The following is a 72,089-nucleotide window of genomic DNA, read 5'->3' as shown; positions in this document are numbered from 1 at the left end:
TATTTAATTTTTTACCTTTTTTATAACGATGCTTTCTTTTGCCAGTTTTATGAGTATGATTGTTTTCAAACCTTTGTTGATCTTATGTTTTTGTGTTAATTCTAAAATACGAATTCAGCCCGGCTGGGCTTGTTATAGTTATTTTTTGTAGTAAATCTTATCTAAATGAGTTGAGAAGATTCAATTTTGTAAATGAAAATGTGATTATAGTTTAGTCTAATTTACCCGTAAAAGAAAATAATTATTTTGGTTTTGACAAAATGGAGATACTCACAAAAATTTTTTTAGATTGATTCTTCGCTTCGCAAGACGTTCAACAATGAGTTGAGAAGATTTAAGTTTGTAAATAAAAATGTGATTATAGTTTAGTCTAATTTATCCGTAAAAGAAAATACTTATTTTGGTTTTGACTAAATGGAAATACTCACAAGAACTTAGTTCAGATTGCTTCTTCGCTTCGCAAGACGAGAGACGGAGTTTTAATTTACCATGCTGCTCCTCTATCCTTTTTTCATCTGGACGCCGGAGACTATAAAATGCTTTTTGTCAAATAGGAAGCACATAAAGATGCAGTTTGCATACGAAATCAGTCTGGAAAATAGAACGATGTTTTTGAGATGACGAATAGCCTAGGAAACGGGGATGAGCTATTTAAGTCCCAAGGACAAAAGCAAACAGTTAACTTGATGTCTGAATGCTCTTTACAGAGGAAAAAGGAAGGGTAATATATGATTTGTCAAGTGACTAGTATATGATCGCTAGAATTTGAAGCAACGCTTAGGCCGAAGACAGTTATTTTCATATTAAACAGTCGAAGCTAAACAATCCAAAATGTTTTTAAAGATGAGTTTGGGAAGAAAAATCGAAGTTATACTCATTATAAATAAAAAGTGAGTAAAATATCTACGTATAAGTTGAAAGTGACATTTTACTGACCCAAAAATATTAGAAAGGCAAATAATTAACTGAAAAAAGTGGAGATTAAGTAGCTAGGAAAACCTAAATAAGTAAAAGAAAGAATGTGACGAAAAATAAGACATCGATTGAAGCATAATAGTATTAGTAGTTATTTCCATTTTGATTATGCAGTTGTTTTGTTCTGTGTTTTTATGAACATTATATTGGTATTAAGAAGTCTTTAATTGCCTTATTATTTACTTCTCTGCCTACGCCTTTTTCCATTTTGATGCTGGTTACGAAAACCGAATTACTGCTGATAATTTTACAGTGAACTATTTTGATGGGTAAAGCATACTTCACGCTTGGTAAAAACAGGTGACTATGAAAGAACTTCACTCCTTGAATATAAAAGGAAGGAGGATCGAAACTCGAGCACAAAACAAACGAGAACTATATTGGAACATATCAGACATCGCGCTTCAAATTAATAAATAAAAAAAAATTCAACGGAAAGTAAGAAGCAACATTAAAACTTATAGCGAACAGAAATTATTACGTATATTAAGAGGGTTGCCCCTCCTCATCCCCTTGCTCTTTACGTTAAAGTTTTTAATGCTGTTACAAAAGCTTCTTATTGTTCTAATTGAACGACCTTTGCGTTTCAGGAGTCGTTCTTAAAGAATTGGGACACAATTATAAGTTTAGTATAAAGAGCGATGTGTTGAGGTGAAAGCAACCCCCTTGATATACGTAATAATTTCTGTTCGTCTCAAGTTTTAATGTTTCTCCTTACTTTTAGTTGAAAAAAAGCTTTTTTTTAATTCAATTTCTGAACATTTCTAGAATAATGCCAGGAAATCCGGCTACGCCTCCACGGAGAAATTCATCTCCCTGCAGAAATATTCTCCTGACAAATCAGTCCCGGTGAAAATTTACCTTCCCTCGACAATTACCCTTACATGTCCACGCGTAAAAATGGGAAGGAAAAGAGAAAGCAAGACATGAAAAAATATTTTTTATAGGAACCGTGTAAATTACCCCGCTGTAGAGCCTTCCCTGAAAGGTTCACCCGAGGAAAACCACCCTCCCCACGGAAAAATCCACCATAGAACCCCTTCCCCCACAAGGAAATTCATCCCCCCATCCAAAAATGTATGCATACTTTACAATAACAATGCTAAGCGTAAACTATGGACAAATCTAATAACTTAAGGACGTTTCCCCTGGGGATACGAGGGGGGGGGTCATGTTATGTTCAAACGCATAGTTAGTGGGCCGCTCAACTATGATGAACAAAATTAATATCTCAAAAATTTTATTTTACGATTTAAGGAAAAATGGCCTAGTTGCCCTTTAATGTTTTTGGTCACTTAAAAACGACCTACAATGTTTAATTTCCGGTCAAATGAGCTCTCTCTCTCGATATTCTAAGACCACTGGGTTGATACGATCACCCCTGGAAAAAAAACCCAAGTAAACAAAGAAAAAATAAACAGTCAACTTTCTGCTGGCAAAAAAACAAAAAACTAAATTTTGCAGATAAGAGTTTGAAAAATTTACCATAAGTCTATCTGGTTCGCCGAATCTGATAGTGTGATTTTAATTAAGATTCTTTGACTTTTAGGCTAATGGGTGTTTCCTCCTCTTTCCAAAATGAGACACATTTTCTCAGGCTCGTAGTCTTTGATGAGTAAAACTAAATTTAATAAAACTTATATGTTTAGAATCAGCATAATAAGCTGATTTTCTTATGTATACCTAATGGCATTAAAATTCTGATTTGTACAGTTTGGGTTTCTACTGAACCGCATCGCTCCTTACTTACAGTTCATTACCACAATCTTTTAGACATTGGCAAAAATAAATAGCGGGAAAATTAAGTGTTAGAATCAGTGGCGTCAATTCAAGGAAGTATAGGGAGAGAAGGGGAGGGGCAAAATGTATTTCCTGGATCAAGGACAGAGGCAATTTTGTGATTTCTTCATTTTTTTTTTTTTTTTTTTGTTAAGATAAGAATACTAGAAAAGAATTTTCCAAATAAAATGTCCCAAAACATATTTTACATGTCTTGTAGGGGGGGGGGGAATCCGGGATTGGAAAAAATATCCTTCCCCTTTTAATGGCAGATAATCCAAGATCTATCATAAACAGACAATCCGTAAATTTCAAAAAATACTCTATTTACACAGACATAATGTCAATTTACAGGATAAAATACTGCTAGTGTCTTACAAAACTGACTATATGGGTCAGTCACAACCAATTAAGAGTAATTATTATGTTAATAAATTTGAAATAATGTACTTACACACCTTTGAAGATGATCTTTGGACCTCTGTCTCTCTAAAGGCGTGCAAATACTTTACGCGTACTACTGACTCATCTGGTAGATGAAAAATGGAACTGAGGTGCCAAGTTTTCCTTCCACCTCTTTGGAGGGCGTTCTCAACGGTGAGAATCGTAAACCTAGTCCTCAATAACTATCTTCAAGAAATCAGCTTAATTCATCCATTGAACATTGCTGAGCCATTGGAGTAGTTGAGCTAGATCGTCGAGAAATCTGCTCGTTGGATTTTAAGCTGCAGCTTGCATTGGAATTTTCTTGAGGTAGTTGACTCCGGCAACGCGTTGTAAGCCATTTTGTTTCAAAAGGTCTGAGTATGAAGCGGTGTTCCACCTTCTGAATCCGTATTGGGCTCGCGATGCTGCTAACCAGGGTTTCAAGATGTCGTTTTATCAACTACCGCGAAAGGTCTCTAATTTACCTCAGTGGATATATGGTTTTGAAACTAAAGCTCTCAAAAGCAAGAGGTCTTCCTTTATCTTTAAACAAACTTTCATTGGTAAACACAATGTTTAAGTTGGGAAACCTATCTACCCGCTGGGGACTTCCCATTCATTTTTATACCGATGAGTGCAGGTTTGATTCAACCAAATATTACTTAATTTTCAACCAATTGAGTAAAATTATGAAATTTTACAACTACTTGTTCAGCATAGGCTTACAAAATAACGCCAAGGAGAAGCTCTTTTTTGAACCCCCAAACCATGGGGGAATAAGGAATAATCAAAACGAAATTTGCATTTTTTTTTTTTTTGGCTAAATGGCTTTCTCATAATTTTGATCGAATGAGTTTGAGAAAAAAAGAGCGGGGGAGGAAGCCTAGTTGCCCTCCGATTTTTTGGTTAATTAAAAAGGCAACTAGAACTTTTAATCTTTTACGAATCTTTTTATTAGTAAAAGATTTACGTAACTTATAAATTAGCTTACGTAAAGAACTTTTGTATTCTCATGTTTTTATTACATATATGAGGGGTTTCGCCCCCTCGTCAGTACCTCGCTCTTTACACTAAAGCTTAATTCTTGTCCCAATTTCTTAAGAATGACCCCTGAATCACAAAAGCCGTAGAATAAATAGTTGAAATTACTAAAAATACTTTAGCGTAAAGAGCGAGGTATTAGAAGGAGGTGAGACCCTTATATGGGTAATAATTTCTGTTTGTTTTAAGTTTTAATGCTGTTCCTTACTTCCAGCTGAAAAAACTTTTTCATATTTATCTTTTAATTGTTTTTTTTAATAATGCTAGTAAATCCTGCTCTCCCTTCATGGAAATTTTCTTCTCCCATGACAAATTCTCGATGGAAAATTCCCCCAGCATATCCCCCTCTTCTCAACTCCTCCCCCAAACCAAAAAAAAATCCTCCTGAAAACGCCTGTGCACTTCCCAATAACCATTACTATATGTAAGCACTGGTCAAAGTTTGTAACTTGTTGCCCCTCCCACGGGGACTGTGGGGGAGTAAGTCGTCCCCAAAGACATAGTTGTATGGTTTTTCGACTACGTTGAATAAAATGGCTATCTCAGAATTTTGATCTGTTGACTTTGGGAAAATAATTAGCGTGGGAGGGGGCCTAGGTGCCCTCCAATTTTTTTGGTCCCTTAAAAAGGGAACTAGAACTTTTCATTTCCGTTAGAATGAGCCCTCTCGCAACATTCTAGGACAACTGGGTCGATACGATCACCCCTGGGAAGAAAAAAAAAAAAAAACAAGCAACAAATAAACACGCATCCGTGATCTGCCTTCTGGCAAAAAAATGCAAAATTCCAAATTTTTGTAGATAGGAGCTTGACACTTCTACAGTAGGGTTCTCGTATACGCTGAATCTGATGGTGTGATTTTCGTTAAGATTCTATGACTTTTAGGGGGTGTTTCCCCCTATTTTCTAAAATAGCGCAAATTTTCTCAGGCTCGTAACTTTTCATGAGTAAGACTAAACTTGATGAAACTTATATATTTAAAATCAGCATTAAAATACGATTCTTTTGATGTAGCTATTGGTATCAAAATTCCATTTTTTAGAGTTTTGGTTACTATTGAGCCGGGTCTCTCCTTACTACAGTTCGTTACCACGAACTGTTTGATAAAGTTGTTAAAATATTTTTTTTTGCGAATTTCAGACGAGAGAGCAAAGTTTAAGGTTAAAAATTTGAATCTCCTGGACATACGAAAAAGAATACTTTTTTTCAGAAAGGGGGGAAATATGAAAATTAAACATATTTCAGAGAATAATCCTAAATGTCATTAGCTTTCCCTACCTATGTCCATGTCCCTTGGCTTCTACCCTCACGTGTATAACTAAACAGATTACCATAATTGGTAACACTAATCATAGTAGTAGTAATGAGTGATATTTAATTTCGCTTCAAAAAGAGAAGCGCGAATAAATGAAACGTACAGGAATTAATAAACAATACCACTGCTAGAGCAGATGATTTTTGCCTCTAGAGAGTCATTAACTTGATTTCGTTTCTGTATCATTCATACATTTTTCCTCACTCAATACAATAATCTGAAAATCCAGAAATCAGGGGAAAGATATATTCTACCCGACAAAAAACCGTTTTTCTGACATTTTCTGATACTTTCAAGTGTTATATTACAGAACCCTCCCCCGATCGCTATTGTTCTCAGCACACGTTGTATGCTTTTAGGGTAACCGTAACTGTCCATTGAATAGGTTTATTTTGCTATTGATTCGTATTGCTATCAGCCAAGTACAATTTTCTCCGTGACTGGAAAGACATTGTATAGGTGTCATTGTATCAGAACTCATTTGTCATTCAGAGAAGATTGTGTTCTTATCTGATTATACCTCCAGTCAGCTCCAAATTACTTCTTTTTTCCTTGTCCTTCAATAATTCGTTTTATACGAACTAGAATTAATGTACTAAATTTGCTGAACTACAAAATATGATACCTTCAATGTAATAAGGAAACATTTATTGTTTGTGGGAGGAATACTTTGGCTTTGTCCTCTTTTTTCCCCCAGCCAAATCCAGTCCGTGACAGAGATTTTACTTCTCCTACATTTAAGAAAAACGTAAATCTTGGGTTGGATTAATGAATTTGACATTAGCATTGGGAAAGCTACATCTAGGTTTTGTCTAGGGTCAAAAAGTGTTATTTTACTGGGTCCCGAGGCAGAGCTCACTGGTGGATCCAGGGGAATGGCTGGGGGCCCTATCTCCTTCCCCAAGATTTTTTTCTAGTGCTCTCTTTCCCTTTTTTTCTTTTTTCACTCTTTTAAAAAATAAATTTGTCAATATGGTCAGTTATTGGCACCCTTGTCACATTGGCCCCCAAGATTTTGTTCATTAGCGACCTTGTCACATTGCCCCCCCCCCAAAAAAAAAATCCCTCTAGATTGCACCTGGCAGAGTTCACTGTGCGTAAGCTGAGTTGGACTTTTATTGTCTGTCAGAGAGGATTGGCTGCTCAGTTCTGCCTGTCTGCTGGCTACTCTGCCAGTTTCTTTTTTTCTGGATTCCACTGCTTTCGAGTGGAAAAGTTTGTTCAAGTAGAAGAGCAGGTATTCATTAATTGCGAACTGAAGGTAGGATGGAATCTAAAAACGGCTAAGAGGTGCCGCGGTTCCTTGACCCATGTCAAAAATCTCTTGAAGGATAATAAATAGAATAATTCAGAGATCTTACAAAGTAAATTGAGGTACTTCCGTTATCCCCCCCCGCCTCCCCGTCAACTTCCGAGCAGATATGTAGGCATGCTGTACCTTGTTTGAAGTAGAATCATGTAAAAGTTTCAATCTAATTCATTAAAACACGAAGTTGACCTGTGGATACCTTTATTCCCGCCCCTCCACATTTTTTTGAGAATATGTAAGAGAACTGTGTTGCAACTTGTTTTAGCCAGAATAACGCAAAAAATTTTCAATCTATATGATTTAAAAACAAAATTGGGACAGAGTCCCCCCCCTGAAACATTCTTACCTCGCTCACTCTCTTCTTTTTAGTAAAAAGTTTGAGCCTTTTTATGGCACTTGGTATTAACCAAGTGACATATAGCGATCGCAAATTCTGTCGGTCTGTCGGTCGTCTGTCCCGGTTTTGCTACTTTAGGCACTTCCAGGTAAGCTAGGACGATGAAATTTGGCAGGCGTATCAGGGAACGGACCAGATTAAATTAGAAATAGTCGTTTCCACGATTTCACCATCTGGGGGGGAGTAGGGGTTCGGATAATAAAGAAAAAATGAAGAATTTTTAACTTACGAATGGGTGATGGGATCTTAACGAAATTTGATATTTGGAAGGATATCGTGCTCGGAGCTCTTATTTAAAATCCCAACCGGATCCGGTGACACTGGGTGACACTGGGGGGGGGGAGTTGGGGGGAACCTAAAATTTTGGAAAACGCTTAGAACGGAGGGATCGGGATGAAACTTGGTGGGAAAAATAAGCAGAGGTCACAGATACGTAATTGACATAACTGGAACGGATCAGCTCTCTTTGGGGGAGTTGGGGGGGTGTGTGTGTGTTAATTCTGAAAGTTAGAAAAAATGTGGTATTTTTAACTTACGAAGGAGTGATCGGATCCTAATGAAATTTGAAGTTTGGAAGAATATCGTGTCTCAGAGCTCTTATTTTGAATCCCGACTGGATCCGGTAACATCGGGGGAATTGAGTGGGGAGCCTAAAATCTCGGAAAACGCTTAGAGTTGAGGTATCGGGACGAAACTTGGTGGGAAAAATAATCACAAGTCCTAGATACGTGATTGACATAACCGGAACGGATCAGCTCTCTTTGGGGGAGCTGGGGGGGGGGTAATTCTGAAAAATTAGAAAAAATGAGGTATTTTTAACCTACGAAGGAGTGATCGGATCTTAATGAAATTTGATTTTTGGAAGGATATCGTGTCTCAGAGCTCTTATTTAAAATCCCGACCGGATCCGGTGACATTGGGGGGAGTTGAGGGGGACCTAAATTCTTGGAAAATGCTTTGAGTGGAGGGATCGGGATAAAACTTGGTGGTAAAACTAATCATAAGTCCTAGATACGTGATTGAAATATCCGGAACGGATCTGCTCTCTCTGGGGGAGTTGGGGGAGGAGGGTTAATTCTGAACAACTAAAAAAATGAGGTATTTTTAACTTAAGAAGGAGTAATTGGATCTCAATGGAATTTGAATTTTAGAAGGATATCATGTCTCAGAGGTCTTATTTTAAATTCAGACCGGATCCGATTAAAGGGAAGTTGGGAGGGGGGCGGAACCTAAAATCTTGGGGAACGCTTAGGGTGGAGAGACCGGGATGAAACTTGGTGGGAAAAATATGCACAAGTCCTAGATACGGGATTGACATAACCAGAACGGATCTGCGCTCTTTGGGGGAGTTGGGGGAGGGTTAATTCTAAAAAAAAATTAGTAAAAATGAGGTATTTTTGACTCACGAAAGAGTGATCGTATCTTAGTGAAATTTAATATTTAGAAGGACCTCGAAAGTCAGATCTCTTATTTTAAATCCCGACCGGAACCAGTGTCATTAGGGGGGAGGGGCGGAAATCTTGGAAAACGCATAAAGCGGAGAGATCAGATAAAACTATGTGGAAAGAATAAGCACAAGTCCAAGATAGGTGACTGACATGACCGGACCAGATCCGCTCTCTTTGGTGGAGTTGGGGGGGGGGAGAGAAATTCAGAAAAATAAAAAAATGAGGTATTTGTATCTTACGAACGGGTGATCAGATCTTAATGAAATTTAATATCTACAAGGATCTTGTGCTTAGAACTCTCATTGTAAATCTCGACTAATCCGGTGACATTGAAGGGATTTTTTTTGGGGGGGGGGACAGGAATTCTGGGAAAACGTGAAAATCGAGGTATCTTACGAATGGGTGATCGGATCTTAATGAAACTTGATATATAGAACAATCTTATGTCTCAGATGCTCCATTTTCAATTCGAATCGGATTCGGGGACTTAGAGGGTTGGAGGGGGGAAACAGAAATCTTGAAAACCGGAAATCTTGGAAAACCCTTAGAGTGGAGAGATCGGAATGAAACTTAGTGGGAAGAATAAGCACAAGTTATAGATACGAGATTGACATAATTGGTACGGATCCGTTCTCTTTGAGGGAGCTGGGGGCTGTTAATTTGGAAAAATCAGAAAAATAGAGGTATTTTTAAGTTAAGAACGGGTGACTGGATCTTTATGAAATTCGATATTTAGAAGGAACTCATGTCTCAGAGCTCTTATTTCAAATCCCGACCAGATCTTTTGACATTGGGGGGAGTTGGAGGGGGAGACTAGAAATCTTGGAAAATGCTTATAAATTTCGTAGATACGTGATTGACGAAACCGGACTGGATTCACTCTCTTTGGTGGAGTTAGGTGGTAGGATTCAGTGCTTTGGCGAGTTTGGCGCTTCTGGACGTGCTATGACGATGAAATCGGTAGGCGTGTCAGGGAGCTGCACAAAATGACTTGATAAATTCGTGTTTCCCGATTCGACCATCTGTAGGGCTGAAGGGAGAGGAAAAATTAGAAAAATTGAGGTATTTTTAACTTACGAGTGGGTGATCAGATCTTAATGAATTTTGATATTTAGAAGTACCTCGTGACTCAAAGCTCTTATTATAAATCCTGACCGACATTAAGCCTCTGATTTTCCTTTTAATGCACTTTATTGATTCTTAAAATTTTGCTAGAGCTCATACCATATGAGCTCTTGGCTCTTCCGACCTCGTCACAAGTGCCATGTGTGCTCTTAGCTCTTGTTTTATTTAGATAATCCTTTCTAAAGACTATATACTTTAAACTAAATAATGAACTTTCAATCTTTATGAGCAGTGGGCAAAAGCAGACCTGTGACTAGTCTGACATCCCAGCTCTTCCCAATCGCCGTCTTCTGTTCACGAGGGTAGGCATATTGACACGCATAGTATTTTCTATAGTACTTGTAGTATTTGTTGCATTTTTTGGTGGTAAAAATAAGATTTGAGAAAAGAAGACAAAAGTTATTGATTAAAAACTAAGATGGCAAAAAAAAATAAAGTACTCACATCTTAAAATACGTATATAGCAGAAAGTGCCAAAAAAGCAATTTGAAACGCTTTCTGAAACTAAGAAATCACGTCTGCTATTGAAACACCTCTTATCGACTATCTTTTACACCTCATAAGGAAACATCCCAAAAGTGTTTAATATCAACCAATTCAACTTTTAAGTTAACACAAAAATGTTTCTTCTCTGTTTTTGTGTGTCCAGAACAAAATTTCATGAATTTCTACGTTTATTCTATTTCTTGAATTTAACGAATGAAGGAGAATCGTAAGGGTGATTCAAAAATGAAACAAAAATGTTTCTTCTCTTTTTTTATTGTGTGTCCAGAACAAAATTTCGTGAATTTCTACGTTTATTCTATGTCTTGAATTTGACGAAGGAAGGAGAATCGTAAGAGCACCTAAATTCTATTCTCCAGGTTATTTCCAAAAAGAAGGTACTGAATTTTAACCGAACTTAGTCTGAAGCGATAGATATTTTTCCAAATTCTGACTTTTCAAAATCGAGTAGAACAAACACTGAAGTCTTTTCTTGCTTGTTTGCTCTAGAACAGAAAGTTGCAGTTGTAGTCTCAGGAGTTTGTACCTCTATAAGACAAGGGCAACATTCTTGTTCTGTATGTATAACAAGGGCCTATTTGATCTCAACTGACTTAGGTAGGGGTTAACATTTGTGGCTCTTGCCATGCTTTTGACGCTTCTGGTAAAATATTGTAGGACATTATCACTTGTATTGCTCCACAGCCGTAACCCAATGGACCGGAGTTGCTGCAACACTAAAAATTCTGATTATGCTTTTTAAAATAGGAAACTTTTTTCAATTTTTTACGGAAATTAAGAAGAATTTGAGAAATATGTACTTCCTGTGTTTCACTTTTGGACTTCTAAATTGCATTTTTAGCTTCAGATTTGTAATTAATAAGCTCAGAAATCTTTTAATGCAAACTGGGGCAGAAATTGAAGGCTTTTTGAGAAACATCTTGGTCAAATATAATGTCTTTTGTTTTCATTGTAATGCTTAGCACATATTTTAATTAGTGCAATTTGTTAAGTTAAAAATTTCTTATAATTTGATGTTGTTGTAAATCAAACACATTTATGTGCCTTCTATATTTCACAGTTAGGGTAGGGGTAGGATCGTTTGCCACCTCGTAAACAGGAAAAACTTTAAAAGAAATTACAAATTATTTGAAAAATTATTTTGGAAAACTGATAATGGGACTTTTGGGGCTTATAATTTTTGTGTGGGGAGCTGTGCAGTGAGAATTTATGCATTGGGGAGTTATATGGAGTGGGATTTTTATGTGTTGTGGGATATGAGTGACAGCCCATTTGAAACAAAGCTGCCACTGAATATGTTAAGGAAAATATTAACAGGAGAAAGTTTAAGTAAAAAATATTAAGTAATAAACATTGTTCAAAATGAAGTGACCCAAAAGAACAAAAATTTGGTTCTAAGAACGTTAAATTGCAATAATACAGACAAATATTGCAATTCATTATGCAGGATTCCCATCAAATGACACAATCGTAATTAACGGTTGAATTTTACATTATGTGTGCAACAGCAAGATATCTATGCGATTGAATACCCCATAGAGTGAGTTCATAGTAGAACTTGACATGTGTATTGAAGACAGTGATGGAGTTGAAGATGTGTACGAATTAGGTTTCTATAGTACCAAGTATTCAATTCTTAAAATCTTCTTGTCAAGAATCCAAAAAGATTTTGATAAATGAAGTTCAAGTCTATTTCTCAAGTTTGACAATCTTTGGGGTTGATCAGATACGCACACGACTAATATTGGCCTATTCTGAATCTGGGGATGAGAAGGAGATGAGTGAATGCGAATTTGGGACTATTTTTGACTGATTCAACCTAACATTTTTTTTTATTTTTGCCTTTCACAGTGCAACTTAAGGCAACAGCAATATGCAGATAGGCCACGACAAATGGTAATTGTCAGCATTCATACCAGTGGCCGATAATTACCAGTGGCCGTAGCAGTTAATTTACACAATTTACAAGTGATTCTACTGAGACAACATTGTTTCAGAAACAAATAACTATCAGTGATGTTAAATATATTCTCAGCAGCATTTGTGCCAGTTGCAAGGTTTATATGCTATTTTAGCTAGATTTAATAGATTTTTTAAAATCATATTCATATGGTGGTACAATGGATTTATCTCAGCTTGGCAATATGGGGTCCGCGGTTGAATTCAAACTGCAACAGGAGTTGGAATTGCATAGAAATTCTGCATTAGTCTCCCTTGATATTCGTTTGCAAAGAAGAGGAAGAAGCATATTCTGAGCAAAAGAGGTGGCAATCTTGACATAATCAGGAAGGTATGAAAGTAGGTATGAAGGGTATGAAAGTAGCCAACTCCAGATGCATCCAACAGTGACCAAGCTACAGCCGTACCAGAGATAGGATTTTTCAAAGCGTATTTTAGAAATCTCAAAGATTGTAAATGAAAACGCCTTATTTAAGTCTATTGGAAGCCGTCCCATAGCACACGATAGATCAGATAAAAATAATTGAACCAAGGACATAGGCACGGAGCCTTCACGTTTAACAAATTTCCGTAGCATGAATTTCCATAGCTATTTATATCACGACGAATTTGGTAAATTAGGCAGTGTTTATTTTTAAAAGTTTTTAATTTATGTTTTTAATATCTGTTTGCAATATTTGATAATTAAATAGCCGAATAATTCCCCCAGTTCTTTTCAGTTCACAGAAGCTTCTAAAAAATCTTTGGCGCGTAAATGATTGATTTATAATTTGATTTAAAATAATGATTAATTTTCTAAATGTAATAATAAAAGAGATTATTATAGCTTATTAAGCACTAAAAGTTTTTTTTATTCTCCATTCTATAGAAAAACAAAATTCCTAGTTCTATTATAAGTAGATCTATTTTAATAAAATCACTTTTTACAAGCAAAAGTAGCGTGCAAAATATAATTATTTAGCCGTGTATCCTATGCAATACCAATGTTGTTAATAGTCTTAAATCGCACACAAAAACACACGTATGTACATATTTTCATAGGCAACGCAATAGCGCTGCCTAAATAAGAGCGATGTAGGCAGATATGAATCATTTATTTATTTTATTTTATCTGACCAGGGCCCTTTGCATAACAGGAGTTGTCGTAGAAACTTTGAAAGGAGCTCATCCGATTGGAAATTGAAAGTACTAGACCCTTTTCAAAGTCAAAAGTGATTGGAGGGCAACCAGCCCCTTCCTCTCCCCCTCCCACGCCCATCATTTCTTCAAACGCATCCAATCAAAATTGTGATAAAATCATTTTGTTCAGCACAGTTGAAAGGCCCAGTAATTACGTCTTTCAGGATAACATCCTCCCCCCACAGCTCTCAGGGCAAGGGTTGTAAGTTATGCTTGGGGCATATAAGGTTTTTATGGAAAATGTGGTCGTACAAACTTAGGAGGGGGGTCATTGGACTGGAAATCAGATGTTCTAGTGCCCTGTTTAAGAGGCAAAGTGATCGAAGGGCAACTAACCCCCCTCCCGTCCCTCACGTCCTTTTTTCCCGATTGCATCAAATACAAATTTTGAGATAGATATTTGCTCTAAAATAAGTCCAAAGATCACATAAAAAGGTCTTCGGGGTCGAAACGGCCCCTTCTGAGTCTGTGGTCAGGGATTGTAAGTTACAGCCCGGGTATATGTAAGGTTATTATAAAAGGAGTAATCGTATAAACTTTAGAGGAGGTTCATTTAATTAGAAATGTAAAGTTCTACTTCCTTTCTAAGAGTTAAAAGTGATGGAGAGCAACTAGCCAATAGTTACAATAGTCCAAAGAACATATAACAATTCCTCAAGTGTCATCACAACCACCCACTGCCCAGGGACAAGGGCTGTAAGTTGTTCCCCAGGGCATATAAGGTTTGTGTGGAACGGGTGATCGTATAAACTTCGGGCTGGGCACATTTGATTGGAAGTTGGAAAGCTCTAGCGCCCTTTTTCAGATTCAAAAGTAAATGGGGGCAACCAGCCACCCCACATCCCCACCATTCCCCAAAACAATCAAACCAGCTCCCCCCGCACCCCCACCATTCCCCAAAACACATACGATCAAAATTTTAAGAGATTTGTTTGTCTAGCCTTGTTGAAAGGTCCAGTAATTGTGTCTTGGGGGATGTCAAACTCACCACGGTCATCAGGGCAATGGCTGTAAGTTAGGCAATTTGTTCATTGTTTACATATACTATATGTTATTGGGAACGGTATGCATGTTTGAACTTTAATTTCCAAAAAGACGAAGGTCATTGAGGTTAGCCTTTCAGAGAGTGTTTAGGGGAGTGTTGAACTAAATCTAAACACATTAAGTTGAAATTCTAGGACTCGATGAGAGGAATATTCAACCAAAAAAAAGTCACATTAATACTACTTATGCTGGTAGTACTACCGCTATTACCATCAATACTACCAATACTACTTTTGTGGGCTACTATTACAACTATACCTAGGGCTATTAAGGTGAAACTTTCAGGAAATTTTGAGGGGGAAGGTAAACTGAATCACAACACGTCGTCTATATGCAGATTGTCAAAATAGCGTAGCAGTAATGTCTTAGGAACAGTTTGGTGTGTGAAGTGAAAACTAATATGGCTTGTTGTGGGAGATGTTGAGCTAACCAAAAGAAAATACTGATATCCTAATTCTACTGATTTCACTCATACTGCTAAAATTATCACTACTTCTACTACTAGTACTGCCACTAAAGCTAATACTTATAATCCCCATGCTCCTGCTATTACTTCTGGTACCATTACTGCTGCTACAAAAACTAAGAGTATTAAGGCATTAAAATTAGGAAATATTGAAACTGTATGGAGCTAAATTCAAACATACTATGCCCACACTCGTTGTCAAGAATGACAACGACATCAGAGTCGTTGTCAAGAATGACAATATCAGAAATGCTTCAGGAACGGCTGATGGTATTAAGTTGAAACATCAAGCGTGTGTTGAAAAAAACAAATATACTATGCAGATACTGTTACTAATACTATTACAACTATTGCTACTACGCAAGCTGAGAGTATTTGGGTGGAGCGTATTTAGGTGGATGTTGAACTAAAGCAAAACAGACTATGAGCATATAGATTTTCAAAAAGATGACAAAGCAATATCCCAAGAACGGCTGGCATTATAAAGTTACCCTCTAACGGGTAAATTGTAGCGGATCTTGAACTAGCCAGAAGGCATTACGTGTATACTATTAATAGTACCACTACAGTTACTGTAACTACCGATGCTGAGACTATTAAGGTGGAGCTTTTAGGGAATATTGAGGGTTATTTTCAATTCAAAGAAGTATTTGCAGATAGGTTTTAAAAGGGCATATAAGCAATAGTATAGGCAACACCGCCCTATAATAGCTAGAAATATCATTGAAACTTTTAAAGCAGCTAACTCAATTGGAAATTAAAAGTTTAGTGCCCTGTTTAAGAGTCAAAAGAGATTGAAGGGCAAGCAACCCTCCGCCAAAGTTAATTCATTTTCGAAACACATCCAGTCAAAATTTTAGATAGCCATTTTGTTCAGCATAGTAGAGAGATCTAGTAACTATGTCTCTAGGGATATTGGGTATATCTACAAAATATATGGCAAATGTTGTCACTTTTGACTTCAATAATAAAAAGATATTAAGGCTTTAAGGAATAAATATCAGTATATGCAAGTAGTAATGGGTCTCTAAGTCCCCTGACTGCACCCTTAGTAATGGGTCTCTACGTTCCGTGACTGCGCCCTCAGTAATGCAATAACACTTGGAATAAACACTCGCAGTAACAGCTAAAACTCTCGGAATTCATGAATAGTCTGAGTTTGTTGTACTCAAAAGTGCTTTTATTAAATGTTTGATGCTCATTCAACAGCTAAAACACTCAAAAATTACCAACTAGCTGAATTTATTGTAATTAAAAGTAATTTTAAATACTCGGAATTTACCAGCTAGTGGAGCTTCTTGTATTCAAAAGCGCTTATATTAAGTTTTTGGAACCCAGTCAGCAACTAAAACACTTGGAATTTACCAACTAGCTGAGTTTGTTGTACTTAAAAGTGTTTTTATTAAATTTTTTGGTACTCAGAAAGCAACTAAAACACTCGGAATTTATCAATTTGCTGGGTTTGTTGTACTCAATAGCACTTTTTTTAAATTTTTGATACTCAGACTGTAACTAAATTTTTTGGTACTCAGAAAGCAAATAAAACACTCGGAATTTAACAACTAGCTGAGTTTGTTGTACTCATAAGTGCTTTTATTAAATTTTGATTCTCAGGTGGTATCCAAAACGCTTGGAATTTACCAACTGGCTAAGTTTGTTGTACTCTTTTAATTTATCTTGAAAAAAATATTAGGAAAATTCCCTTTCCTACATGTCTGACCATTAAAAAAAACCTTTTTCATTTTTTTACTCCTTAATCCAGTCCTAATGAAGATCTATGACAAAATTAATAAGGAGAAAAAATATTTATTATAAATTTAAAAGTAAAAATATTCTTATAAGTGCTGTCATTAATGATGTTTGGTATAAATTAATAAATGGGAGTTCTTTCTGAACGGTGATTAATTCTTGTATGCCCTATTTCTATATTACAATCTTCTTTGTCATTTCTCAAAGAATGTGAAGAATTCATATCTTCACACTCTCCTTTTCTTGATCTTTTATAAGGTGGTAGGGGGCATTAGTGTGGTAGTTTCCTACTTGACCAATCTAAAACTGAATTTCTCTCCATTCTAGTTGATTTCATTGCTTTTAATATTTTTCTTCTCATCTCTTCCAGATTCATCTCATCTATTATAATGTCTGCATGTTCTAAATTGGTCACATTAGACTCATAAGAATTGGTGAAATCATTATAAGGACCTTGACAGATTCTACAATCGCAGTAAAAGATATTTCTATTTCGGTATTATCAACCATCATAGCTTAGATTGAACCTAGCAGCATGACTGCTTTTGGTAACAGGTCTGAAAATAAAGACATCTTAAGCTTAAAGATGTTTATTGTTTAAAGTTCACCATTACATATCCGCAAATGGGGGTCCTATGATACAGCATACTATCTACTGTGTCAGATACACTTCATAGTTGAAAGGCCCAATAACCATATCTAGATATAACATGACTCCCACCACAGCCCAAGGGGAAAGGTCTTTACGTCATAAAGTTTGCCCATTTTTTACACTTTGTATTTGTTATTGTGAAGCGTGTATACAATTTCGGTTGGGGGGGGGGAGGAATTTTTTTCTTTTTTGGGGGGATGGGTTTCCAAGGAGAGTATTCTACGGGGAGGGAAGTTCCAAGGGGGTGAGCTTGACAGGGGAAATTATAAACTGGGGGAATTTGCCAGAATTCCTATACAAAATTCCTAAATGTTTTGCTTTCTCTTTTCCGTCTCAATTTTACGCGTGGAATTGTTAAGGGTAGGTTTCTTTTGATAAGGATAAGGGGTATATTTTCGCCGGAAGTAAATTTTCTAGAAGATATTTATGTGGGGAGGGGGCATTTCTCCGTGGATATGGGGCCAGATTTTCTGGTATTACTTAAAAACAATCAGAAATGAAATTAAATAAAAGCAAGTCTTTTCAACTGAAAGTAAGGGGCAACATTAAAACTTAAAACGAACAAAAATTATTACGTGTATGAAGGGGATATCCCCCTCCTCAACATCTTGCTCTTTATGCTAAAGCGTGAATTTTGCCCAAATTCTTTAAAAACGACTCCTGAAACACAAGGGTCGTGTAAGTAGAACAATAGGAAGATTTTTTAAAAGTAGTAAGAAACTTTAGCATAAAGAGCAAGGTGTTGAGGAAGGGTCAATCCCCTTGATACAAGCAATAATTTCTGTCGTTTCGAGTTTTTATATTGCTCCTTATTTTTAGTTGAAAAAGAAACTTTTCTTTTAAATTTAATAATGACAAAAGACAAGCCAAGGCAAAAGTTATCGGTCCAATAACAAAAAAACATAATTTTACAAAGGCGCTGATTCTAATTTACGGTCATTTAAAACGTTTAAGGGGTTGATTGACGAAAAGGAAGCACAGATAAATGTGGCTAGAAATCAAGTTAAAACGAGAATCGAAACAGCTAAAGAAAAGCGCATAGAAAAAACGACTGTTAGAATCACATTGAATTTGTAAACAAAATTTTGAACAGTGATCTTTTGCTGGAAACTGAAAAAAACGCATTTGTTATATGTAACGCCTTAAGAAATAAAATGAGACGATGTATGAATCTGAACTGCTAAAGCAAAAGCCGTGGAAAAAAAAAACTTTCCGATTTAAAGATGAACAAATATAGACAATGAAATTTATGGTTGGAAAACTAGGAACAGCAATGATTGGCCATGAAAACGGTCTAAATAGGCCTGGACTTTAAAAAAGAATTTGTATTCTTCACAGAGTGGCTGCACTTACAATTCATCTCTTTTGATAATGAGCATGAGCAAAGGGAGGAAACACACCGGAGAAAACGTGGTAGAATGTGAGGGAGAAATTTTTCAAAAGTTTCAATACAACAAAAATGTATGAGTGCTGTAAGAGGATACGGCTTAATATAGAAATTCATAACATGTTGGGTTGCAACTTTGTCTTCCTGCCTCCATCCAATTCTCAACAAACTTGCCTACACTTAACAATTTTTCTTTATCTTTGACTTCAATAAGCAACGTTTGAAGAGTGTGTCTTTGGAAGGGAATATTTATATAGCTTTTCCTAGAAAAGTGTGTAATTGATGTATTTTTCTTGACATAAAGGGCATTAATTCAATTTTGGATTTGAATTTGGTTTTCCTCGCTTGTCAAATGCAATCCCCTACAAGATTCGATTAGGGCTCAAATTCGTTCACGCATAGAACTTGAAAAAACTTTCAGAGAAAATTAGCGTGAATTTGGACCGAGATGCGGTTGAGAACATCTGGTTATATTTTCGAATGAGGGGTTGAAATTAGTTTTAAGAAGAGGAATTCAGATTTATTTATTTCTTCAATTTGACCTGCGGGTTTAAATAAAAAACTTATTGAAACTTAAGCAGTAAATAGTTTAATTTCACCATGTAAAGGCAGATTTAAATCATATGCAAAACCAAATGAGGATCAGTAACTAGGGTCTTTCCTCAGAGGTCTTCCTAAGCGGACATTGAGTAACTTCTCATTGTCTGTTAAAAAATTATATTAACATATTAACATCACTCAGCGCAAGGAATTTCAAATAATGAAGCATCTGAAAGAAAGTAGTGTATGCAACCTTGATCTCGAGTGAATGGTTTATTTATTATAGTGTTAGACATGTTTTTTTTTTGTTTTTTTTTCTAAGAAATGACTATGTTTGAGCAAAATCAAGTGCATTTGCGGGAAATTTTTAGTATAATGTTTATTTAAAAAATAAATCTGCAACCATTGAGGTTGAATTTCAGGTCAAGACTTACATGAACAATAGTGTGTCGGACAGATATACAGAGTTGTTTCGACGCTTGAAAAGTACTGATTGTGAACTTGAGGATAAAGAGCCCTGCGCACGATAAAAAATGTCAAAAAAGAATTTGGGGAATGGCTTGATCAACATCCATATAAGACGCTAGAGGAACCTGGAAAAACATTTTAGGCAGATGGGCCAATGTCCACAAGAAAGGAAATTGGCCCCTTGCATTTTGTTTGTATTTTTCAAACAGTTCGTGGTAACGAACTGTAGTAAGGAGCGACCCGGCTCAATAGTAACCAAAACTCTAAAAAATTGCATTTTAATGCTGATTTTAAATATATAAATTTCATCAAGTTTAGTCTTACCCATCAAAATTTACGAGCCTGAGAAAATTTGCCTTATTTAGGAAAATAGGGGGAAAATACCCCCTAAAAGTCGTAAGATCTTAATGAAAATGACACCATCAGATTCAACGTATCAGAGAACCCTACTGTAGAAGTTTCAAGCTCCTATCTACAAAAATGTGTAATTTTATATTTTTGCCAGAAGACAAATCACGGGTGCGTGTTTATTTGTTTGTTTGTTTGTTTTTTTTTTTTCTTTTCCCCAGGGGTCATCGTATCGACCAAGTGGTCCTAGAATGTCGTAACAGGGCTCATTCTAACGGAAATGAAAAGTTCTAGTGCCCTTTTTAAGTGATCAAAAAATTGGAGGGCATCTAGGCCCCCTCCCACGCTCATTTTTTCCCAAAGTCAACGGATCAGAATTTTGAGATAGCCATTTTGTTCAGCATAGTCGAAAACCATAATAAATATGTCTTTGGGGGTGACCTACTCCCCCACAATCCCTGGGGGAGGGGCTGCAAGTTACAAACTTTGACCGGTGTTTACATATAGTAATGGTTATTGGGAAGTGTACAGACGTTTTCAGGGGGATTTTATTTTGTTTGGGGGTGGGGCTGAGGAGAGGGGGCTATGCTGGAGGATCTTTCCTTCGAGGAATCTGTCATGGGGGAAGAAAAATTCAATGACAAGGGCGCAGGATTCTATAGTATTAATAAAAGAAAACAATGAAAAATAAACATGAAAACATTTTTTCAAATGAAAGGAAGAAGTAGCATTGAAACTTAAAACGAACAGAGATTATTACGCATATGAGGGGTTCTAAAAATACTTTAGCATAAAGAGCGAGGTATTTAGGAGGAGATAAATACCTTGCTCTTTATGCTAAAGTATTTTTAGTAATTTCAACTATTTATTCTACGGCCTTTCTAATTCAGGGGTCATTCTTAAAGAATTGGGACAAAACTTACGATTTAGTGTAAAGAGCGAGGTATTAACGAGGGTACAAACCCCCTCGTATACATAATAAAAATATAAGGTTACGAAAGTTTGTTACGTAAGTTAATTCTTAAGTTACGTATATTTTTTACTAATAAAAATGTTCGTTAAAAATTAAAAGTCCTAGTTGCCTTATTAAGTAACCGAAAAATTGGAGGGCAACTAGGCCTCCTTCTCCACCCCTTATTTCTCAATATCGTCTGATCAAAACTAAGAGAAAGCCATTTAGCCAAAAAAAGAATTAATATAGAAATTTCATTTTAATAATTTATGTGCGGAGAGCCAAAACCAAACATGCATTAATTCAAAAACGTTCAGAAATTAAATAAAAAAATCTAATTTTTTTAGCTGAAAGTAAGGAGCGAAGTTAAAACTTAAAACGAACAGAAATTACTCCGTATATGAAATGAGTTGTCCCCTCCGCAATCCCTCGCTCTTTACGCTAAAGTTTGACTCTTTGCCACAATTCTACTTTTTAAAACAATTAAAAGCTTTAGCGTAAAAAGCGAGGGATTGCGGAGGGGACAACTCATTTCATATACGGAGTAATTTCTGTTCGTTTTAAGTTTTAATGTCGCTCCTTACTTTCAGCTAAAAAAATTAGTTTTTTTTATTTAATTTGCGTGAAAAAGCCAATACAGTTTCTTACATTTCATTGCCTTTTAATTTACAAAATCTGACATTTATTTCTGTAACGCTACACTGACATATACAACTACATCAATTGATCCCTTAAAAAGCTAAGTTCATTTACATTATTTTGATTTTGTTGCAACATTTCAGAATTGCTCATAAATCTTTAGATCTTATACTGGGTGAAAGGAACAGCGGTTATATTTAAGTCACTACAAAATAAGAAAAAACATAACTTTACACCGACAAATCAAAATTCATACTGATATATGCTGACGAAAAAGCCAAATGAGGGAGTTACATTGGCAAATGTTGGTTTTTGGCCATTTTTCTCTTGCTGAGTGATCTTAGGGAGAAATATATTCGTCGAATTATCATCTTGTATAGTGTTTAGAAAAAGAAGACAGTAAGGCCAAAGCACATTCAAGCATTCCTGCCGAGCATTACCGTAAAACTGACAAATTCTTATTGGATGCTGTGTCATTTGTGAGATTAATCTCTGTAATATTTTTTAATATTAAATTTCTCCTTAGTTTCACTTCCTTAACATAGTAATTACAAATGTTTACTACCATCTACAACTCCTTTTTGAAAGATGGTATTATTTTAATATTAAATATAAAAAAACAAGTTTTTTTTAACTGCAAGTAGGGAGCGACATTAAATCTTAAAACCAAAAGAAATTATTCCGTATATGAAAGGGGTTGTCCCCTCCTCAACGCCACACTCTTTTTGCTAAAGTTTGACTCTTTGTCACAACTCTACTTTTTAAAACAATAAAAAACTCTAGCATAAAGAGCGAGGCGTTGAGGATGGGACAACCCCTTTCATATATGGAATAATTTCTGTTCGTTTTACGTTTTAATGTCAATCCTTATTTGCAGTTAAAAAAAAAACTTTTTTTTAAAATCTAATTTCTGAACGTTTTTGAATTAATGCATGTTTTGATTTTGGCTCACCGCACATGAATAAATAAAACGAAATTTATATATTAATTTTTGTTGGCTAAATGGCTTTCTCATACTTTTGATCGGTTGATTCTGATAAAAAAGGGGAAGGGGAGGAGGCCTAGCTGCCCTACAATTTTGTTTACTTAAAAATGCAACTATATATTTTTTTTTTTTTTACGAACCTTTTTGTTAGTAATAAGCATACGTTCCTTACGAATTAACTTACGTAACGAGCTTCTATATTTGTGTATTTTTATTACGCATATGAGAGGGTTCTCCCCCCCGTCAAATCTTGGTCTTTACACCAAAGCTTGAATTTTGTCCCAAATCTTTAGGAATGGCCCAAGAATGACAAAGGCCGTAGAATAAATAGTTGAAATTACTAAAAATACTTTAGCGTAAAGAGCAAGGTATTGTGGAGGAGACGAAGCCCCTTATATACGCAATATTTTACATTCGTTTTAAGTATTAATGCTGCTCATTACTTCCAGTTGAATTTTTTTATTTTTATTTATTCTCTCATTTTTTTAAATAATGTTAGAAAATCCTGCACCCCCTTCATGGAAATTCTCTTCCCTCATCATAAATTCCTCCGTTGAAAGATCGTTCCACATAGCCCCCTCCCCCAGACCAAGCCCCTCCCCAACGTAAAAAAGCCCCCCTGAAAACGTCTCTGCACTTCATAATAACTATTACAATATGTAAACAATGGTCAAAGCTTGTAACTTGAAGCCCCTCCCCCAGGTACTGTGAGGGATTAATTTGTCCCCAAAGATATACTTATTAAGTTTTTGACTAAGCTGAACAGAATGGCCATATCAAAATTTTTATCCAGTGACTTTGGGAAATACTGTGCTTGGGAGTGGGCCTAGGAGCCCTCCAATTTTTTCGGTCACTTAAAAAGGGCACTAGAACTTTTAGTTTTCATTGTAATAAGCCCTCTCGCAACATTCTAGGACTACTGGGTTGATACGACCACCCCTGGGAAAACAACAACAACAAACAAACAAATCAACACGCATCCGTGATCTTACTTCAGGCAAAAAATACGAAATTCCACATTTTTGTAGATAGGAGCTTGAAACTTCTACTGTAGGGCTCTCTGATACGCTGAATCTGATGGTGTGATTTTCGTTGAGGTTCTATGACTTTTAAGGGGTTTTTCCTCCTATTTTCTAAAATGAGGCATATTTTTCCAGGCTCATAATTTTTGATGAGTAAGACTAAACTTAAGAAAACTTTTATATTCAAAATCATCATCAAAATGCGATTCTTTTGATGTAACTATTGGTATCAGAATTCTGTTTTTTAGAGTTTTGGTTACTATTCAGCCGGGTCGCTCCTTACTACAGTTCGTTACCACGAACTGTTTGAAACGTTATTAAATTGATCGGTAATATTTTACTATTTCACGACAAAAAATTACAGTCTGTAATTACAGTCTATAATTTGACAAATTACAGTCTGCGGAAAGTAATACTTGCACTAAACAGAAGGACTTTTTTTCTGTGGGCCGTGGCCTTTGCATATATGTGCTGATAGTGCGCCCAATGGCGAATTCCAGGATTTTTTTTGAGTGAAGTGAGTATTTTTTTTTTCACGGAGGGAAGGATTGGCTACAATGAACTTACGGAAAGACCTCAAAAATATGTTTATATATATTTTGTTATGTTTTGACGTGTCGGACAAAAATTTCCAGGGGATTTAAACCCAGTAGCCTCCTCCCCGGGGATACACCCATTCAGTGCACCTTTCATGTGTCAGCCGATTCTGAATCACACATACCTTGCACGCACGATCGTATCCAGGATTTTTTTCGGGGCGGGGGTAGAAAAATATTTTTTTGGGGGGAGGGGTCGCATAAAAACTTTAAAGAACCCATCAAAAATGTTCTTAAATTCATTTGTATTACGTTTTTATGAGTCGGGCAAAAATTTCGGTGGGAAGGGGGTTGAAACCCCTATCCCCCTCCTGGATACGGCCTTGCTTACACTAAGATTTAAGCATCCTTTCCCAATAAAACGCTGCAATCAAGCTAATTTTTCAACGTGACAAGAACTTACTAAGCTCCTTTTACGCTAAATAAAGTTTCTCAGTGAAGGGGATTGCAGTTTGAACCACTTGTGAAAATTAACTATTTAACCAAATAGTCGTTCATTTAATCAAGCAGATGCCTAAAAGAGTAGAACTAGGGGATGTCTAGTGGTCACTTAATTTATTATGGGTGTACTGAGTAAATTGTTTCCTATTATTTAAATGCTGAGGAAATCAGTGCCGCTTCATTAATCAGAAATATTTATTTGATTTGGGATCAAATGCAGTTGGTTCCACCTGTTGCAGGGGACACTAGCCATTATATATGAATTCTTCAGAGAATTGTTAACTTTCAAATTACAAAATTGTCATTTCATTATTGCATTTGTTCTCGATATGTTGTATCAACGGTTTTTGTTTAATTTGAATCATTTAAATGTTACACCCCCACGTGAATCCATTCTTTTCAGTCTGGTATAAACCAGTGGCGTCATTTCACGAAAATACAGTATAACAGCAGGCAAATTTTTTTTCAAAATCCCGGGGGAGGAGACAAAAAATCTAAAGGTAAATGCCCTTCCTCAATTGAAGCCTCTGATGCCTACACTATTGCCAGATATCCATTAAATGCTAAAGTACATAGTCCATATGTTGAGTGGTGTGTCATGTCACGAATCTGGTGCAACATGTCATGAGCTGTATAGGCACTAATTGGAGACCTGTGACCATAATACATGTATGTACACATTTGTGTTATTAGTAAATAAACAGCTTAACCCACCTTAAATTTATAGATCAACAATGACATAGAATTTAATCTTAGAATAATTGCCTATTTTTTCAGTTTTTTCTAACAACAATTTTGCGAAAAAGAACGTAAAAATTTTTATACAAGGCCATGCAGGATTGAAATTCTCTAAAAAAATAAATGATAGGAAAACAATAAAAAGTTCCCTTTAAAAACTTAAATAATTAAAGTTGTAAAATTCCATAAGCTTCTTTAGAAAATGTTGACTATATCTCCAGAAAGTTCCCAAATTCTTCCTTCCAGTTTGTTTACAAGTTTCTGCCTGCTTATGGCGTTTTCTCTGGAAAAGAGACTTTTCATTCCCTGAAGGCTCATCTGCAATTCAAATTTCCCGCCAAGACCGAAGTTCCTATGGTTCGATATCTTGCTATACGAGGAAACTTAACTGAATATTCATTAGATAGAGTTCTGTCTTAAGAAGGGAAAAGCTGAGATTTTTGGTCGGATGGATACTTGGAACGATGCTACTAGACAGATAAAGGGAAATTTTATGCCGGCATTAAACATAATAGTTAGATATAGACTGACAACAGCATGGTGCTTCTTCGTAGTAGGGAAAAAGAAAAATGTCTTCTGTAGCGCAAAGAACTGCAAAGAGTAGTACAATAACTTCTACAGATCTATCCATAAGCATCAATGAAATATATATTCTTGCAGACTATTCTTGTCCCAGACGCTATTTCGGAGTTTATGCTATGGTACACATTCTAGCAGGTAATATCAGTTTTGACGTTTAAGAAGTAATTCTTTCAGGGTGATATCTTTATACCCGTGGAGATCCGGTGGACATCTTTAAAACAGGTTATCTTTCAGGTTTGTCAATGTATTAGTGAAGCGAAGGGATAAAGAAAGAAGAGTAATTTAAGTGCGTTCTTTTTCTGTGCTGTTGATTTTTTTGAAGGGCAGAAAATGATTAATATTTTTGCTATGATATGGTGATGTGTATTAATGGTGTATTGTATTGTAGGGCCGTGTTCGGCTTGCAGTGAATTTATTTAATTAATTTAATTAGCGAAGGCATTTAATTAGTTACCTAAAACGTATTATTTTAAAGCTGCTCCTTAAAAATTTGCTGTTATAAGAAGGTTATTTTCGTATTAGACGACATTTCTTGCATTATTCCCAATATAAAGTTTTTTCTGTTAGGGTGACTTTTTCTCCGCCTTGAATGCAAATTCTTTTTTTTACATGGTTCAGTTTATCTGCTGTTTGTAGTCAAAATATCCAGATTTTTTTTTTATTTCTTTTCCCTATCTAATAAAAGGATCCCTATTTTGGGCAATTATTAGTTTGTCATAGGAAAGATGTGTGGTCTCAGGGGGTACATAAAATGCTTATAGGGTGCATAATTTGTCAAATCTGATGAAGTGTTCGGTAAAATTTTCAAAGACGAAAACTCGAACCACCTAGATAGATTTTCCAGAATCACCCTGATTTATGTAGTTTTAGAATTTATCCTTTGGACAATATATTTTCAGTAAATTTACCGAAATTATATCTGAGTTCACTAATAATATTGCTCTTCTGGCAGAAAGCAGGGAAAACTTACAAAGCCTCCTTAACTTGCTCCATTACGGTGAAGGAATAAGAAGCGAATACAAAAAAAAATCGTATAATATATTTAGGACTAGATGACACATAAGTTAAGAGAAGAGAATTTCAGTTTCAGGCATTTAGAGCCCCAAACTGAAGAAGAATAGGTTTTTCGATTTCTAACTTAAGATTAGCTATTTAATAAGCGTTTCGTTGTTGCAGCTGTAGCTGAAACCTAGTAAAGGACGAACCACGGCCTATAGTATTTAAAACATCGCCTGAAATCCCAAAAAAAGGCGTCAGATCAAAAAAAAAAAAAGAACACCGTTAGAATTGCCTTCAGATGAAAACATTATGCAGGAAACTTACAATCCCTTGGCTTGAACAATAAAGACAATCACTTTTTTGCATAGGAAACAGCTATTTTTTCCTTATTTGCATCTTGCAGCGCAATGGAACATCATAGAGAATTGTTTAAGGGCTAATTTTAAAGGAAATTGTCATATCTACATGCTTTTGAAATTAACAAAACACAACGTTTAAAATTAAAATTTTGATGCAATTTTAGAAAGATCACTAAAAGTCTGATTCGTAGCAATTCTCAACGCCCCGCTTTTTACGCTAAAGTTTTTTAGTGTTTTAAAAAGTAGAGTTGAGAGAAAGTGTCAAACTTTAGCGTAAAGAGCGGGGCGTTGAGGAGGGACCAGCCCCTATCATATACGAAGTAATTTCTGTTCGTTTCAAGTTTTAATGTCGCTCCTTATTTTCAGTTAAAAAAACTTGTTTTTTTTTATTTATCTCAATATAAAACGAACAGAAATTAATTAAAAAAAAAAACTTATTCCGCAAAATAGTCTTTTCAAGGAAAAGTAAAGAACTCCATTAAACCAAAAATGTGCAAAAATAGAATCAGATAATCTACCAAGCGTAAAACTACCACAAATGAGCATCAATAAAAAAAAAATTGAAACCCAGGACGAACAGAAATTACAATAAACAACCGATTAGAACTCAAAACGAGCAGGAATTAACTGCTCGTTAAAATGTCAAACATTTATTTTTATTAAAATATAAAAATGTTTATTGAAAACGTTTATTGTTAAAATGTTATCGTCATTGTTTAATGCTTACATGTTATAGTTATTTAGCTAAAATGTTTATTGAAATTAAATAATTATTCAAATGAAATTAAAATTTAAAGAAATTAAAATTAATTAAATTAAATGTAAATGGTAAATCAAGAAATTTACATTTTTTCACTTTTGTAACTTTGATAAATCAAAAATTATTAAGATTTTAAAGGATTAATATGAGCATATTTATGTTAAACTGACAATGCACATTCCTTTGTTTTTTGTTTTTTTTTTTCAGTAAAGTGCAAATTATGTTCTGGCCTTGAGAAGGTATAGGGGTTGTGAGCCCTAACCATGTTAATTTCTGTTCGTTTCGTGCTGCTCCTACACCGTATCCAATAGGCTACGGTTGTTGCAACTCTTCATGGTGCATTAGCATAGGAGGCCTGGTTGTTAATTTTCGTTAAGATTTACTTTCAATTTGAATTTTAATGTAGGTTAGTTTCTGCTAGCTCCAAGTTTAACATTCAAGTCTAATTTTCATTAAAAAAAAGTTCTTTATTAATTTAACATTTTAAAAGACGAGAAACAGTCTTTCTTTTTTTTTAGCAGAGGTTTGGTAGCATTTTGGTAACTGATCGTCAACACATTGTGGTTCCAACTACACTGAACATCATCAACCATGTACTATGTTAGTAAATCATTTAAGTATTTCTTATGACATCACATAAGCATTTTCTTGTACGATGTCAAGCATAGCATAAATAGGATTGTTAGGTTTCCAATGCATAAATTATTTATATAATATAATGTCTGTTGGAAGGCCCAAAAGACAAAAATTTGCACCTGTGGTTACTATAAAAGATGATTCTTAGGAACCAACACCTGAACTATCAAACTTGATAAGATGTGAAAATCGACAACTTGGACCATCAATTGCGACACGGTCATTAGGCAAAGGCCATTGCTAAATTGTCTGAAGTAATCAAAATCCAAAAGCCTGTCAAAAATGAAAAGCAAAGATACGGGTGGTTTGAAGATATGTGAAAACGACAATTAGAGCGTGTCAAAAATGAAATGAAGGGCAAACACAAACGCAATTAGAAGACATGTGACACCAAGCAATCGAGCGAGTGAAAAATGAAAATGAAGAGCAAAGACACACGTACCTACGACCTTCATGTTATCAGTACGATGCTCTAACCAACTGAGCAAACAAGCCTTAGCAAAGATAACCGCTGTTAGAAGACATGCGACACCGAGTATGTGAGCGAGTCAAAAATGAAAATGAAGAACAAATACACACGCGGTTAGAAGAACAGTGGCGGCGCGTCAAAAATGAAAATCAAGAACTAAGACAGGCCCAGTTAGAAGAAATGCGACACCGAGCATGTGATTAGGTCAAAGTTAAAAATTAAAAGTAAAGACACACGCGATTAGAAGACACGCTAAGCCAAACATGTGAGCGAGTCAATGAATGTCAACCTGGACAGCGAGAATCAAAACCTTTAAAAATTAAAAATGATAGCGATGGTGATTGGGTTTGGGATTTCGACTTGGATAAGATCATAAACGCCTACCAAACCTTTGTTAAAAAACTAAGGTTGAGCGATATGTATTTCATAAAGACGAAATACAAGCCGAGGTAAACCAAACCAAACAAACAGAAAATAATAAGAGACAGGTTGACATGACTAGGGTACGTTGATGAAAGAGGATTGAGATAGCCAGTTTGTTCAGCATAGTTGAAAAATCTGGAAAATATGTCTTCGAGTATGACCCCCCCCCCCCCAGGGGAAGGGTCGTAAGTTATGTCTGGGGGTATGTAAGGTGTTTACAGAAAGAGTGGCCGTATAAGCCTCGGATGGGGCTCACTGGATTGGTAATTAAAAGCAGTGTTTCCACTTCTACCGATTTATCGGTAGATCTACCGATTTTCGGACTTTTCTACCGAATAAATTTCAAGCCTACCGAAATACCGATTTTCTACCGATTTTTGGCAATATTTTGCCAACTTTTTTTCTTTTTTATTGAACATAATAGGTGTGACTACGAGCAGCACCATTCAGTGAAATCCTGGAGCCACAACTTAGACCTGGTTCCTTCATTCCATTATGTGGCTTTTGCTCTTCAAATAAAATATCATGAATGGGAAACAGAAGAACCAACATTGTCTTAAAAATGGTGGAGTTTATCGATTTTTTTTCTTTTTCAACCATCTCAAATCAAATGAAAAGGGAGTAGTTAATTAAGTAACTAATTATATTAATTATTTATTAATTATTAAAATGTTTATAGTAAGTTACATGGCTTAGACTCGCTATTTCAGAGCTTGTAGAGCGTGACCCTAAGGTGGACCATAATGAAGTGATGAAGGTATACCTTACAGTAAGAGAATTTTACAAGGGAGCAGTTCCATAGATCAAAACCAGGCTCGTATTTGATAATGATTTGAATGAGATGTCCTGTCTTATAGAGCCTTCAAATGCTGCTAAGCTCAATTCTTCTAGTTTTGCACCACTTCTAGTTAAGTATTTCCCTCCTACATGTCTTAGAGCTTCCATTGACTCGGAATGGTCTGAACAAAGCTCTGTTGATGTTCTGAAGGAACCAGTATCAGTATCAGTCGCCAGTAGAATATTGGAGATTCATTTTGTCCATTGTTACCCCAAGTGGCCGACCAAGGTTCGCAAATCTAAGGCACGTTATTTACTTTTTCTTTTCATTGCCTCTCTCGAATGATATTGCAGAACATCTTTTCAGTACTTTAAAAGAAGTGAAGACTGATAAACAAAATAGATTGTCGAGGCTGACCTTATCGGCCATCTTGCGTCCCAAATGCGGGACGAAGAGGTTGATTATGCGTTCTTCATTGCTGATAGATCATGAACTAGAGAAACGGCTAAAGGAAGTACGAGCATCTGCGACAGTTGAAGAGTGTATTTGAGTGATCAAATTTTGTCTATAATAGCAAAAGGCTCTGTTTTTTGTTGCATTAGATATTTGAAACTTCCACTGTTCCTGAATTGTTGTTTTTGAAGACCAAACTGTGCTTTATTGTTTTATTGTGATGAAAAGTACCTAATTAAGTAGATTAGAATTCAATGTATGGATACGATCCTAGGCTAAGGCTTCAAAATGTTAGTGATGTATGTCTACGGTGGAAGATCAAAAGTTTCTTTTTTGAGTTGCATTGGATATTTGAAACTGCCGCTGTTCCTGAATTGTTGTTTGAAGACCAAAGTATGCTTTATTGGTTTATTGTGATGAAAAGTACTGAATTCAGTAGATTAGAATTAAATCAACGTATTCTACTGATGCGATCCTAGGCTTGATTCCTTCGTTTGCAGATGCGTATCAGTTGCTTTAATCATTTTAACCAAATATTTGATTTGTTGTTTAAAGTCCAATTTTAAGTGCTTTACTATGATGAGCAGTACCAGATTAAGTAGAATAGGATTCCATCAATAATAATTGAGTATATTGAAAGTGCATTTCTTAAACCCTGTTCTCATGCGCGTCTAGCTCAGCATGTGTGTTTACGCGCGTGTCAGGCAATATATTCGTGTCTAAGCATATCTTGTTCCCACGTAGGAATAAAAACCAAATGCCAATTTATATAATACATGAAAATAGTTTTTCCTTATGTGAGCATTCGGATTCACAGGTGCTGCAGATTTGCAGCATCTACTGCAAATGCCGCGTTTGCAATATTTTAGAATCGCCGCTAGCTCAAGAGTATACCATATTGGTATACTAGCGATTTACAAGAACCACTGCAAATGCTGCATTTGCAACGACTGCAATATTTCGTAACCGTCGTTATTACCACGAAGTCAAACAACACTTAGAGATCAATTACTCTTTTGCAGTTTTAAAGAAAACATTGCTTTAAATCGTCGTATGATCAATCGTATGTCGATAGACCGTTGAAGAATGCTCTAATTCTAAATTGATCTGGGACTTCAGCAAAAAATTGAGCATTTTTGCAAACTTAATATGCACTTAGAGGGTTTGGGCATGTCTAGAAATTCCCTACCGATTTTTCTACCGATAGCGGGACGCCATCTACCGATTTTTTACCGAATTTTAGGTACGCCACACCGAATTCCAAAGCCTGCGAAGTGGAAACACTGATTAAAAGTCCTAGTTCTGTTTTTAAGATTCAAAGTGTTAGGGGGACAGTTAATTATAATTGAACAATTCGACAAATTTGTTTTAAAAAAAGAGTGAAAAAATGGAAAACAATGCGAAATGAGAAAAATCTTGGAGGGGGTGAGGATCGTCCTTTTTGCCTACTATCTAGAACCAAACAAAAAGTCGTCCTCAGAATGGGTAGGTGCAGGTCGTAAGGCAGGATTTAAGGAGAATAGGAACTTTTTAATAGGAAAATCTAAACAAGAACTTCCATGGAAGGGTGTAAAGAGGAAAACTTTAAATAGATGGGAATCGAGGAGAAGTATGCATAGTTGTGTTGGGCTCAGGCGGCTTGATGCGCTGGTGAGTTATTGGTAGCAGTTGCAAAACTTAACTGAAATCTTTCAAAAACTGATAAGCAACAATAGATGGCAGCACTCGTTTCTGTGTAAAAATTCTTCTGTTTCGGATCTCTAATTTTTGTCGTTAAAAAAAATTTATTCATTTATATGAAACCATTGATTTATATGTTGTATGTTTGTTTGCTATTATCGTTTATTTAATTTTTGTTCATCTTGGGTTTCATTTATTATATAATAGTCATTTCTGGTCATTTTGAGTTTGAACTATTATAGATTTTTATTTCTGCTGATCTTAAGTTTAATATGACCTTTACTATTTGTTGAAAAAAAAATTCGGTCGGTTCTACAGAAGCATACACTACTGTGGCAGATACTTTACACATTAGTCGTAAAACGAGCAAATAGCATTCTCCAGGAACTGTTGAATACTAAATTTGTGAGTTTAAAATTTGACAGTGTTGAAGATGGTTGGAATAATTTTAGAAAAATAATTTCTAAAGTTGCTGTTGGTGTCTTAGGGAAGAAAGTTAGGACTGCAGCCAGGAATATTAGTGAGGAAACTTTATGTTTAATAGAGCGGAGAAGGGGCTTATACAAGAATTATCTGTGTGATTGATCATATGAAGACAAAAGGAATGCAAGGAAAGTGGAAAAACCATTAAAAAAAGAACTAAGGAGGTGTGAAGTGGAACCCAAAGATGAAATTGCCTAGGATCTGGAAGATGCAGCTAGACAGCATAATAGTAAAATATTTTACTGGCATGTTAATACATTGAGAGAGAGTAGCCAATCCGGGATCGTCCCAATAGTCAATCCAGTTCCATACAGGAACGGGGAACGGTAAGCAACGATAGGAACGGGGTCACAATTAGTGACAAGGAAAGATTTAAAGAGAGATAGGCAGATCATTTCGAGAATGTACTAAACCGAGATACAGTTGCAGGAAAAGATATACAGGAAAATGAAAAGGTTTGTTATACCTTAGATGTGAAGGAAGATTTGTTTTATGAGGAAGAACTAGCGATAGTACTTAAAGGATTAAAAACAATAATGCTTCAAGTGCTGATAGCGTGGTAAATGACTTTCTTAAATATGGTGGCTCTGAGGTTAGAAATAAGCTACTGAAGATTACGAATGTGACTCTTGAAAAAGGGGAAGTACCAAACAATTTTAGGAAAAACTTAATTAAACCACTGTATAAGAAAGGTGATAAGAGTGAGTGTGGTATTTATCGAGGCATTAGTCTGGTTTCTGTAGGTAATAAATTCCTCAGTATTATAACACTTTTTAGACTGAGAGATGCAGTAGACAAATTTCTAAACAAGAACAGCTTGGTTTTAAAAAAGGTGTAACAGATTTCGACCGAATTTTCACTCTTAGGTCAATATCTGAGAAGTGCCTGAGTTGTCAAACGACTTTGGTCCTCAGTTTTATAGATTATGAGCAAGTTTTCGATTCTGTTGATAGAAGAGCTTTAGCAAAGGTCAGTAAAAGAAAGGTGATACGGGTGAGTGTTGTAATTATCGAGGCATTAGTCTGGTCTCTCTAGTTAGCAAATTGCTCAGTATTATGATACTTTTTAGACTGAAGGATTCAGTAGACAATTTTTTAAAGAAGAACAGAGCGGTTTTAGAAAAGGTAGAGGATGTATCGACCAAATTTTCGTTCTTAGGTTAATATTTGAGAAGTGCTTGAGCTGTCAAACACCTTTGGTCCTCAGTTTTATAGATTATGAACAAGTTTGTGATTCTGTTGACAGAAGAGCTTTGGCAAAGGTCTGTATAAGAAAGGTGATAAGAGTGAGTGTTGTAATTATCGAGGCATTAGTCTGGTCTCTTTAGGTAGCAAATTATTCAGTATTATGATACTTTTTAGACTGAAAGATACAGTAAAAAAATTTTTAAAGAAGAACAGAGCGGTTTTAGAAAAGGTAGAGGATGTATCGACCGAATTTTCACTCGTAGGTTAATATTTGAGAACTACCTGAGTTGTCAAACACCTTCGGCCCTCAGTTTTATAGATTATGAGTAAGGTTTCGATTCTGTTGATAGAAGAGCTTTAACAAAGGTCTTATCCTTGTATGGCATACCGGAGAAATACATTAAAGCGATTAGTGCTCTATGTACGAGAATAACACTGCTGCGGTTAAGGTAGGAAATGAGGTTAGCAGCCGGTTTCTTATTAAATCAGGAGCTAAGCAGGGTTGTGTTCTATCCCCCTTTATATGGATAACCTTATGGACTCTGTCTTAAGGAGCACAGGAAAGGCAATGGGAAACTATGGAATCGAATGGGGAGGAAAAACTCTCCTGGACTTAGATTACGCTGATGTTCACTTGCCTTGGTAGTATTATTAGTAAAGGCGGTGGGAGCAGTGAATATGTTAAAAGTACAATAGATAAGTCTGCAAACCAAGATTAGAATATTAGAAGCTGGCTCTTAAGCATGGGCTCTTTGAAAAACGGATGAAGAAAAACTGTACCCGACTGACTGACCGTGTTTCCAACAGAAGGTTTTACGTAAAACGTTGTTCCATCCCGCTTTCTAGGGCTATAATGAAAGGAAGGTTAAGATGGCTAGGGTACGTTGTGTGGATGAAGGATGACATACTGCCGAAGATTGTCCTTTTCGACCAACCGTCTAGGGCTAAACGTAAAGCGGGTCATCCTCGTCTGGAGTGGTAGGACGTCATAAAGAAAGATTGAAAGAAAAATGGGAACTTCCTGGGAGGGTGTAAACAGGGAGACTTCGAATAGATTTGGGATGGAGGAGGAACGTGCGTAGCTGTGTTGGCCTCAGGTGGCTTGGTGCTACGGTGAGATTTTAGTAGTAGTAGCAGTATGAGTCCTGCCCCTTGCCTATGCATCCCATCCTTCCTTTTTGATAAAATTAATTCTACTTTGCCTAATTTCCTATCCGTTTATTTCCTGCCCCTTGGATATGGGGTTCTGATACTCCCGACATGTTCAGTTCAATGTGTCCGAATTTGTCAGTTAAAATGTGAATACGATAGTTGTTTTTTAACGTTGTGACACTTCAATTCACAATTTTCATATTCTTCAAATCCCTGAAAATACTATGCCCTCGGGAAAAACAATAGATCACAAACTAGGGCAGGGCGGAGCCAACACATCTCCTCAAGTCTGTATGAAGCACTTAAGTTGACTTAAAATTAGACAGCAAGAAGTCCCTGGGACCTCTAAGATGAAAGGAGGCTTTATGTAACCCTGGGTCCACCTTGGTCACAACATTGTTTTCAAACTTCGATGATGCTTTTCTATCAACAAGAGTCAAAATCAAATACAAGCAATGTGGGGGGTCTATAATGGATAGCTTAGCGAGGAAGAGGTTTTTCAGCCAAAAAAAAGCCCTCTAAAACAATCAAAACTTAAAAAAATTATCTAACAATCAGAATCGAATACAAATACTGTGTCGCTTACTAGTCTATAATTTCATTGAGGGGTGCCACTGCTCAAGGTTATCCTACATCGCTGTTGGCAGTCACGGTTCTGGTTAGGCGAAGTCATAAAAGGTCTATACTGACACTACTATGAGGCAACGCAATTGATTTCCCTTTCGGGGATAGAGACGGAGAAAAGGGCTCATAGTAGAATGAAGACCCCAAGCCATCTTACAACATCAGAACAACTCCAACTTTTTATACCCTGCTTATCCTTGTCTGAACATTCGTCAGGAGTTGAGTCTGATAATTCGACCCCTTCAATGGAGTATGTCATTTTATTTCGTTACTCTTGAAATGAGATAGAAGAAGAATGGGATCATATGTGCCTCACGTTAGAATTTACGTTTTGCTTCTTTCTTAGTAGTAATACTAGAAACCTGGCTGCACCATGAATTTGAACTTATGAACTAAGGCAGATAGATTGAAAAAGAAAAAAAAAACTCATCCATAATCAATGATAAGCCGATCAGTGTAACAGAAATCAGTCTTTTAGTACAAAACTTTTCTCATGGGTTGTGCCATTTTAATAATGTCGAGTAGTATACAACTTCATTTTTTAGCCATCACAGCCACTCTGATGGCTCTATTCACCTTGAGGTAAAAACAAAATAATACTTGATTGGGTGCGAAAACAAGTTAGGTCGCTCAGTGCAATACAAACTAAGTCTAATCTACACGTAGTCCTACTCCACTGCCTACTTGTTGGCAAAAAGGTAGGTAGATGGCACTTTTCTTTAAGTGGAATCATGCCAGCATTTTCAATATGTATTACTTGAGGTACCATATAAGTCCGTGACCCCCTAACATTGAAAAGTGTTTCAACTTCAAATGATTGAGAAGGTTATGCACAATGCTTGGAGGTTTCTTGATTTCTATTCAGTAATTCTTCCACTTCCTATTATCGATTTTGTAGGTAAAAATATGGACATTTCAGAGCCACGCTGGAGACCGGTATAGTTTTTCTTTTGAAAAACTTGAATTAAAACTTATAGTTTGTGAGGTACAAAAATTTGCTCATGAGATGTGCTATTTTGAGAATGTCGAGAAGTAGACAACTTCATTTCAAAGGTGTATTTGAAAAAAAAGGGATCGAACAGTCCTATTTTTGACCTGTGATAAAAACGATCTAAGTCTTGTTTTGCTGTAAAAAAAAAAAAAAAGCTAGGCCATGGCTCAGTGTGAAATAAGCTAAGATTAAGTTACACATAATTCCTACTCCACTTCTTACTTATTGGTAAAAAGGCAGGTGGACTGCACTTTTTTTGAGTGGAATCATGGAAGAATTTTCAACCTATATTAATTGGGGTACCAGTGGATCCGAGACCCTTAACGTTAATGAATTTGTCAACGTTAGAAGGTTAAGAAGGTTCTGCACATTTTCCGGAGGTTTTTCAATTTTCGTTCTTCAATATTCGCACTTTCCATTGTCAATTTTCAATTTAAAAATATCGACATTTCAGAGCCACGCTCATGACCAGCATAGTCTTTTTTGTGGCAAACTTGAAATAAAACTATAGTTTATGAACCTGTGTTACGATCTTTTGACGACAAGCTAAAATATAAAAAAAAATGAACAAAAATCAGAGTTGGCTCTGTAAAAATAAAATAAGGAACACAATGATATTGAACTGCATTGGCTAGTGACAGATGTGGACTGACTAAGGTTAAAAACCGATATTCTTACCAGTAAAACTAATGGGCTTCTAATGTATCGAAATGTATGTTAACCAAATAATATATCAAAATCACAGATGAGGACATTACTGATGAGACGCAAGTATGAACTCAAAAAGAAACCTCAAATACGACCTCAAAACAGGTAAGCACATTCTCACCACATTGTGGATAACAGCCCATTTATCGATAGTGAGCAAGGTTCAGTTTCTCAGTGAAGAACAGATGCATTTGTTTTTAACTCTATGAGAGCTTGACTGAGTTTTTGAAGTTATTGAAACCAATACATCTGAGGAGAATGACTTCAGATGAGCAGTCGATTTGATTCAGTAGTCAAGCTAGGTTATAATTTTCTTGAACATACATTAGAGAAATTTTCAAATAGCGTACGCTTCAAGCTGACGCTTTTAAAGTGATATTAAACACCGTGTTGTTACCGCGGCTTCCAATAGTCTCTAAAGTACCTAATTTTTCAAACTGAATAAATTTTAAAATGTGAAAACAAAGCAGTAAAAATTATGCATCTGAAGAAATTAACAACATTAACATGTAAAACTAAAATTTACACATGGTTTAAATTTATCATTTTTTAAATTGTAAATTAAAAGTCAAAAGACACACAGGATTCATTTCATGCCATTTTTGCATCAGTATCATCGTTTTTATCTTACTGAAAATACAAAAAACGAAAACAAAAGAAACAAAGTAAGATATTATCTCAAAACCCTCTATACTGTTAAAATTGCTGAGGCAACACCAATCTCAAAATTTAAGCAGGTGTATCTCTATCTTCTACTAGCAGCAGGACCATGCGTTTTCAGCCTTACCTAGCATCTTAAATTCAGTTGTTACGTGGGAACTTGTTTAACAATAAGCTATACTCAGGGTGACTGATTTTGCAGAGTCACACCCAAGGAGTTACTACACCAAAACTCAAACCCTCGTCGATAGGACATAGGATTTTAAGTCCAGTGCATCATCCACTCGGCTAGTGGCTCCATAGCATTAACAGAAATAAAATACCTATTTTCAGTTCAAAGATGACATGTCTGAAGAATCATCAAAAGCATCCTTCTGTAACAAATACGTTTAAAGAACAGAGTATAGAAGCATTAGAAGTGAGGAATTATTTTTTGAAAAGTAGAAAACGCAGAAATGGAAAAAACATATCTAAAAAAGATGAAGAAAACGAAACATGGAGATATACATTAATATCAATAAATAAAAGTTTTTCGTTCTGCACTATTCCTAAGACTTATAGGCTCAAAAAGTATCCAGAGCTTAGCTATTTTAGACTCTGTCAAGTATAAAGAAAACTTAAAAAAGAACTTTTGTAGACCGGGCCAGTTTTTCTTCGTTCACGGTTATGACAAAATTTATAGTGCATTAGTTCCAGTCTGGAGCCGAATCAATGATTTTGGATCAATAAGACAAATTTTATTCTGAATTTCTTATTTTCTAATAATAAAATAAATCGCCGTGTAGATTAAAATCCTTGCTTGTTTTACCAATATTGTTGGTTGCAAAGCTTATAGCACTAATTTTCATTAGAAAGGGTGAAATTTACGTGTCAAACACAAAACTTGGTCTTTCGTTAAGAAAATAAGTAATCATTTCGAAACTTTCTTTTTCATTTATAGGTGATTTGGGTTCATCAGCAAGTCTTGCAGAACTTTAACTATTGGGCAATATCAATAAAAACTCTTGTGCTTTCTTGAATATCTGTGGGGTCAAATTCTAGCACTGTCTTGACTTTAAAAACCATGTAGCCTGCCTTTGAATTTGAACCAAAATATTTTTTACGCTAGGATGTGCCTTTAGGGTTAGCATCCTATTTATTAATTACTATGCCGCCTATTTATAATTTTTAATTAGATGGCACTCTTGAAGCCTAGTCTTTCAAAAAATTAGAAAAATGAACGACTTAGTGTGGGGCATTAAAAATGGTGATTCAGATCAAGTTAAAGAGGCAATTCTTACTAAGGTTAGTTAAATAGACGATATGAGTGTGACCCTTTTAATTCTAATGCTATGAATAAATCAGGACTTTTAAGCCAGGATGTAGCTTGTACTTGGGCTGGTTCCAACCTATTTTTAGGCTAGGCTAATAAGGTAATGGTTAATAGGACCAGGTTACCACGTTTGGTCAAAGCTACCTACCTATAGGCCTAAGACAGAAATGAGGTAGGCTAGGCCTAAGTTAAAAAAGAAATAGCCTATGGGCTGCTATTGGACTAGACTCTCTACTGAATGCTACTTGCCAATACACTGCTAGGTAATCACTGCTATTGTATCCCAGCCCTCCCCTGTTCTATCAGCCAGATGCAGGCCCATGCACAAAATTTTCTTATTTTATGTCTTTGCCATCATCATTTCTTGTTTCTTTATTTGTTTTTAATTTTTGTAAATGTTTAGTGATTGACCACTTCTCTAGGAAATATGCTAAGCAATTACTAATAGTAAGCTACTAATATATTCCATATTTTATTCTTTTTTGGAATATCAAGTTTACTTTTCTGAAAATAAACCCCACCAAAGGGCACTACCTTAAATTATAGATTGGAACAATCTAAGGGTTTCTTCTAGTAGAGCTCCTGGGTTGATGATTTGAGTTGTATTCTAGGCTGCCAAATTGACACATTTTGTGTCAAAATGACACAATTTGATGTTGCTTGACACAATGGCACATTCAGTCCAAATGATGACACAAATGACACACTTCAATAAAAATGACACAATCAACAAAAATGACACATTTTTCCAAAAAAAAAAATGGCACAATTTTGTCATCTAAGTCTTGTTTTTAAATGGTAATAAAAGAAAAGTAAAATTTCAGTTTCTACCTCCAGAAAAGCTACAAATTAATAGAGAGGAATAGCACTACCTAATGGTGGCAGTAGTACACAAACAGTGTGGAATACAGGACAGATGCCATCACCATATTTAAAATTTAAACTACAAGAAGAAAAGAGCCATAGATGGAAATTTCAAATCAAAATGCATGTTGAATATCTGAACTTAATTGGCTGCTTGATTGAGTATGTGATGTAGCCAACTGGTATCTACTTAATAGTAAACAGTGTGCAGTTTACCAAAGCTGTATGCATAAGCAGCAACTCACATTTTTAAGAGTACAGGAGGGGTATTCCACCTTGGATAACATTAAAAGTTTCCAGAGAAGTCTTTCCTTCAGAATAATCCATCTGGTTCAAAAAGGCACCAACAAATATGACAAAAATACTAGATTGAAGCTATTTGAATAGCTTGCATATTTATTAAATAAATATAGCTTCAAAATTTCCAACTGAACACACTTCTATTTTCAAACAAGATTACTTCACTCTGACTTTACCTTGTTTCACTTAAAAAGGTCAACAAGATCAGTTCCTTGAATTTGGAGTTCCAGAGTAGTGACACTTGCCTTCACAAACTCCTCTCCAGCTCAAGGGCAACCATGAAGTCTATCATGAAGTCTTTTGTCAAAACTGACATGTTAGAGAATGATGATGCTTTTGTCACACCCATGATCTCAGGCTGTTTCAAGGAAATCTCCAAGATTGCTTTTGGTCCAAATACTGAAATAAACGTGCTGAAATACAAGGATGTGATACCATCAAATGATCTAAAACAGTTTAGATTGAACTGCCCGAACTTCCTTGTAGAAGTTATCAAACAAATGAGGAAATGAATTGATCATTCTGATCCCACTTTAAAAGCTCTGGCTTGTTTAGACCCAGTGACTGCTCTAAGTGGAAAAGTTGACACTCTAGTGGGACTGACTGGTCGGTTCAGCAGCTTACTTGGGAAACATGAAGGTGAAGTAGAAAGGTCAAGAAATGTAATAGAGACTCAGTGGATCTTGATGATTGAGCACAGGGATGCAATTGTCAGAACAATTGGAACTGAAATGTCTCCTTTGATCTTTTGGAAGACGTTAATGAATACAAAAGACAATCAAGGCAAGCCACAGTTCAAAGAGCTGTCCCTTTTCATGCTAAATCTGTGTACTCTTCCGCACTCCAGTGCAGCTGCAGGACATCAATTTTCAGTTCTATCAAATATAAAAACGAAACTCAGGAACAGTCTACTTCTCGACATGATAGATTCACTGATACATGCAAAGCAGCTGGTCTCTCTTACCTCAGGAACCATATGCGACTGGGAATATCCTTCCAATATGCAGAAGAATCTTATGGTCTGGTACAAGGAGAAGGAAGAAGAGACCAATGAGCCCTAGATATAGCCAGGGTCAAATATACTTGAAGTTCTGGAGAGGGGGGTCTGTGTGTGAGAGGTTATCAAGTTGTTCAGTGCTTATATATCTGATATTCATCTGTAATTTTTAGTACAAATATGTGATTGACTTTGGCTTACATTTTCCCTTGGCCTCTAGGTCCATTAGAAGTACAATTTAAACCATTAAGACAGGAAGACGGCTTAGTAATATTGTTGGTTCAAGCTAAGCTTCAATGAGGGCACAATGAGCCACAGACAATTTGATAGACAGAAAGTTGGAACTTTTTTTTCTGGGAACTCTGATTGCCAAGTCAAAGTGACATACTGTACAAGAGAAGAAAAGTAGGCACAAAGCATGTTAAAACAAAAAGAAGCGTGTTCAGGCGTTATACTTGATTTTTAGGAATTTCTTCTCAATTGAATCCAGGTCTTGGACAAGTTTTAGGCTCACAAACTAAAAAGCTCAAATGCACCTACTGTGGTCTTGTATTTTTCCATTTTCGAAGGTGTCAACTAAAGCTTAGCCGATTACAATTACGACGTCATGCGAAAAGTCTTTAATTTACTATCAGAATTGATTGTCCCTAAAATTTTTATAAATGTAAATTTGCGTTGTTGGCCGCCCAGACCTTTGGCCAGTTCTTATTACTTTCATGACGTCACAAAAATGTCTTGATCCCAAGATAATAGTTTAAGGTGAAGTTTACTCCTTTTTGAACTGATTTGGAAAAGATTATATATTCAAAACTCTAGATAAAGATTTGACAATGAAATATGATACCACTTGTAGCCAAAAAATATGACACATTATGGAATCTGAGATGACACAAAAAGCACATTTTTGGGAAAAATATGACACACTCCTTAAAACAAATTTGGCAGCCCTGGTTGTATTCAGGATTCTTTAATAACCAGATACAATATGCTGATCCATAGCTTCCCAGCAGGAGTTTACACTCTCCAGAGGACCACTCAGCATCTTGAAGATGTACACAGATTCAGCAGTTACATTTTCTTCAGACAGTTTATTCCAACTGTTGATGATTCTTAAGGAAAAGAATTGAGTGCAGACTCTGGATAAGGTAGGCTGCTTAACAAGTTTTAAGTGATGACCTCTAGTTCTCAAGTTGGAACCAACATTGCAAAATAATGCTGGGAGTGTATTAGCCCTCATAAACTTACAGGTTAAAATGACATCACCTCTGTCTCTTCTGCATACAAGTGTTGAGAGTTTCAGCTTTGCTAGTCTCACAGGGTAGGAAAGCTCTCACATGCTGGATATCACTTTGGTGGCATGTCTCATGCACATCTTCCAGCACTTTTGTGTCTTTTTTAAAATAAAGGGAGGCTAGAGACATTCCAGCTTCAAGCTTAGGATGTATAAGTCCCTTATACAGAACACTGATGACTTTGGGGGAACAAGTAGAAAGAGTATGCTTAATCAGCCCCATGGTTGAACTAGCACCAGCAGCCAACTTCTAAGCATGAGTGCTGAATTTGATTATGATTATGAATTTATTACTATTATTGAATAATAATCTTTTATTATTATTAATTTTTATTATTTTTAATCTTTTTATAATCTTTTTTAATATATTAACTTTTATTATTATTGATTATGAATAGTGGTGATTCCAAAATCTTGCTGAGTAGGGTGACCTGGGAAAAAATAAGAGTGACAAGGGTTGATTTTGCTAAAGTTAATGAAATGACACTTGACAATGTTAAATTCAAGCTACCAGAGTTGTAAAATAACTGAACTATAACTGATGTAAAGAAAATCAAAAGATCCAGAGTAGGGACTTCTTTTCCAGCTTGACAGCATGTAATTTAATTACAAGTTGCTTGTGACAAACTTTGTCAAAAGCTTTAAAAAAGTCAAGCAGAATCATGTCAACAGGCACCCCTGTATCAAGTAACTTAGTGATGTGGTCATATGATTCAAGGAGATTACTATCAACAGATCTTCCATAACAAAGCCATGCAAGAGATTATTTGCTTCAAGATATATAATAACTAGAGGATTGATTACTCCTTCAAGAACCTTAACAACTGCTAATGTTATGCTAATAGTTTGGCAATTTTCGGCAAGCTCCTTTCTACCTTTCTTAAAAATTGGAATGACAAATCGTAATTAAATCTGGAAAGATTTAATGATAAAGTAAGGAAAGAGTTTGACACAAGACTGTTTTACATTCATGGAGTATACAAGGGTGAATGAAGTCTGGACCAGCAGATTTATTCATTTGAGGAACATGAGTTCCTATAGAACTATTATAGTACTAATCAAAATAGGTTCTATCTTATGTGATACATAATACATAAGAGGTGAAGGAAAAGCAATATTGAATTTGGAGGAAAAATAGAACTTATTGGTTGGAAATTTCAACTTTCAGCTCAGGATCAGCAACTGGTTAACTATTGTGCAGAATATTGGGGACTGGCTATGACATTTTTGACTAAAAATCTGGTGCACAGCTTTTCCGCATGCAAAATTACAGTTTTCACATTAGCTGTTCCCAATTTACATAGGCAAGTCTTTCAGAGACTAGTTTATAATTGACATATTTTCATTGCTTAGAAGAGGATTGTTTAGTAGACAAACATAACTGTGAAATAATTACAATATGGTTGCTATTACCAATGAGTGTGGTTATTACATTCTTAATAAAAAGGTCAGTATTACTGAGAATAACCAGATCAAGAGTGTTTAAAACTTGATCTTCCTTGAAACAAGTCTGGTTGTGAAATTGTTTTCAGAGAGGGCAGACAGAAAGGAGAATCTCTAGTGCAAAAACCAGATCCATCAATCCATTGGTATTCAGGAAGGTTAAAGCCCCCCCCCCCCCCATAGCAGTCAAATTAGATTAAGAGTCTAAAATACAGGGAGCACTGAGGCTTCTATTAACAACGCCCACTACAGTTAAGATTGTTTGATTGTGTATTTTTATCCAAACAGACTCAATTCCATCAATAGTAAGAGAAAATGAATGAGACTAACCTTTAGTCCATCTCTTACATATAAGCATATACCTCTATGTCAAATTGGGAATTCAGGTTAGAAATGAGTTGGTAACCATTAATATGGATTTCATCAGGTGATAAGACTGACAATGTGTTTTTTGGTGCAACTTCTGTAATTGCTGCAATACCCACCTCTGTAATTAACATACAAAAGGAAAGTTTATTCAGAAGGCTATTGACATAACTAACGAACTAAATTCCTTGAGAGGTAGGAATCTGAGAGGATGCATGAGTAGTATAAGCAGGAACCAAAGAACTAGGAATATTATTGGATACCATACTGTGAAATGACAAGCAAGATACAGTTGTTGAGCTAGTTATTGCAGAAGAAAAACTAGAAATAGAAACAAAAGAAACGTCTGCATCAGACAAAGAAACATTATTATGAACACAACTAGGCAGTTGAGAGACAAGATTAGACAGTGCAAGTCTTTGATAACTTAAACAATTTACAGGGATAGAATAAGGCATAGTCATTGGTGGAACATTAGCGTGGTCAGGGGATTGCTCTAACTGGCAAGTTTTTTTGTGCAATGGCACCCTTACAAATTATCAAGTTTCCACCTTTCAGTTCCTTTAATGGCACAGAGAAAAGGAGAGGAGGGGTGGCTACCTGAGGGTTATTGGCTACTTGCAAGTCTTTTTACATTTACTGGCTGGAGTGTCAATATCAACTCCATAGATGGAGGCCAGATAGTTATGCAGGAAAACAGTATCATTAGTTTGGGGGGGGGATTCCATGTGCAACAATATTCAAGCATCTTTCAAAACGCTGACACCCAGATTGAGCAATCTGACAAACATCGTTCTTGGTCAAGAGGGCTACAGGAAGATTAGACAGTTCTGCAGTCACCATGGAAGCCAGTAGGTCCTGGACTGTTGACAGATTGAAGCAAATTTTCTGTGTGTGATACTCTACTTGCAATACCACTGACCTGGGTAGAAATGTAACTTTTGATGTCAGTCCTCAGCTGGGAAAGGGCTAGGGATGATTGACTAGTTGCAGCAAACTCCTTTTTTTGATCTTCCCTGAAAGTCTTAAGGAATTACCCATTACAAAAGCTATGTTCACTATCATAGCCTGCTCACTACTAGGGAGAGGGGAAGGGCTAAACTTACAGGCTGGGCAGGACCATGGGCTTGTAAGTGACAGCATCATTTTTCACTAGTGTCAGGTCTAAACATTCACCACAGATATGTTTCTCACAAATATCACACTCAATGGCTGAACGCCACCTTTTTGAATATTTTGGCGAGAGGAGAGTACTTTTTCTCCAATCCTTAAGAATTTCTTCTGTTCTTCAAATTATAGAGAAAAACGTGGTCCATACAGTTATGCATGCAGCTACTGGGCATATAATCATTTCAGCCACAATCCAGTCCTCCCTAGGGGACTTTCCAGACCTCAGCTTCTTAGCCACCTTTAGTATCTCCCCACCAATTAATATCAATGGCTATATTTAGGAACTTTTCAAAATGTATCACCCAGAATTTGTTCACTTTCTGGGTCGGTAAAAAGTCATCCAAACTCATCTTTGATGGGTCCATCTGTCTTTGGAAGTTTCTCAACTATCTCATTAGTGATATGGTACACTGACTAAGAGTCTCCCTGTCTAGCAGCTTCTTTAGCCTTTTGAGCTTTCTGTTTAAGGCTATGACGTTCATCAGCATGGAATCTCTTCTTTATAGCTTTATCAAGCATAGCATACTCTAGTTCAAGAGGGTGGTGTGCATCAGGGGAAAGAATGTTGAGAAGAGATTTCTTCTTGTCAGCTTTCTTCTTGACCAGATCCCACAATTCGACGGAGATCCATTCATCCTTTGGCGACTTTCTCATACCTAGCATTTCATCGGCAGTATCATTGTAGGTTTGTCTGGTAGCAGTCCAAGCTGCCTCTCGACTTTCATCTTGCAGCAGATCCAGGGTTTCAAATCTGTTGGTTAGTTTTAACACTAACTGTGGCTGAATTTCTAGGTCACTCAGTTTTTTACAGTCATAGGGTTGTTGCTATCCTTACCTTTCTCCGGATATGGAAATAAATTCTATTCTGCTAAAATAGTAATGAATAAGTAAAGTATGTTATATCTTGTGTGTGTTATTTGTTTTTATTTGATATTTATTATTAAAGTTAGAAACATAATTCTGAAAAATTAGAAAAAATGAGGTATTTTTAACTTACGAACGGGTGATCGGATCTCAATGAAATTTGATATTTGGAAGGATGTCGTGTCTCAAAGCTCTCATTTTAAATCCCGACCAGATCTAGTGACAATGGGAGGAGTTTGGGGTGGGGGAACCTAAAATCATGGAAAACGCTTAGATTGGAGGGATCGGGATGAAACGTGATTTTCATAATTGGAACGGATCCGCTCTATTTTGGGGAGGGGGGGTTAATTCTAAAAAATTAGAAAAAATGACGTATTTTTAACTTACGAAAGAGTGATCAGATCTTCATTAAACTTCATATTTAGAAGGACCTCGTAACTCAGATCTCTTATTTTAAATCTCAACCGAATCCAGCGTCACTGGGGGGGAGGAAGTTGGGGGGGGGGCGGAAATCTTAGAAAAAACTTAAAACGGAGAGATCAGGATGGAACTGGATGGGAAGAATAAAAACCTGTCTAAGATACGTGACTGACATAACCGGACCGGGTCTGCTCTCTTTGGTGGAGTTGGGGGGGGATAATTTTGAAAACTGAGGTATTTTAACTTACGAAAGGGTGACCAGATCTTAATAAAATTTGATATTTAGAAGGATCTTATGCTTTAAAGCTCTAATTTTAAATTCCGACCAGATCCTGTAACATTGGGAGGAGTTGGAGGGGAAACCGGAATTCTTGGAAAACGTGAAAATCGGGGTATTTTTATCTTACGAGTAGGTGATTGGATTGTAATGAAATTTGATATTTAGAAGGAATTCATGTCTCAGAGCTCTTATTTCAAATCCCGACCAGATCTTTTGACATTGGGGAGAGTTGGAGGGGGAAATCTTGGAAAACACTTGGAGTGGAGGAATCGGGATGAAGCTTGGTGGATAGAATAAGCAAATATCCTTGATACGTGATTGACGTAACCGTACTGGATTTGCTCTCTTTGCGGGAGCTGGTGGGAGGGGTTCATTGATTTGGCGAGTTTGGTGCTTCTGGACGTGCTAGGAGGATGAAAATTGGTAGGCGTGTCAGGGAGCTGCACAAATTGACTTGATAAAGTTGTTTTCTCAGATTCGACTATCTGGGGGGCTAAAGGGAGAGGAAAAATTAGGTACTTATAACTTACGAGTGGGGGATCGGATCTTAATGAATTTTGATATTTAAAAGGACATCATGACTCAGAGCTCTTATTTTAAATCCTGACCAGCATTAAGCCTCTGATTTTCCTTTTAAATCAATCTATTGATTCTTAGAATTTTGTTAGAGCTCTTACCATATGAGCTCTTGGCTCTTAGCTCTTCTTGCCTCGTCACAAGTGCCATATGAGCTCTTAGTTCTTGTTTTTTCCAGGGGTGATCGTATCGACCCACTGGTCCTAGAATGTCACAAGAGGGCCCATTCTAACGAAAATTAAAAGTTCTGGTTCCCTTTTTAAGTGACTTCAAAAAATTGGAGGACACTTAGGCCCCATCCCATGCTCATTTTCCCCAAAATTACCGGATCAAAATTTTTAGATACCCATTTGTTCAGCATAGTCGAAAAACCAATAACTATGTCTTTGGGGACGACTTAATCCCTCACAGTTCCCGGGGGAGGGGCTGCAAGTTACAAACTTTGACCATTGTTTACATATAGTAATGGTTATTGGGAAATGTACAAACGTTTTCAATGGGAATTTTGGCGTTGGGGGGGGGGGGAGTTGGCTACGTGGGAGGATCTTTCCATGGAGGAATTTATCATGAGCGAAGAGAATTTCCATGAACGGTGCGCAGGATTTGCTTGCATCATAAAAAAAACATGAAAAAAAAATAAAGAAAAATTTTTTCAACTGGAAGTAGGATTAAAGAGCAGGATTAAAACTTAAAACGAACAGAAATTATTGCGTAGATAGGGGGTTCGTCTCCTCCTCAATACCTCGCTCTTTATGCTAAATTATTTTTGTAATTTCAACTATTTATTCTATGGCCTTTGTGAACCAGGGGCCATTCTTAAAGAATTGGGACAAAATTCCAGCTTTAGTGTAAAGAGCGAGGTATTGACGAAGGGGCTAACCCCCTCATATACGTAAAAAAAAAATATAAATATAGAAGTTCGTTCCGTAAGTTATTTCGTAAGTTAAGTAAATTTAATACTAATAAAAACGTTCGTAAAACAAATAAAAAGCTCTAGTTGCCTTTATAAGTAACCAAAAATTGAAGGGCAACTAGGCCTCCTCTCCCACCTTTTTTTTCTTATCAAAGTCGTCCAGTCAAAACTATGAGACAGCCCTTTAGCCAATAAAATTAATATGCAAATTTGCGGTGGATCAAAATCAAAACATGCATTAATTCTAAAACGTTCAGAAACTAAATAAAAAAACAAGTTTTTTCAACGGAAAGTAAGGAGCGACATTAAAGCTTAAAATGAACAGAAATTATTCCGTTTATGAAAGGGGTTGTGCCCTCCTCAACGCCTCGCTCTTTGCGTTAAAGTTTGACTCTTTCTCACGACTCTACTTTTAAAAACAATAAAAAACTTCACCGTAAAGAGTGAGGCGTTGACGAGGGAAAAGCCCCTTTCATGTGCGGAATAATTTCTGTTCATTTTATGTTTTAATGTCGCTCCTTACTTTCAGTTGAAAAAACTTATTTTATTTTTATTTAATGCCAAGTAAAGAAGAACACACACAGACACAAATATATATATATATAAACTGCAAAAATAATAGATACACAATAAAAACTTAAAAAAACGAAATGTGTCTTTCATAAGATGGTCAGTTTAAAAATTAAAAGACTTTAGTGAAACAGAGACTATGCAAATAGTGTGTCAAAAAATCGATGAAATAAACTTTGCACAATGAGTGGCAAAAAGGAAGAACGGCAGGAGATTTACTTATTTAACATCATATATTGGGGGAAAAAGTTTTTCTGTATGTTTCTGTGGAAGATTTTTGGTGTAAAAATAAGTATTTTCTTAAGACAGAAGGAAGGAGGGAAGGTTTATGGGAGGGACTTGGGAAAATCGAATTTGTTTGGTATAATTTAAATTTTAGTATAAAGACAACTATTGGCGAAATTTCAGTGAATTTTCTTTCTCCTTTCCTCAAATTGGCTCTGCAAAGAAGGGAGATATAACTGACCTTGCAATCATTATATAAGTGATGGGGTATGAATGTGTGAAAAAAGATCTGGCTCTACTTACATTGGTGTTTCTTTTCAGGGCATAAATGTCAATCAGAAATTTGATGGAAGGCCACTTTTGGTATTTGCTGCTGACTATGGTCATGCAGACATATTAGAATTTCTGCTTTCTAGAGGAGCATCCATAGATGTAATATTTTTATTATATTTCTTCTTATTTTAAATACAGTATAGGTATTGGGCCATTCTATATAAGATATACCAAAGTATGGCAACCATGTCCTTAAATTTTGACAAAACTTAGTTTGCTTAGGCTATTCCTTTCATGGATGTAAGCAGCAATACCGTTTTTGGGTATCTAGCCTGATCCAAAATTTTGCTCTCGCGTTTTGTTCTAAATTGGTCATAAGAAAGTATGAAATTGAAACAGTTTTTTATGATTGAATTTTTCCCTAGTAGCCTATATGCTAGTTATTAACAGCCAGAATCTTGTACTTATATATTTATCAGCCTATTAGCACAACAATTACATTAATTTGTTTATCAAACTTACAGTATTGCTAAAAGCTTCAAAATTGTTTGCCTTGTTGTACAAGCATAAGCAAGACACAAAAGCAATTTTAAAGCTCTCCATTGGGGAGGCTAGGGGGCTGCCTTCCCGGAGGTAGGCTGAGAATTGCATTTTCGAAGAAGATATTTCACAATGTGAGGCTACTGATAAGCCCTCAAATATTGTCTATCTTTCCGTATATCCCAAAAATCATAACAAAATTAAAAACAAATATTTCCACAAAAAATAATCTTTACGTAGTTATACTAATAATTTTAAAATCAATGATTTCTTAAATTCCTGTAAAGATAAGACCCCAGTTACTCGCCAAAGAGGGGTCTATCAAATACCTTGTGATTGTGGAAATTACTATGTTGGCAGGACTCATCAGAATCTAGAAAAACGGTTACAACAACATAAAAAAGACAAAGACAAGGCATTAATTTCAAATAGTTCCAACAACTCCTTTGATTCTGATTTAGGTTGGCATATATTTAATAAACCCTCCCACACGATACTTTTTGAAAAATCTTCACTCATCAGTAATGATTTGGGGATAAAATAGGTGGTTCGGGAATCAATCGAAATTAGTCTCAAAACAAATAATAATATTTCTTTGAATAGGGACTTAGGGGATTACTCACTAAATCCTTTATACTCAAATTTAATTAAAAATGATCCAACAAAATATTTTACTAAACAGATTTATAATAGTATTGAACCAGTTATGAAAAGGCCTTTGAGACAGGCTGCTAAAAATGCAAGGTTGGCTCTGAGAAATTGCATTTAATCACTTTGTTCTCTTTGGTTTGAATGAATTTATCATCTCACTTCATTCTTTTTGTCAGTCCTGGTATAACTTCGTTGAAGTAAGGATGCTAGGGCTGTTTTTAAAAGAGTTTAAAAAAACATTATTAGTTTTAATTCTCACATTTTAGTGTAAGTTTATTTATATATACATATTTTCTCTCTCGTTCTCGTATCACGCTGAAGACGGCCCTTGAACATAGTGCCGAAATATTCACAGAATTGTTTTCCACTGTCTTGAAAAGATTTTCCCTATTGTTTCTACTTTGTATTTGTTTGTAAAAACTTTATTGTTGTGTTTCAAATTCGGCCAGGAATAGCTTTAATTTGTTAAAAACTTTCATGTGTTTCTTTTGTCCTTTGGAACATTTCATTCTAATATGATCATTGAAATAATTATCAAAAACGATTTTATAATGTGCTTTTTTTTCATTGTTAATACATTCTGAAAGAATGCCACAATTATAATTTAGTGAAAGCAGCTCAAAACCGAAAACTTGACGGCAATTAACATTCTGGAAAAGACGCTCTTTATTTTGTATAAGCGTCAATTAAATCTCAAAAGTTGCATTATATAATTCCTGTAGAAAGCTTTTCCATTTTTAGAAGTAATCTAGCATTAATGATTGTTTAATCTATATATATAAAAATAAGTTGTCTGTGTGTGGATCTGTGGATGGATCAGGTGACGTCACCTGAAAAAACTGGATCAGGTGACAAAACTGAAAACTGAAAAAACTAAAAAAAAGGCAAAAACTACAAAAAAACCTAAAAACTAATAAAAAAAATAAAAAAGCTAAAAAACTAAAAAAACTAAAAAAAGGCAAAAACTACAAAAACTACAAAAAAAACTAAAAACTAATAAAAAAGCTAAAAAACTAAAAAAACTAAAAAAAGGCAAAAACTACAAAAAAAACTAAAAACTAATAAAAAAAATAAAAAAGCTAAAAAACTAAAAAAACTAAAAAAACTAAAAAAAGGTAAAAAACTAAAAAAACTAAAAAGTAAAAAAAACTAAAAAAAGGAAAAAACTGAAAAATAGGCTAAAATAAAGGTAAAAACCAATAAAAAACTAAAAAAAAAAAACTGAAAAAACTAAAAAAAGGCAAAAACTACAAAAAAAACTAAAAACTAATAAAAAAAGTAATAAAGCTAAAAAACTAAAAAAACTAAAAAAACTAAAAAAAGGTAAAAAACTAAAAAAAATAAAAAATAAAAAAAAAACTAAAAAAAGGAAAAAACTGAAAAATAAGCTAAAATAAAGGTAAAAACCAATAAAAAACTAAAAAGAAAAAAGGAAAAAACTAAAAAAAATTTTCATCTAAAAAACTAAAAAAACTAAAAAAGGTAAAAACTAAAAGAACTAAAAAAGAAAAAAATAAATGACGACACTCAAAGAGAAAGCGACCAGGACAAAAGAAATGTTCGATTAGCAATCAACAAAGCACCGGGACACAGGGAGTATAAATGACGACCAGGACATAAGTAAAAAAAAAAACTAACAAAACTAAAAAGAAGGTAAAAACTACAAAAAAACTAAAAAGAAAAAAACTAAAAAAAGGCAAAAACTACAAAAAAAACTAAAAACTAATAAAAAAGCTAAAAAACTAAAAAAACTAAAAAAAGGCAAAAACTACAAAAAAAAACTAAAAACTAATAAAAAAAATAAAAAAGCTAAAAAACTAAAAAAACTAAAAAATGGTAAAAAACTAAAAAAACTAAAAACTAAAAAAAAACTAAAAAAAAGGAAAAAACTGAAAAATAAGCTAAAATAAAGGTAAAAACCAATAAAAAACTAAAAAAAAACTGAAAAAACTAAAAAAGGCAAAAACTACAAAAAAAACTAAAAACTAATAAAAAAAAGTAAAAAAGCTAAAAAACTAAAAAAACTAAAAAAACTAAAAAAAGGTAAAAAACTAAAAAAAATAAAAAAAAAAAAATAAAAAAAAGGAAAAAACTGAAAAATAAGCTAAAATAAAGGTAAAAACCAATAAAAAACTAAAAAGAAAAAAAGGAAAAAACTAAAAAAAATTTTCATCTAAAAAACTAAAAAAAACTAAAAAAGGTAAAAACTAAAAGAACTAAAAAAGAAAAAAATAAATGACGACACTCAAAGAGAAAGCGACCAGGACAAAAGGAATGTTCGATTAGCAATCAACAAAGCACCGGGACACAGGGAGTATAAATGACGACCAGGACATAAGTAAAAAAAAACTAACAAAACTAAAAAGAAGGTAAAAACTACAAAAAAACTAAAAAGAAAAAAAACTAAAAACTAATAAAAAAACTAAAAAATCTAAAAACCTAAATAAACTAAAAAAGAAAAAAAAGGAAAAAAATAAAGGAGAAAAACAAAACTAAAAAACGAATGTATATACAGACCGGGACACCGGGATACAAATGACGACCGGGACACAGGGAATATAAGTGACGACCGGGACACAGGGACACAACTACAACAGGGACACCGGGGGAAACAGGGGGATATAAATGACGACCGGGACACCGGGACAGGGAATGGTCGATTAGCAATCACCATCAACAAAGCTCAAGGGCAATCATTAGAATCATGAGGTATAGATCTGAATACAGATTGTTTTCCCATGGACCATTATATGTTGCATGTTCAAGAGTCGGTAAACCTGACAATCTATTTATATGCAAAGACAATGGGACAGCAAAGAATGTTGTATATTCGCAAGTTTTATATATATATATATATATATATATATATATATATATATATATATATATATATATATATATATATATATATATATATATATATATATATATATATATATATATATATATCTATATTCACAGGTGGGACATAGGGACACAACTACAATGGCGCGTAACTATTATGGCGCGTAACGACTTACGCGCGCGGGGGGGCTTGGGGGGGGCGCGAAGCGCCCCCACCAACTAGGTGTTGGGGTGGCGCGAAGCGCCACCCCAACAGCTAGTTTTAGAATAAACAGGTATTTTATAACAGAATAAACGTTAGAAAAAACAGGTATTAGAATAAACGTAATTTATTCTAGACTGTTGAAAAGCTGGTGACGAAATTGTAGATAAATCTTACTTGGAATGTGAAAAAGGAGAGGTCTCACTATTGTTTTCTTCGCAAGTTAATTTTAAGACTTGATTTTTTTCCTCTCTTACACGTTTATTTATTTAGCAAAACAAAAGTACAGTAGGCCCTGGGCTTGTTGCCAACAAGCAAGAAACATAAAATAGTAAGAATTGATCTACTAAATATCAATTAACAAAAAAGAATGAAAGGAGAAACATACATTAACATAACTGCTATACTGAATCAGGCTATTTTATGTAAATTGATGATTATGCCATTGTACTCTTAAAAAATTCATAAACTAGTTCCAGTTCTTGTACACTCAATACACTAAAGAATGGTGACCAATTTTTATTATTTTGTCCAATAAAGTTAGGTTGAAGGGTAACAGCTGTTTATAACAGAAAACAGAAAACATGGCAGGGTTCGGATTATAAATGACTTTTACTATTCATATCACATTGATAAGTTAAATTCTGTTCCAACAAATCGAAGTGAATGTAACTTACGCTTGTTGGTTGTAATAATTTAAACATTAACAAAGTGTTGAAAAGTGTGTGTGGTGTCAAATCTTTTGTGCGTATCTTTGCTAATTTTACCCATGTTTCCTTTTTTTAAATTTCACGCCTGTTAGAAGCGAAAATTTTCCAAATCCTAATGAACATCTTTTTCATTGAAAATTTAAATCACAGTTTTCCTTATTTTTAAGACATAAATGACCGCGCGAGTTTTCACGTAAGCAATTCAAAATTTAATACAATTCTCATTGTCCTTGGTGCTTCAATATTGGGGAAGTAGAAATCTGCAGCTTTTGCTACCTCAGATATACATTTCCAAACTTTAACCGAGTATCAAGGCTATACCATGATTCATAAATGAACCACTGAGTGGGTTATTACAACCCTTTTACATATAAAAGCCATATTAGTGATATTAATACATTTTTAACGTAAATGATGACTACAGAAGGTTCACGATTAGGGGGGGGGGGCAGTAACCAAACTTCTGTTTGCAGTAATTTCTGTTTGTTTTAAATTTGAGTTGAGTTTATCTTTTATTTGATTATTTATTTTAATCTGTATTCGTTTTGCGTTCCATTTATTCTTTGATAATAAGTTATGGTTATTTTGAGTTTGAGTTAATATAGGACATATTTATGATTGTCTTAAGTTTCAAAATTGCTTTTTACTTTTTTTGAAAACCTCTTTTTAGGAAAACTATTCTAGAATTAATCGTTAATAAATGAACCAAATAGAACATCAGTTAAGGTTTATCTTCCCTATGAAATATGCGATTGTACGATGTACATACAGCTGTATCTTTCCTGAAATGACAAGATACTTCTATCACTGCGCTCACAAGTTTCATATCTGTTCATTCACTGAGTCGGAATTGTGTAAATTTACGTAGAGTATTCTACCTTCAGCATTAGTCTGAGAGTGATATAAATGAGATAATATAAAGTGTTTTTTTAAGAAAATACTAAATTTTCTATTTTTCATCGATTCTTAGCCAATTTTAACTTTTCAAGTGAAAGAAAATGTATAACAAGTTTCAAAAACGTAATTCGGTAGATGGATAAAGGCGCAAATGTATCGCGACTTTATCGAATAATGCTCTAAATCGTTTTCTTGCATTGAAAAATTAGAACCACAGGACTGAAGAAAATAGGGGCCAAAAATACAGTTGATTTTTGAATTAAAATTAAGTTGGTGGACTGTGATGTAAAAAGTTAAGAGCCATGGCTAATTGGAGAAAAAGCCAAGATAGATAGTCTGAGTAAGAGGCAAAGCTAGCATAAGCCTTTTTCATGGTTGTATAATATGATGTCATTTCACTTGTTGATAGATAGTCTGTCATCCATCCATTCTAGCTGAGATCTATCACCAAAAAAAAAAAAAAATCAGAAATTGATTGTTAATTAAAAATAATCCTATATCTCATAAAAAATCAATCAATAAATAAATCTCAAATTATTTTACAGGTTTATACTAGTCTTCCATAAGGCGTAATTGCCAAAAATTGAAATCTTTGAATAATTGAAATGAACTGATGAGGTTCATGAAAAAAAAAATCCGAAAAGTTGATAACAAAAAACAAACAACAAAAAAAGCTACAAAAAACAACCAAACAGAAAGCATAAAAAAATGAAGAAATATTTCATTATTTTTCTAAATCTGAGACGATGGATGTCAAATTTTTTTTTTTTTTTTGATGACTTTATGAGGAATGACTGTTTCTGACATAAGTGTTTGATTTGTTTTCCTTTACTGATTGTAAGTTTATCCTGCATATGCTATCAAACAGTTCGTGGTAACGAGCTGCAGTAAGGAGTGACCTGGCTCAATAGCAACCAAAACTTTAAAAAACGGAATTTTGACACTAATAGTCACTAACTAATAGAACTAAATGACACTAACTACATAAAGAAAATCTTTTTTTAATGTTGATTTTAAATATATAAATTTCATTAAGTTTAGTCTTACCCATCAAATGTTATGAGCCTGAGAAAATTTGCCTTATTTAGAAAATAGGGATTAACACCCCCTAAAAGTGATAGAATCTTAACGAAAATCGCACCGTCAGATTCAGCGTATCAGAGAACTTACTGTTGAACTTTCAAGCTCATATCTACAAAAATGTGGAATTTTGTATTTTTTGCAAGAAGACAGATTACGGATGCGTGTTTGTTTCTTTGTTTGTTTGTTGTTTTTTTTCCAGGGGCGATCGTATCGATCCAGTTGTTCTAGAATGTCGCGAGAGGGCTCATTCTAACGGAAATTAAAAGTTCTAGTGCTCTTTTTAAGTGACCAAAAAATTGGAGGGCAACTAGGCCCCCTCCCACGCTATTTTTCCCCAAAGTCACCGGATCAAAATTCTGACATAGCTATTTTATTCAACATAGTCGAAGAACCTTATAAGTATGTCTTTGGGGACGACTTACTCCCCCACAGTCCCCGTGTGAGGGGCTGCAAGTTACAAACTTTGACCAGTGTTTGCATATAGTAATGGTCATTGGGAAGTGTACAAACGTTTTCAGAGGGATTTACTGGTTGGGGGAAGGGGTTGAGAAGAGGGGGTTATGTGGGGTATCCTTCCGTGGAGGAATTTTTCATGGCGGAAGAAAATTTCCGCAAAGGGGGCGCAGGATTTTCTAGCATTATTAAAAAAAAATGAAAAAACAAATATGAAAAAGTTTTTTCAACTGAAAGTAAGGAGCACCATTAAAACTTAAAACGAACAGAAATTATTACGCATATGAGGGGTCCACCTCCTCCTAATACCTCGCTCTTTACGCTAAAGTATTTTTAGTAATTTCAACTATTTATTCTACGGCCTTTGTGATTCGTGGGTCATTCTTAAGGAATTGGGACAAAATTTAAGCTTTATTGTAAAGAGCGAGGTCTTGACGAGGGGGTGAACCCCCTCATATACGTAATAAAGACATACGAATATAGAAGTTCGTTACGTAAACTAATTCGTTAGTTACGTATATCTTTTACTAATAAAAATGTTCGTAAAAAATTAACAGTTCTAGTTGCCTTCTTAAGTAACCAAAAAATTTGAGGGCGTCCAGCCCTCCTCCCCCGCTCCTTCTTTCTCAAAATAATTCGATCAGAACTACGGAAAAGCCGTTTAGCAAAAAAAAACAAACAAATATACAAATTTCGTTTTAATCATTCATCTGCGGAGAGCCAAAATCAAAACATACATTAATCAAAAAAGTTCAGAATTTAAATAAAAAAAAAGTTTTCTTAACTTAAAGTAAGGAGCAACATTAAAACTTAAAACGAACAGAAATTACTCCGTATATGTAAGGGGCTGTTTCCTCCTCAACTCCCTGCTCTTTACGCTAAAACTTGACTCTTTCTCTCAATTCTACTTTTTGAAACAGTAAAAAAGTTTATTGTAAAGAGCGGGGAGTTGAGGAGGAAACAGCCCCTTTCTTACTGTTCGTTTTAAGTTTTAATGTCGCTCTTCACTTTCGGTTAAAAAAAACTTGTTTTTTTTTTATTTAATTCACTAGAAAATCGGAAGAAAGTGTAGTATTTTTGATGTTGTGCGGAAGTATTTCCATAGCCTATCTCGCTTTTCACTAATATGGTAGGCAAAAGAAGAAGACAAAGTTTTGTATTATTATTATTTTCGTGTATTATTTGTACATAAGAAGGGGCGCTCACAGGTCCGATGCTCAAGAAGACGGGGAGGGATTTATCTTATTATTGAGAGTAAAAATGCAAGGTACGACCAAGAGAGGGATACAATAGGACTATGTATTCGTGCACTAACAGAGGGTAATGCAATCGCAGCCTCTTTCACTGGAAAATGTATTTTACAAAACTAATTAAAAATAAACAGCAAAATGATTATTCTAAGGGATACTTAATCATCTGTGCTTGAAAATAACGTAGATAGTTTGAGAATAGAAAAAATAAAAGGTTTTAGTTATCTTTGCAAAAGATTTTGATCACTACAGAAAAAGAAAAGATTTTGATTATTGTTATTATTATTGCCATGCAACATAATATTATGTATAACATAATATTGTGTGCATAAGTAGGGTTGATTTTTCTTGATGTTGGGGTAAAAAAATGCAGGGTAAAATCAAGAGAGGTACTAATTGAGAAGTACTAAAGGGTGATACAATAAGAGCCTTCATCACTGGAGGAGGTATCTTACGAAACTAATTAAAATCAACAGGAAAATGGTGATTTTATGGGGTATTTGCCCTTCCTTCCTTGAAACTCACGTATTAAATAATTTGATAATGTATGTAACATGTGATAACCATCCACAGTACGGTTGTATAAAATAAAGGATGACTTTGTCCTTTGATGTGATTTCTAACGAGTTCAATGGTTTTTGAGAAGCTTAGCGTGATATTTTTCGTTACTATCTTTAAAAAGGGATCTGTTTGGGTACATTATTTTTGTTTTTCACTTTCAATCAAGACTGCACTTTTGAGCTATGTTTATTAAATTATCATTTGGAGTTACCAGGTTTAGCTGGAGTTGAACCACTACTAAGCTTAGTGTTTGAGGATGAAAGATGGCGTTACTGTGGATTGTTAAAAGGTAAAGGATGCGGCATTTGATTCGAAAGTCCTAACCGGGGGAGTCTGTTTCATGTCCCTTCAGTCTGGGAGTGCAATAGGGGTTGGAGTTCAGCCATCGTGTAGTTTTACACACTTTCTGTGGATTCTTATACTAAGCAAAAATAAATAAATTAGACTGAATCACAATTTTGCAAGTTTAAAGAAGAAATCTACAGCCAAAGAGCTGATATTAATTAGTTTGCACCTTTTCTTCAACCTGGTCCTTGATTTGATTGTACCTTAATGTGGTCCTTAAATAACTAAATGATTATATTCAGTTAGCTAACTCTGCTGATCCAATGCTTTGCTGATTGCTGAATCTTTCTCCTTTTTTTTTACCTTAAAAAACATGTTTGGCTAGAATGCCTAGGTTTACACTTCTAATTTGTTTTCAGAAAATAAGTTGTTGAGAAAGATGAGCCTCGAACAGTTTTTAGGAGAAACTCGTGTGTCTGCCATTAATTTGGACATATAACGTAAACCTAGTTACGTTTATTAAAACATGGTAGATTCAAGGTTGTTTATTTCTCCAATTTCTTCTTCTCGTGTCTCCGTAATTATTGTGTTAATTGTGACTATTCTAGTGCTTTATCTGATAAGCAGTCTGTATGTTTGTTTTTCAGGAAAAAGATAAACATGGAATAACTGCCCTACTTGCTGCTATTTGGGAAGGTCATACTGCCTGTGTGAAGCTACTCCTGGAAAAGGTATTTTTTGTACTGACTAGTTTGCACATATCCAGTGTCAATCTTGGACAATTCTTATATTGAGAAATTGAATTGTTGGATGAAGAAACCCTTAATTTCGCTTTGCCGTCCAATGGCTAGACAGTTAAACCATTTTTAGAAACGTTATATTTAGTCGGGAAAGTAAAAAGAATATAAGTTTGGAAACAAATTCAGCATAGCCACCTCGGCAGCTTAAATGGCTATGCTGATTATTTTTTTTTTTTAGGCATAGCCTAGGGTATTTTGTCTCTGAAGATATCTGTAGGCAACCAAAGCAAAAATTCATTAATTCTAGGAACAACTAACGGTCTTCCATTTGCCTAAAATGTTTATAATCTAAAAAATTAGCCATTCTGTTTTGCTGCTTCCTTAGTTTTTGAATGTTTTTCCTCAAGTTATCAAAACAATTTTCACCAATAATGACTCGACTTTTTAACTCGTGGAAAATTAATTGCTCCTAAAATATTTGGCAAAATTTTTTGTTTTAGGACTGAAAAAGCGACTATAATCAAGGATTAATTTTGAATCATTGAAATATGAGAACATGGATTTTCTCATGTTTCACTGATTTAAAAAAAACACTTCTTTTCTAGGTATTAGTTTTATTTCGGCTTATTTCTGGGCCTATCATCAAGGCAATTGCTTTCAAGGGGCTAACAACTAGTTTGTAACAAAATTGGTTTTCTCCAACCGTCTTTAATTAATCTAACTACGAAATAGCCAGAGAATAATATTAGCATTATATACTGGGTATTGTAAAGCTACTAACTGCTTCATTGACCTTCTTGGTTTTCCTTGAGTGAAGTGAATCCGGTGGAATGAGATATCCTGAAGGAGGGAAATATCTCTACTGGTTAAAAATCAGTAGATATCCATGACTTGAATCATCAGTAAGTGAGGGAGCATGGTTGGTATACCCCTCCCCCCCAAAAAAAATTATAAAAGTAAAATATCTCACGAAGGATATGTAAACTAATATTTCACGAATTTTCACGGGGCTTACTTTTTTACTCAAGAATACTCGCTAAAAAACCCAAAGACCAAATCAGACAAATCAAAATGTAGCTACGCCATTTAGAACTTTTTTAAGATACCCACCAAACAGAGTCAGAGAACTATGTGAAGTGGAATCACTGTTTGGGTTTGGCTACCTCCCTTAAAACTTTTTTATTTACTCTTTTGTATTTATCTCGACTCTCACAAATTATTATTTTTTTATTCTGTGTCTATTTGACCTTTAACAAGATTAGTTGTCTTTCGTGATAGACACATTATAAGAAAAGATAATCTGATTTTGTAGTGGACAAGTTTGGTTTTGTAAACAAAAGCTGCCTGTCGTATAGCCTCTCTTTTGAGGAGTGGTGAACGCTTGTGACACCTAGCAACTGCAGTTTCTGGCTCACGTTTCATCATTTTTTTTTCAGAGGCTTTCTGGGCTGAGGCTGGGAGAATTCTCCGAAGATTAACATTGTACTAGATTGATTCTTTTGACTATTGTCAAAAAACGGATTTAATTTTTAACGTGAGGTTTTGGTACTCACAAAAGGCACTAGATACAGAAATTTTCTTTAAAACGAGCTGTTTAAAAGCTCTCTATTGTGTTCCAGTACCGTGGTAGCAGTGGAGAAGCAAACAAAACAAACTAGGACACTAGATGCTACCCATGAAAAAAAGTGATTTTTTCTATTCAATTCAGGGGACTATACGTTTTCTGTAGGTTATAGAGTTTTTGGGCTTAGACCATTTCATCGGTGTACTTTTTGTTTTGATCCGATGCCATTTTTTAGTTCTTTCAGGCTATTTTTCGAAATTCCCTTAAAATTTAATTTTGCAGGAGACTTACTATAAAATTGATCAAGATAGTAACTACCATTCCTCAAACAGCTACAAATGGCAATTGTTTTTCACTTGCCAGTTTGTTTTTAAAGGCAGTTTTTTATTTTCGGTTACTATGGCACGTGGTTCGTCCTTTAGGTTACAGCCGCTGCTGCAACCATGATTAATTTAAAAGGTACTTACAAAAAATATCTTTTCAAAGAAATCTGAAGAGCCATATTTAAACCTTAGACAAGCAGGAACAAAGCCGTGTAATAATTCAAACTTTAGCGAACAGAAATTACTATGAATGAATAAATGATAACGAGCGAACCGAAAATTGAACAAATCAAACCTAAAAAAAGTCAAACCTAAAATAACGCGTATAGTAAATCTTGAGATACATAGAGCTAAGAAAGTAGCGCGGCTTTCGGCTGAATCGGCTCCAGGCACCTGTGTGCCGTTGTCTTTAACGTTTGTGCATATTTAACATTGTATCTTGAAAATACAAAGCTGAAACCTAACGTGGATTCTTCGGAACGGTCAAAGATTTGCTATTTTTATTTGTCTCTTTTTCACATAGTGAATTAATTGATTTGATTATATTAAGCACCCTTTTGAATGCACACAAAGCAAGCTGATTTTTTACCTTCTCAGTAACGATTGCAGATACGGAATTCTTACTTTTCTTTGTTTCACATTATAAAATAAAATGATTAAATTAAGTAATTGTGCCAAATTAAAAATATTTGCAACAAACACGGCACTTGATACGATCAGTAATAACTGTATAAAGTCTTGTTTTCTTATTTTTATAACATTTATATAAGTTTATATTTATAACAGTTTTTATAAAAACTTATATTCTATAAAAAGTTATATTTTCCTATAACAATTATATATTTATAATTTTTGAACAATTTATATTCAAAACATATATTTATATTTAGTATATCAATTATATTATAGTACCGGGAACTACGTACACTATAGATATAGCACGGGGAGTGGGAGTGCCGGGCCCCGGCACTCGGCACGTGGCAGGCTTTTATATATGAATTCTTATTGTCGCTTGTCTTCTAACCGCAGACAATTTGAAACAATTTGCTGTCTTTTCATATTGCGGTCTCAAGACTGTAAACTTTTCAAATAAATTTGATTATTAAAGCAAGTCTGATCTCTAACAACGATATCTACTAAGCTTCAATGTAGATTATCATTGTCGCTTGTCTTCTAATTGCAGACAATTTGCTGTCTTTTCATACTGAAGCTTTTCAAAGATATTTGCTAATTAAAGCAAGTCCAATTTCTAACAACGATTTCTTCTAAACAGAAAAATTTTTGTTTTCTTTTTTAAGGTTTTTGAATTGTTGAAATCCCTTGTTAAAATACATACAAATATTTTTCTAATTACCTGTTTTTCGCTCTTTACGTAATTTAATGTCTTTTCATACTGACCTGTTCAAATATATTTGATTATTGAAGCTAGTCCAATTTCTAACAACGATATGTATTAAGATTCAAACTTTTGGTTTTCTTTTTAAAGGTTTTTGAATTATTTTAATCCCTTGTCAAAATAGAGAATCATCACTTGTAATATTTGCTAATTTTCGTTTTTTGGGGCCTTCCTAGTTCCTACTGACATTATATAACTGGTTGCGTCCAAACCTGTAAGCTTGATCACGTAGTGAGTGGATTTTATCTAACAAGAAAACAGACTATTTAAGAAAACAATGAGGCATTTTTCTAGTTTGAATTAAAACATTGAAATTATTGGTCAGGCACCGTAAATATTTTTGCAGTTAACATAATAACTTTAGTGATTCTGAACTGAACCTGAAATTTTTTCAACTTTTTTTCTAAAAGACATTGCTTATACTTATAGGAAAAGAAATTCGGTACTGATGTTTTTCTAACAGCGATTTCTACTAATGTTCCAACTTTTGTTTTCTTATTATCTTTTCATACTGACTCTTTTCAAAGATCATTGATTATTGAAGCTAGTCCGATTCTTAAGAACGATTTGTATTAAGTTTCAAACTTTTGTTTCTTTTTTAAGATTTCTACTAAGCTTCAAACTTTTGGTTTCATTTTTATAAGGTTTTTGAATTGTTGTAATCTTTTGTCAAAACATATGCAAATATCTTTGCAATTGCTAGTTTTTTGCTCTTCATGTAATTTAATATAAACTTCTTCATGCATGAAAATCTTACATTTTTCCACATAAGTGGTACAAGTGTGACAACGCTATTCAAATACTGATATATAGAAAAATGACGTCACTCACATAATTTTTTTTCTTCTAGAATTAAGGCTGTTAACAAATTTTCTCAATCTTCTGACCTATTTAGATCCTTTTTTCCGGCCAGAATATCCCAGGATGCCAATTTTACCCAACAAATATGGAGCCGCTTTCGAGAAAAAAAAACATACATACATACACGCATAAATATACAATTATTGCTCGTTTTAAAAGATAGTATACGTAAAGCTTACGATTATAACAATGTATCTATCTATCTATATAAAAATAAGTTGTCTGTCTGTGGATCTGTGGATCAGGTGACGTCATGTTTCTGTGTCGGCTGACGTCATGAAATTAGTTGTCAGGTGACGTCATGTTTCTGTGTCGGCTGACGTCATGAAATTAGTTGTCATCATTTTTGCTTTGACGGTGACGTCATTCAAGTTATATAAGACATATGTTCACGTAGAAATCTATTAATGTTTAAGTTTACAATGACTGATGAAGATGCTCAAAGAGTCTATGCCAAAAAACTTGCTGCTGATAGTTCCTCGGCACGCTTTCTTTTCTGACTTTCTCTATCAGCAGCAAGTTTTTTGGCATAGACTCTTTGAGCATCTTCATCAGTCATTGTAAACTTAAACATTAATAGATTTCTACGTGAACATATGTCTTATATAACTTGAATGACGTCACCGTCAAAGCAAAAATGACGGCAACTAATTTCATGACTTAATTTCAGAACTTAATTTCTGTGTTGACTGACGTCATGAAATTAGTTGTCGTCATTTTTGTTATGACAATGCTTAGTATATTGTAAAACACATTAATTTGGTTAATAATATACCATTGAAAACACCAAAATGAACATGCTGGAGTAGTCACTCGGTGAGAGAGGGTGTCAGAACGGAGAATGAAGGTCCCAGGTTCAAATCCTGGTTAGGCTAAAAAAGGTAAAAATCTAAAAACTAAAAAAAAACTAAAAAAACTAAAAAAGGCAAAAACTACAAAAAAAACTAAAAACTAATAAAAAAAAATAAAGAATAAAAAAAAAATAAAAAAGATAAAAACTAAAAAAAAAGAAAAAAGAAAAAACGAAAAAAAACTAAAAAAGCTAAAAAAAAGGTAAAAACCAATAAAAAACTGAAAAGAGAAAAAGGAATAAAACTAAAAAAATTTTCATCTAAAAAACTAAAAAAAACTAAAAAGGTAAAAACTAAAAGAACTAAAAAGAAAAAAAAAACTAAAAAAAGGAAAAAAACTGAAAAATAAAGGAGAAAAAGAAAACTAAAAAAATATAAATAAAAATAAAAAAACTAAAAAGATAAAAACTTCAAAAAAAACTAAAAAGAAAAAAACTAAAAAACCTAAAAAAGGTCAAAACCAATAAAAAAAACTAAAAGGAAAAAAAGGGAAAAAATTAAAAATTTATTTCATCATATACCAATTCAAAAACGAATGTATACCGGGATGACGACCGGGACACAGGGAATATAAATGACAGAACTACAACGGGGACGCCGGGGGGCACAGGGGGATATAAATGACGACCGGGACACCGGGACACAAGGAATATAAATGACGCCCGGGACACTCAAAGAGAAATCAGAGACTGGGACACCGGAACACAAATGACGACCGGGACACAGGGAATATAAATGACGACCGGGACACAGGGACATAACTACAAAGGGGACGCCGGGGTGCACAGGGGATATATAAATGACGATGGCGACTCAGGGAATGGTCGATTAGCAATCACCATCAACAAAGCTCAAGGGCAATCATTAGAATCATGAGGTATAGATCTGAATACGGATTGTTTTCCCATTGACCATTATATGTTGCATGTTCAAGAGTCGGTAAACCTGACAATCTATTTATATGCACAGACAATGGGACAGCAAAGAATGTTGTATATTCGCAAGTTTTACGTAGTTAAAAACATATATATATATATATATATATATATATATATATATATATATATATATATATATATATATATATATATATATATATATATATATATATATATATATATATATATATATATATATATATATATATATATATATATATATATATCTATATTCACAGGTGGGACATAGGGACACAACTACAATGGCGCGTAACTAATATGGCGCGTAACGACTTACGCGCGTGGGGGGGCTTGGGGGGGGCGCGAAGCGCCCCCACCAACTAGGTGTTGGGGTGGCGCGAAGCGCCACCCCAACAGCTAGTATTTTATATTATAAGACTAGATAGTGGTTTCCTTTCGGATATATGCACACAGTTCAATGCCTTATTATTCAGGTACTAATTCCACATGACCTGTTTTTGAAAACCCTCTCTGCTTCTCCTGCTACAATTCTTTGAAGTTTATTTGCGCAATAATCCTTTAAAGGCACTCTTCCCTAGAACATGTATACATGCACAGGATTTCTTATGTCTGGTAGTGCACAATGATGAAGAACAATATATTGAAAACCTAATGTAAAAAACAACGTATGAATTGGAAATTTCTGGTAAATTGTCAGAAATACGAAATTTTAAGCGTATGCGCGTGAACCCATTCTAATTATATGATTAGGGGTTTCTGAGGTAAACACAGAAGTTGTTATGCTAGAAATAAGAAAATAATTTCATACGTAATACACATTTACCTCTTAGACAATAAACCAACATCCATGCTCACTATTATTTTTTTTAGGGAGCATCTAGAACTGGTACGACACCGGATGGTACGAGCTATTTCGATGCTGCAGAGAAAGACGAAATCAAAGCCCTTCTGAAATAGATTCTATTTCAATTTAGTGACGTCACAGCATAAAACAACCACTCTTTATGAAAAAGCTTTATTTTATTTTTCTGTTTTTTTTTTTTTTAGTCTTGTTGTAGCTTTTTCATTGATAAACATTTCAAATCTATGTACCCTTTTCTTAAGGTAACCGTTTAAAAGTAGTTCTGTATGTTAAAAGTGAGGTTGTTTTATACTGTCATTTGACTTTTCATCCGGTAAACGGAATATATTAACTAGAGGGCAAACTGCAATTAGTTTTTGAGTAAAAACTTGTGTAACACATTACAATCTCTAGCCCGAGCCTATTGGATAGTTTGTATTCGGCTAAAGCTGTTGTGCGGGTACCGTAGGATCTGATGGTCGGGATTTAGAGTTCGTGACAGTAATCTAGTGTCACCCCAGTCGTCCCATTTTATTCTGAAGGTAAAGATAAAAAACGGGGGATAATTTATTTGACTTGGGTGTACAAGATGGAAATGATAGTTTTTCTTTCTGAGTTTGAACAGACTTTCCTTTGTGAAATAACCTAATTATCTTTTTGGTCAACATAACTAGAAATTTGTCGATTAATTATATAGTATTCATTTGACAGGCTAGGAAATTTAATGCTTTTCGAGGTTGAACAGAATCTCATAGTTTGTACAGCTTCTAAAGGCCCAGCGGAAGATTTAAAATTAAGTCAGGTTTATAAAGCAAACTATTTTGGCCATAAGAACCTAAAAATGATGCTTTTTTCAAAATAATTTTCTGGCAGAATTGCTTCCCTCGGCAAAAGAGCCTTGTTGTCCCTCTAGCATCCTAGTTACCCCTCTACCAACTGAGTATCTAGGGACACATTTTAGCAATCTTAAAGCTTAAAGAGTTTGCGTTCTTGTTAGTGTATTTATTATAAATATTTTCTGATCTTCTCTGCTGGAGTTTATTGAATTTGTTCGTGTCTATATCCTTTATTTGCATATTCTTGGCTAAGAGCTTTCTAATACGCTGAATGTTTGACATTTTTTTGTCAATGTATTCTTGGCTTTCCTAATCATATGCTGTCATTTTTTTTTGTATTTCCTATAAAGAAAAAGATTGCTTTGATTATTTACATTCTAGCTTCTTTTTAAAAGTTATTACTTTATGGAGGATTGTTTCGTTATTAAAATTATCAGCGGACTATGTATTTGAATTTATTTTTGTTAAACAATATCTAGGACAATTAGTAGGAAATTATTGTTCAACTGTGTCATTCTAGAATTACTTGCCATGGTATTTTGTTTTAATTTCAATGTCAATAGAAGGTATATCTAAATTTTTTCCCGAAATGTTTCTTCCGAAGATGATGAGTCTAATGTTTGTTCCCAGGATATTTTAACTTAGATCATATCGACTCTTTAAAAATAGCTAGATGGCAGTTAATATATTTCAAGATTCATTTATTTAAAACAACTCGTAGTATTGGCAAAAGCATTAATTAAATTACGCTTTTTCTTACAACACAGGAAACAAAAAAAAAAAAAAAGAAAGAAAAGAAAAAAACTAATCATGATTAATGACACTTTGACAAAACAGAATAAAAGAATTACTAAAGCGATATGTTCCGCATATTATTGATTCGAAATTATCCGTGTGTTGAATATTGACTTTGGGGGCAATAGGAGGAGGGAACAACGTACTGTGTATTTCATTAGTGAGGAGCGACTGTCCAAATTTGCATATGAGTTGGAATCTTCGTTCTCTCAGCGTTGGTATTTTCAACGTTGCAGTTGCAGTTGTATATCTCTCATTTTTGGGGTTTAGTATGACTTTCGTCACCCGTTTTTGAACAGCGTCGAGATCTTCACTTGATTAGTCAGTGTGGTGCACCTATGGTCCCCCAAACAGGGCACGCGTATTCCTGTAAGGAACTTATATAGTAGATATAAGCCAGTCGTAAGTGATTCACTGGGAAACCTAGTCGTAGTGTAGTTGTGAGTAAGCGTAAGTGTAGTTAGTGATCGCAAAGCTTAATTTCCCCTTTTCACTAGGTTAGAAGCATGGTAGCTGAATGAACAGTCAGCACTTAAAGTCCCACAAAGAATAATATCAGTTGCAGCGGTAGGGAACCAGGGTTCAGGACAAGCTACATCCCTTTTTAACGGATTATAACTTATCACGTTTGTTTTATTAATGTTAGTTTGAAGTACATTATTCGTGCACTGATCAGTGAAACTATCTTTCAATTCACCTTGGAACTGGGGTATTGCTTGGGATTTATTCATGAGAAACTTCAGCAAGGCTGACAGATCATCGACGTATTTAAAGCGTTCATTAAATTTTTATGATCACGTAGTTAATCACAGCCAAGAACAGCAAGACAGCCAGCTTGGTACCTTGGGAAGCACCACACGTTATTTAAGCCCATTCAGAGTTGAGATCTGCGGCAAAAAGTGCATCGACACACTGATGACGGCTTCTGAGGAAATCAGCTATCAATAGCAGATTCGGTTTTCTGCTCCCCATTTGATTCAGGTTTTGTACAGCAGTAATATAGCGAATTAAATGGAACGCTTTTGCGGTAATCAGCGAGTAGAGGTTCTATTATGGTGTTTCCCTTGTCCACCCATTCATTTGTCAGGTGATTGAGACGCACAAGGTTATGGGTAGGGCTGCTTCCTTTCAAACAGCTATAATGGAAAGGGTCTAGGGAAGGGTTGATTTGCGCCAGGAGTTCAAGATAAATAAAAGATTCGGTGACTTCAGCGAGATTCGGAGTTGTTGAAACTGGACAGAGTTGTTCACATGACTTCGGGTCCTTCACTTTAGGTACAACCCGGACATATTCTCTCTTGATTTGATGTCTGAAGCATTGATTTATTAGGGATGCAAAAGGTTTAGCCAGGAATGCCGCTTATTCAATTAGGAGTTTGACTGGCGGCAGTTCTCTAGGATATGAATCACAGTTCTTTTTTAACTTCTGCGTGTGGTTACGGAGTTTTGCCGCAGCAACGGTTTGACCTCTTGCGTGCAACAGGTCGCTGCTAACACTTACCCAATAGCTGCTTGACCTGGGAGTACCATTTTTGGGGGTCAACCGTCGAAGTGGTGACACTCAATCGCGAACGTGTATTTTCTGTGCCGTCCTGTTAATTTTAATGATGTGGTTTGGCTACGGTGTTTCGTCGCAGCAACGGTTTGACCACTCGCATGCAGCGGGTCGTGATTAGGGTACTAAATTCTTTCGTTATCCAAGGCTTGTCGCTGTTGCTTACCACAACTGTTTTAGTGGGAAAGTTCATGATATTCTTGCAAGAGAAGAAAAGTTAGTGACTAGACTTTGAGGTTTATATCTCTTGATGAACAAATTTAGTCAAAGTCGAAGTCTGGAAAGAACAGATAAACTCCTTAGTCATGGGTCGAGTTGTAAACTTCTTCTTTGGGCTCGGGAAAGCAGTCTTAGCTTGCCGCAGAATGATGAAGGGATAAGAGCTTTGTAGTGAACCGAGGGAACGAGAAGGGAGGTAATAGTCAGAAAGGTTGGTAAATATGAGATCCAGTGTACTACCACTGTGGTGGGAATTTTCACAACTTTGTGCAAGTCGAGCACGCTGGACACCCATTGTTTGTGAGTTAGATTGAAATCGTTGGTAAATACGAACGCAGGAGCAATGTACTAACGGCGTACATTGTCAATTAAAGCTTCTAGTTAATGTATCAGGTCTCTCCTGTTCTTAGCAGCTTCAGGATAGTACACAACTGCGAGTACAAAACACAAAAATCATCTAGAGAAAAAGTCCGGCTTGCATTCAGCCTATATCCCTCCATAATAAGTAACCGTAGGTTGGCTTAACAGCTTGCACGGTATGTCTTGCCGAAGGTTCACGCCAGCATCTCCATCGAGGCGCTGCAAACCTTGATTGTGTCATATCTTTAAAAAGTTCGTATAATCGTTTATGCGCCCAGTTTCATCAGTAATGTCCCAGCAATTAGTAACAGCTGCAATTTTGCAACTCGTCTCTTTGATAAGAACTTGTAGCTCGTCTACTTTTTTGTTTAGAGGACTCTCGTTACACAGCAGGGTATTAGATAATCATGTCTTTGCTGTAAATACCTCAGGTTTCAGGTAAGGTGGGTCTGAAGCAGTCATAATGACTGGTTCTTCATACCATGGTGATTGTGGAGGTGGAATCTAGTACGGAGGTGTACATTGAACTGCCTTTAGTATCCGAGGTCTCTTACTTCCATGAGGCTTCATTTTGTTCTCTGAAATTTCCACGGGAATCGAGAAACGCTGGTTTTGCTACTGTCCTCTTTTCCCCGCCATCTACTCTTGACTGGCGTCAAGCAGGTGATGCCATATAATAGGCTGTCGAGTAGATGGGCTTTGAGCAGTTTAACGAAGGTAGATGGCACTGCCACCGAGCAAAATGAATTAACCTTTTATAATTTGGCTTTTTGCATTGGGTGGTCATGATTAATGCACTTAATGAAGCTAGGAGGACTAAATTTTGATTACTTGCACTATTTCAAAGAAAATCGCTGGAAAAAATTTAAAAAAGGGCTAAACATAGGTTGGCGTGCATCAGCTTCAACAGCGCTGCAAAGCTATCTTAAAGACTATTAATATAATGTACAAAAATACACGAGTTACTAAACAGTTAAAGCAGCAATGTGATTGTTTGGTAAACTACTGGACAGAATTATATTATTTTCATTAACAGAAAAATCCATTAAGACGAGTTTAG

At 35.1% G+C, this 72,089-nt stretch overlaps 1 protein-coding gene across 1 annotated transcript; it reads left to right on the top strand.

Moving 5' to 3' along the window:
• Positions 1 to 39,602: 39,602 nt before the first annotated feature.
• Positions 39,603 to 68,544, top strand: LOC136043224 (myotrophin-like). Its single transcript, XM_065728161.1, has 4 exons — positions 39,603 to 39,712; positions 50,341 to 50,451; positions 60,416 to 60,499; positions 67,294 to 68,544. The coding sequence occupies exons 1-4, from the start codon at positions 39,644 to 39,646 to the stop codon at positions 67,378 to 67,380; spliced, it is 351 nt and encodes a 116-aa protein (XP_065584233.1). The 5' UTR covers positions 39,603 to 39,643; the 3' UTR covers positions 67,381 to 68,544.
• The last annotated feature ends 3,545 nt before the right edge of the window (positions 68,545 to 72,089 follow it).

Source organism: Artemia franciscana, chromosome 2, assembly GCF_032884065.1.
Source record: "Artemia franciscana chromosome 2, ASM3288406v1, whole genome shotgun sequence".
Lineage (NCBI taxonomy): Eukaryota > Metazoa > Arthropoda > Branchiopoda > Anostraca > Artemiidae > Artemia > Artemia franciscana.
This window is presented reverse-complemented; position numbering and strand designations above follow the sequence as displayed.

Coding starts and splice junctions, on each gene's coding strand:
- LOC136043224 (XM_065728161.1), top strand. CDS start 39,644: ATGAACGACTTAGTGTGGGGCATTAAAAATGGTGATTCAGATCAAGTT. Junction 39,713..50,340: donor AAGAGGCAATTCTTACTAAG/GTTAGTTAAATA, acceptor GTTTCTTTTCAG/GGCATAAATGTCAATCAGAA. Junction 50,452..60,415: donor CTAGAGGAGCATCCATAGAT/GTAATATTTTTA, acceptor TTTGTTTTTCAG/GAAAAAGATAAACATGGAAT.